The 72,089-nt window shown below is 40.9% G+C and overlaps 1 protein-coding gene across 1 annotated transcript; it reads left to right on the top strand.

Annotated features, from left to right (window-relative positions):
- The first annotated feature begins 12,090 nt into the window (after positions 1-12,090).
- Positions 12,091-37,250, top strand: ythdf2 (YTH N(6)-methyladenosine RNA binding protein 2). The gene is made up of 5 exons (XM_048612989.1): positions 12,091-12,556; positions 12,790-12,814; positions 15,558-15,637; positions 20,385-21,950; positions 36,357-37,250. The coding sequence occupies exons 1-5, from the start codon at positions 12,530-12,532 to the stop codon at positions 36,378-36,380; spliced, it is 1,722 nt and encodes a 573-aa protein (XP_048468946.1). The 5' UTR covers positions 12,091-12,529; the 3' UTR covers positions 36,381-37,250.
- Positions 37,251-72,089: the final 34,839 nt, after the last annotated feature.

The raw sequence follows: 72,089 nt of genomic DNA, 5'->3' as shown, positions 1-72,089 counted from the left end.
GCCTTCCTGCTCCTCTGATGCTGCTTGGCCTGCTGTGTTCATCCACCTGTACACCTTGTTATCTCAGATTCTCCAGCATCTGCAGTTCCTACTATCTCTCCCCAGAATGTTATCCGGGTCTCTGGATTAACTATCCAGTGATAATACCACTAGGCCATCACCTCCCCTTACTGGCTTTATCAATACAGTGGTTTCAATTCTAACCCTCCCAATTAACCAGACAGTGTAAATTCCTGACATATAAATGATATGGCTGCGACTCGCTGAATGCTTGTCCTTGCTCCAACTGGAGAACCAATACATGCTTTTGCCAGGTCACTGTGCATACAGGAAAACTGGGATGTATCTTGCATTCATCTTGCTTTCTTAGCACGCACTCGCTTTTCACTTGGAGGCTGCCAACCTCTGTATAGTTCACATTGCTTTCTTGGCACACAATCCATTGACTTCAGCACAGACCTGTAGGCTGCCAATCTACGTGGGTGATATCGCTCTCCTAATGCCCAAGGCTTTTAGTGTTTGGTTACAGGCTGATGGCTTCTGTGGTTTCCATTTATAGAATCATGGAATCATAGAATCCCTACAGTGTGGAAACAGGCCCTTCGGCCCAACAAGTCCACACCGACCCTTGCAGCACCCACTCAGACCCATCACCCTATAATCCACCTAATCTACACATCCCTGAACATTACAGGCAATTTAGCATGGCCAATCCACCTAGCCTGCACATCTTTGGACTGAGAGAGGAAACCGGAGCACCCGGAGACAATCCACGTAGACATGGGGAGAATGTGCAAACTCCACACAAACAGTCGCCTGAAGGTGGAATCGAACCCAGGTCCTGGTGCTGTGAGGCAGCAGTGCTAACCACTTTGATTTTTAGTAAAGAGGGAGAGGCAGGCATTTATCACTGTGGGGAGCATTGAACAGTTGAGAAGCTGAACATATCACTCTTCAACATTGTACCTCATCAACATCACACTTGCAACATGTGCTATCTGTTTATACATTTACTTTGCTTCACTTTGGAGATGAAATGTCCTCTCACAGAAGTTCTTGTGGCGAAAATTTGGTTTACTGTCAAAACTTGGAAGATGGCGAAATCAAATGGTGAATTCAATAAAAATTTAGATTTCAAGTTAACCTAAAAGTGATCAAGTAACTACTGTCAATTATTGTAAACCCCACCTGGTTCACCAACAGCATTCCTTGCTCCTATGATGCTGCTTGGCCTGCTGTGTTCATCCAACTCTACACCTTGTTATCTCAGCATTCCTTGTAATTTTGTTTTTCTTCTACACAGACCTCCGACGTTTGTACGTGGCAGTAACTTCCACAACTGGAAGTCAATGCTGCAATCCACGTCAGCATGCTGATCACAGTGTGTGGAAGATTAGGGAGCTACATGCCTGTGCACATCCACAACTTCCAGGGAACATTGTTCACTAATGTCTTTTAAGGAAGGAAATCTGCCATCTTTCCCTAGTTTGGCTTATGTGTGACTCCAGGTCGACCACAATGAAGTAAACTTTTACCAGGCTATGACGCAGCTTTGCAAGCCTCTCAGTTTTATCAAACTGCTACCCTGTCTAAACAAATGAATGAAACAGGCTGGATGGATCATCTGGCATTGACTTAGGCACTGGAAATGACACAGCCCTGCTGGCCCTGTGATAACCTTCCTATCTCCAATGACATCGAGTCAAAATCTGAACTTCTTCCCTCGAGAAATTGAAGATTTATCTATACCAAATGGGCTGTAGTGGTTCAACAAAGCAGCTTATCACCATGTTCAAGGGCAGTTAGGGATGGGTAACAAAGGCTGGCCCAGCTAATGATAGCCAGATCCCTTGAATGAAAATAAAAGAAATTAGCAATATCTGAGGTCTTGTTTCAAAATCAGATTGCTATTCCACAGGCCAATTAAACAACAGTCTGACATAGTCATACTCACAAAATCATACCTTACAGGCAATATCCCATACACCACCATCATCATTCATGAGTATGTCCTGGCCTATCAGCAGGATAGACCCAGTAGAGGCAGTGATACAAAGGTGTAAAATTGGGAGGAAGTTGCCATGGGAGTCCATTGACTCTAGACCCAATGAAGTCTCATGGCATCATGTCAAACATAGGCAAGGAATTCTGCTGTTGATTACTACATACTACTAACACCTCCCCACACTCCCTCCCCCATCCTTCAGCTGTTGTTGAACACCACTTGGAGGAAACACTCAATGTGGTTAGGGCACAATGTACTTTGGTTGCTAGATTTCAACATTTATCACCAAAAGTGACTTACTACTATCACAACTGATGGAGCTGGTCAGGTCCCAAAGGACATGGTTGTAGTCTAGGTCTGCAGAAGGTGGTGAGAGAATTAACTCAAGAGAAAAAAAAATCTACCTCACCTTCTCTTCACCAATCGACTGGTCCCAAAGAGTCCATCCACTGGTAGGAGTGACCACCACACAGTCCTTATACAAACAAAGTCACATCTTCATACTGAGGATATCGTTCATCCTATCATACGGCATTACCACCATACTAAATTGGACAGACTTTAAATAGATCTAGCAACCCAAAATATTCTAATGAAAAATATTCTCCTTGTACTACTGCTGTGGGTTTAATATCTAAGTGCTTTCTTGGTGCCTCATTTTCTAAGAATCCTTTAGAAATTCTTACTACTGCAATTGGCTTTGGTATGTTCAGACTTATTAAAATGGAGGCATGTTATTTTGGTTCTAGCTTTTTTCCTTTATTACTTTAGCATCCTTATACTTGTTCTCTAAAACCACTACCTCTTTTATCCACGAATTTTCTACTATTCCAATTTTCTTGTTGATTCCCATATGATCATCTCCACATCCTGCAACAGTCTATGTGCGATATAAGCAACTGCTAGAACAGCTGCTTTGTGAATCATTGATCCTTGATGCTCATCTGAATAAGTACTTAGATTTGCAGGAATGATATTTCTGAATTCTTCCATAATCATAATTTCCCTTACATTCTCAAATTTTTAATCTAACTTCAGTGATGACCTAAGCTAATGATATAGCATTTCCTTTTCCTCTGCAAGATCTATAAATGTCTAATTAGGTTTCTTTCTTGTAGTTCTAAATTTAAATTGACAAGATTCTGGGACAAGCTCATAAGCAATGAGTATTTATTTTTAATGCTTTCATAATCTGCAGATTACTGTTCTGATAAACGAGCATACACAGTCATAGCTGTATCTGTCAAAATATCCTGCAACATTGAAGTCCAAACTTTTTCTGTCCCGTTACTTTTTCTAATGATGTGAAATATCTTCCAACTCAATCCTCAGTAAATTTAATTTTGAAATTTTTTTTTAAACTGAATCAAATACCTCATTGGAATCAGAATTGTCTTTTGAGTTACTAATTCATCTTTCCTTTTTACTCTAAAATTTTTGATGGCCAAAGCCTGTTGTGTAATTTCCTTAGCTGTGTGAGTTCAAGCTTTTTGAATTCCATCTTCTTTTCCATTATTCTGTTTTTTTCTCTCCCTTCCCTCTCCATTTCCAGCTTTCTTGTTTACAAGTTTGTCTTTCTTTAATTTTCCTCCTTTTCCAATATTCACTTATCATCCTTTTCCCTTTCCATTTCTCCTTGTCTTTCTTTCTCCTCCTTTATCTTTTCTCTTTCTCTTTTTATTCCAATTCAAGTTCTTTTCCCTAATTTCCTACCCTATCTTAGCTAGTTTCATCTGTGGCATCATAATTTCAGTTTTCCCTCCTTCAAGTTCTGAATATTGGATAATCACTTTAAACATCTACTTCTTACAAGATCCTGCTTTTACTTCTACCTTTTATTTGCTAACTGCCTCGGTTTAGCCTTAGTCAAAGATTTCAGATAATCCACTGTTATGTCTTCCACTCCCAGAAAATTTTAAGCATCATCTAGAGCCATTTTTTAAAATCTGATCTATGCAAAAAACTTCAAAAAGCTCCTGGGTTGCATCCATACTAATTTTATTTTTAAAAAGACACAGATCCCTTTTAATTTCTATAAACTCAACCCCAGAAAGAGCCATAACTTTTTATGAGGCCAGCTGTTTTTACTACTGGACAAGTAAATACCAGAATGAAATTCTTGAATCGGGCATGTATTTAAGGTGAGAGGGGGAAAGTTCAAAGGAGATGTGAGGGGCAAGTTTTTTACACAGATAGTGGTAGGAGTCTGGAACACACTGTCAGAGGTGGTGGTGGAGGCAGATATGAGAGGGGCGTTTAATCGACTTTTAGATATGCACATCAAAATGCAAGGAATGGAGGGATATAGACCAAGGGCAGGCAGAAGGGATTAATTTAACTTAGCATCATGTTTGACACAACACTGTGGGCCAAAGGGCCCGTTCTTGTGCTGTGCAGTTCTATGTTGTAAATCTGGCTCAATAGATCATCTTAAAAAAAGAATTGAAGCATAGGCACGCAAGGCTCCAGATTTTCTTCTAAAGGTAACAAAAATGCTCAAGTTTGTATTGTGCATAAAAAGCTGGTCAAATCCATGCCAACTGATAGTGCCATCAAGTGACACTTAAAAAGAACAAAGACCTTCAACATTCACTCCCTCCCTTTCCATTTAAAGCTTTATTTTTAAGTACAAGTTTCTCTGCCTTCCTTTATGCCCGTTTCCAAACTCTGGGTTCCACCAGGGACATTCAGTTCCAAACCTCATGACAGACTTTGTTCAAACTTAGAGAAAGAGCAGAGCTCCAGAGGTGAGTTGAGAACGACTGCTCATCAAAGCAGCATTTGACCAAGTTTGGAATCAAGGAACCCTAGGAAAATTGGAGTCAATTAGAATCAGGGGATAAAACATGGAGTTTGGAGTCATATCTTGCAAAATGGAATGTGGTTGTGGTTGTTCAAGATCAATCATCTCAGCCTCGGGATATCATTACAAGAGTTACACAGGGTAATGTCCAACGCCCAACTGTCATGAGCTGTTTCTCTCCATTATAAAGACCGAAGTGCAGATGTTCACTGATAATCACATGAGATTCAGCACCATTCATGAACTCTCAGATACTGAAGTAGTTTGTGTCATACGTATCAAGACCTGGATAACAACCAGGTTTGGGCTGATAAGTAAAAAGTAACCCTTATGTCACACAAGTGCCAGGCAATGACCATTGACAAAAAGAGAGAGTATAACTATTGCCCTTTGACATTCCATGGCATTCTTAGTAGCAGATCCCCAACTATCAACATCTGGTAGAGGGGAGGGGAGCGGGGTATGGGCGTGGGGTTGAGGTGGCAGGGCAGGGTGGGAGGTTGGGTTCTGTTTAGCAGAATTGGAACTGGACCAGCCTTATAAAGGGTCTAGGCCCGAAATGTCAGCCTCTCTGCTCCTATGATGCTGCTTGGCCTGCTGTGTTCATCCAGCCCTGCACCTTGTTGTCTCGGATTCTCCAGCATCTGCAGTTCCTACTATCTCTTATAAATACTGTGGCTACAAGCATAGGTCAGTGGTTAGGAATCTGCAGTGAGTAACTCACCTCCTGTCTTCCCCAGTACCTGTCCAGGCCCTACAAGTCACAAGTCATGAGCATGATGATATGCTTCCCCTATGCCTAGATTGATCCAACTCCAACAACAAGCTAAAAACTTGACACCATCCAGGACAAAGCAACCCACTTGGTTGGCAACACCATCAGTCACCATTCCCTCCTTTCAACATTCACTTCCTTCTCCACTGCCATAACTGGAAGCAGTACGTACCATCTATAAGAAGCAATGCAATAACTCACCAAGGCTCCTTAGTATCTTCCAAACCCATGACCTCTGCCACCTCAAAGAACAAGGACAGCAGATACAAGTTCTCCTCTACGTCCCACATCATACCTCAGGTGGTAGGTTGCTGATGGGGCACTCACAAAGCAGTCACCCTGCAACTGAGGGAGGACAGTTTTGGTGAAGAAGCTAATTTCTGAAGATTTTAATAATCTGTTTTTCTTTTGCCTGCCTCAAGAGGGAGCTCCAGGCAGATGGGGCAAGTCCACCTGAGATACATTAGGCATTATGGCAACAACTTACATTTATATAACACCATTAATGTGATAAAATGTCTCAATGTATTTTGCAGGAATATTACCTGACAAAATGGAGCTCTGAGCCACAGGAGAATTTTAAGCTAGGTGACCAAAGGCATAGTCAAAGAAGTATGTTTTAAGGAGCATATAAAGGAACAGAGAGGTTTAGTATATGGATTGATCAATAGATAATTTATTCATATTGTATTCTTATGTTACTAAAATTGAGTTTTCAAATGATGTAGTCAGTAACTATTGAATCTTTGAGCAGATAGGATACTGTGACCCAATACTGGTGTTAAATAAAAAAAATTACACACAGCGCAGGAACAGGCCCTTCAGCCCAGCAAAACTGCACCTGCCCACGATGTCTTTCTAAACTAAAAACTTTCTGCCTCTATGCTGTCCATATCCCTCTGTTCCCTGCCTACTTATATATCTGTCAAGATGCCTCTCCAACATTGTTGTGGTATCTACCTCCACCACCTCTGAGATCACATTCCAGGAAATTACTACCCTCTGTGTAAAAAGCCTGCCTCTCACATCTCTTTTAAACTGTCCCCCTTTTACCTCAAAACTATGTCCCCCTAGTAACTGGCATTTCTACCATGGGAAAAATAAACTCTGACTATCCACCCTATCTATGCCTCTCATAATTTTGTAAACTTCTATCAGGTCGCCCTTCAGCCTCCGTTGTTCAAGTGAAAACAGATCATGTTTGTCCAATCTGTCCTCATAGTTAATACCCTCCAAACCAGGGAACATCTTAGTAACGCATTTCTGTGCTCTCTTCAAGTCTCCATACCCTTCTGGTAGTGTGGTGACCAGAACTGTACACAATATTCCAAATATGGTCTAACTAAAATTCTATACAGCTGCAATTGGGTTTCATCCAACTACTCCCACTTCTGTCACTATTTCTCCATAATGTTAAAAATCTTGGACTGAACTTTCCCATATTTTGGCTAAGTGTCAGTTTTGGAGAGTTTCCTGGAGGGTTTTCCCTCATAAACACTGGCGCCTTTTCTCACGTAATTGTCTGCTGTTCACCTCATTAATTATGTATCCTGACTCCACGGCATGGCTTTCACACACAATCTATCCAGAATCATGCTTGAGAGCATGAGTTGAGGGTTTCGCCTGTTTTTCTAGGTTACCACTACCACCATCCCCGCAAAACAACCTTCATGTACCTTTCTGCATTGTAGTCCCTGTCGACCCTATTTGCTTTGATCCTCTCCACATTTCCACCCAACACTTTTACTTAAGTACTAACCTCCCCAATTTAGCCCTGAACCCCAGGCTTATTCCATAGCCATGCTGGAAATAGTGATCCACTGTCAACCTCTTCAAAGACAGGGTGGTGGTGACTGGTGATAACTCCCCACTGCTACAGTACCCAAACCCCTTCTATAAAATATTGATTCCCACCCTTGTAGCTGGAGCTGCCCTCTGCCCTCTCCCCCTACCCCAACTCACAGTGATTACTATCTCTGCATTCCAGATCAGTGGCTCCAATCTCCACACTTCATAGCTACAATTACCCCAACACAACACTGCCTCCTGATGACCCCTCTCCCCCCACTCCCCAACCCCCCATTCTCCCGCTGATGTTTAGTACCTAAGGCCTCAGGTCTAACCAAGGCCCGCAACCCAATCTACTTGGGGAGTCAGTCCCCGCTGATCTTGTCCTAGCTCCTTGAATGATTTCAGTGCAGCTTCCTGGTACACACCAGTAATCTCCAAGGTGGTTGAACTGGACCTGGAGTACTGACTGTAGTCCAATGCCTAGACTGTAAAGACAACATCTCCTTATCCTAATCACACTAACTAGCTGACTGATGCTGGCCAACCCCCTGGGCTGAGGTAGGATGATGCCCTTGGCTAACTGTGGCAATACCCCTAAATAACCATACTGTCCCTTGACCAGACTAAGGCTTATTTCCCTTAGACTTTCAGACAAGGCCAATTTGTTGAAGCACATGTAGTGTGTTCACTGTGTAAGCAGCTGGCACTTGCTGTAAATGCGGCATTGACATAACACAGTGCCATACAGCAACATGTCTGTCCCTTTGACCATGCAACGCTGGCAAACAAGCTGCCTTGCTTTCTGACTGCACTAAAAGGTAAGGTGAGACAGAACTACTGTGAGCCTGTAAATTGTGGATGAAGCTGCAAGGCAAGGCAGAGATGTTGTGAGTGTCCGAGAGAGCATATAGCAAGTACATGCTAAGACTGCAAGCTATAAGCCTGAAGATGCACTCTGTTCTGAAGCATAAGATGTGTTCTGCCCCCGTGCGCAAGCCTGAGATGTCCCACAATGATGTGGTTAGGCTGATGTTTTACCGACGCTGATGTCCATGGATAGGGGGTATAGGTGTTCACTGTCCATGGAGTTTGCCCTGAGATATTGGGGAATGTTGGCCAGGGTAGGTGCTGGAGAAGATGCTGGCAGGTTGCAGCCACCAGGCAAGTGCCCTGACTTTCAAGTCAGGAATAGGTACTGTCTTGTTTCTTACCAATACCTGGAAGAATAGCTGCATACAAATGAGGCAAGGTTACCTAAAAGTGAGATGTTAATGCATTCGAATAGTGCCCTTGCTGCTAACTAGAGAGATTATCATCTAGTCTTTGAAACTTTATGACTCCAGTGTGTCAAAAGCCCAAAGGAGGTCTAATGGATAAATAAATGTCAATGCAGATTTACTAGAGGCAAATTGCATTTGACTAATTTGATCAAATCGTATGGTCACACAGTTGGTGTGTAAATACATTTTTAAAAGGCATTTGACATAATAGACTTATTAGCTAATTTTAAACCATGGTAAGGAACGACCAGCACAGTCACAGAACCTGCAAGGGACAGAAAATAGAGTGTAGCGGCAAACTGTTCATTTTTCAGACTTTCCTTTTCCATTGCTATTTCTTTCGCTGATTGGAGCAGAATAGATAATGGTGCTCCTCAGGTATTGGCTTTAGGAATTCTGCACTTTTGATGAATAATAATAATAATTTGGACTTGGGCATATTTTCAATATTTTCAGATTTAACAAAACTCATAGTAATCAATGATAACTGACATCAGGGATACAGGGGGACTAATTAAATGACTAGTCACAAGTAGCTGAAATTCAACACAGGAAGTGTGAAGTGATCCATTATGGTAGGAAAAGTAAGGAGATGCATTTTAAAAAATATACAGTTGGGGTGCGGGGGAAAAGGGACCTGAGGATAAGTACACAAACCACTACTAGCAGCAGGGTAGGCCAAGAAAGTAGTTCATAAAGCAAGTAGAATTCTAGGCTTTATAAATGGAGGCATAGAGTACAAAAAGAAGGAAGTTTTGCTAAATCAGTAGGAAATACTGGCTTTGCCACAACTGGTATATTGTTTCCAGTTCTGGATATCATGGTTTATCAAGGATGGGAACCTATTAAACAGTGCATAGAAAAGATTCACCAGAATGGTTACAGCATGAGAAACTTCAGCTACATTCATAGATTGGCAAAGTTTCTTCAGTTTTTACTTTAATTATGTCAATTTCTCAGCCTAATATCTGTGTGCTATAGTGTGTGTAGCGCGAGGCAAACAAGCATGACCTGTGAGATCATTGTTCTGATAATGACATAATGATAATGCTTCTATGTAATATGGCCACTAGGGCACCTCTGTATTTTGTTCTCTAGTATTATCCAACACCTGCAGAAGAAGGCAAGCATTGCTCCTCCCTATTTCCTAATTTCTACTTCTGCTCGTACACAACCGTAGGAGTAATCAAGTAATTGCTACTTTTTGCGATCCTGCTTATTAACATTCTCCCCAGCTTCTGAAAATCTGAGCATAGGACTTCTGTACCTGCCCTGTCTATGTTATTTACCGAGGTGTACTACATCTTCTGGCTCACTGTCATTCCTCCGCTATATAAATGCAAGCTGCTCTCCTTTAGTAGCATGGTTTGAAGGAATTTTCAGTAGACACATGAGAACTGTAACTACAGTGCTTGGAAACAAAAATAGAAATTGCAGGAAAAGCTCAGCGGGTCTGGCAGCATCTGTGGAAAGAAAGCAGAATTATCGTTCGGGTCCAATGTCCCTTTACAGAACCCTTTGGGTTACTGGACCTGAAATTTAACTCTGCTCTCTCTCCACAGATGCTGCCAGACCTTCTGAGTTTTCCCAGCAATTTCTATATTTTTTTTCGGATTTTCAGTATCAGCAGTTTTTTTTTGTTAACTACAGTACTCGGCATTGGACCTGGGAATTACAATACTGTCTCCATGGATCCACACAATTTGGCTCACCGTGATGGCTACAGAAATATTCCAAACTGTAGAATCTGCTACAATGACTGCTTTCTACTCTTTGCTGTTCCCTCCTGCGCAGTCCATTGTGTCCATAGTGTGGACAGCACTTCTTCAAGATTTTGTCACTCCCAGGTGTCTCCAAAGTTCATCTCTGATAGCAGATATGAGTGGACTGTCATATGAGGAGAGGTTGAGTAGATTGGGACTGTACTCATTGGAATATAGAAGAATGAAAAATAACTATTGAAAGATACAAGATTCTTAGAGCATTGACGGGGTAGACGTGCAGGGGTTGTTTCCCTTTGTGGGAGAGTCTAGGACTGGAAGGCATAAACTCAGAATAATGGGTCACACATTTAAAACCCAGATGATGGGGTTGTGAATCTGCGGAATTCATTACCACAGAGTGCTATTGGGGCTGGTTCATTCAGCATATTCAAGGCTGAGATAGATTTTCAATCAGTAAGGAAATCAAGGGTTATGGGGTAAAGTCATGAAAATGGAGTTGAGGATTATCAGATCAGCCATGAACTCACTGAATGGTGGAACAGGCTTGAGGAGCTGAATGGCCTACGTCTGCTAGGACATATGGTCTATGAAAAGCTTTTCAATGGAAATAAATTAGAATTGATCTTGAAAATTTCAAGAGATGGAGTTGTGATTATTTCATTTAGCAGCTTGTTCCAATATGGAATTGTACTAAGAAAGAAAAACAGTTGATACACTTATTTAAAAACAAATTATCTTTGCAAGTATCCATGTGAATGGCTATTTTGTATTTTGTCAAATTGCTGGAGTGTGCCAGGTACTTCGTTCTGATGTTTCTCACTATATATTTTGGAACTTATTTTGTAGAACATGGTAAACCTATTTTCTTCCTCTCAATCTTTGATTAACAATATGACGTTGGTATATTTCCCATACTGATTTGTGATGAATTGTGCAAAATGTCTTCAATTTTATTTATACCTCTTAGCAAATTAAGGATCCCACACACATACTGGGTACACCCATGGTAAGCTATAAATTTAATATTTTGTCACAACACCAAATATTCCTTTTCAGAAATTCAAGAGCTCTAGTTTGGATGTTAGGTGCTGAATGTGGAATTCCCTTTGCGAATTGTGTTTTAAGATGAACTCCAATGTATAGTTGCGTGTCTATCTGTTGGCGAATTTGATTACAGAACTTAAAGCAATCTATTGTTCCGTCCTTTTTGTTGTCAAAGCATTTGACGTAATTTTTTGGCATTGAACGCCATCTCTCATTAAGTTCTGCCAATTTTGCAATTCCAGGAGATCATCTTGCAGTGGATGATATGTTCTTGTGTTTTCCCTGGTGCGTAAAGCATGCAGTCATCTGCAAATAGCAGCGCTGTGTTTAAGTTATTGGGAAGGTCATTTATGTATGGAGTTGTTTTCCTTGGAGAAGAGAAGATCAAAAGGCGATTTCACTGAGGTTTTCCAAAATCGAGTAATGTGACTTTCTGTGACACATTTATAGGTATGAAGAGCAAGTAGGCTGCCATTCGGCCCCTCGAGCCGGGGTCTGCATTTTTTTTCGCGGAATATCAAATGCTCAAAGCCATCAACCCCAGGGGAAACGCCGAAAGTGGCTAACCGTGAGACCCTGCCCGAAGGAGTCTTCCGGGGCGGCAGGTGGCGCTGCAGCAGGAGGACCGCGGAAGTTTGGCCTGCCCTGATCTGAAGGGGGAGGGGTTGGGTTTGGGGAATGAGGCGAGTGCGCGGGCGGGCGACGCTGGGTTTCCGCTGCGGCCCATGTGAGCGGATCGGCCATTGTGTGTCTGTGAGAGAGGGAGGCAGGAAGGGAACGAGCGAGGCAGGCCGGGACCGGAGCCAAATCGTTCGGACGGGTTTCTTGAAATAAGGCCCTTCCTCACCAGCGGCAGAGAGGATTGAGTACCTCAACTCCCGGGATCCTGTCCGTGCGCTCGCTCGGTCGGTCGGAGAGAGGAAAAAAATATATTTATTAAATCCTCAGCCGCGCGGCGCCCTCCCGCAGCCAGTTCAGTCAGCGCGCTGTGCAGGCCGCTGGAGCCCAGCCCACAGCCTCGGGGCCCGCGTACCTCACTCTTTAACCCCCTCCCTTCCCACCCTTCCCCTTCCCCCACCCCTCCCCCCGGCCTCGGTTCATGAAGAAATGTCGGCCACCAGCGTCCTGGACCAGGTAAGGATATAAAACCTACTATCTCCTTTTCTCTGCACCACCCACCGGTGAATCAGACCGCGGGGGTGGTTTGTAGATCCGCCGCCCCCCCCCCCCCCCCCCGCCCCCCCCCCCCTCCCCTAAGGCCGCAGCCTCGGCACTCGATTAATGTTTTTTCCCCTTTTTTTCCCCCTCCCCCCACCTCCTCCCTCCGTTCTTCTCTCCCTCGTCCGCCCGGAAACCGGCTGGTCCAGAGACCGAAAGGCCAAGGAAATAAAGGTAAGAAAGTGTGTGGCCGCCTCTCGCTGTAGTCTCGGCTAGTCGTGTGTGTTTTATTTTAAAATGGTGGCCAGCTCGCAGGAGGTGCTGGTGCGGGCACTTTACTCAACTAATTCCTCCTGATCGATTTGTATCGGCGATCGGGAAGGTTCGTGTGTTTGAGAAAAGGAAGCGGCACAGGCCTCAAAGCCTAGACCTCCAGTCAGACTAAGTAGCCAATGTATGAGTTTTAACGGCCTCAACACTCACACTCATTTTCTTTCTTTCTTTCTTTCTTTCTTTCTTCCCACCGTTTGCAAATTTAGAGGGCGGGGGGTGGTTGGGGGGAAGGAGAATTTTGTGAGGTGAGCTTAATTATTTATAAAGAGCCCTGATATAAAATACACGTTACCCCATGAACAGGAAGAATGACTAATGCATTTCATTGGTATCTTCATTATAATTTTTTTCAGCAAAGAAATTATGGTTGTAACTACTTTTGGATGATTCAGGTTTTGAAAACATATTCATTTAACACTGAGGATTTAAGAAGAATTGTACGAATTGTATTTGCATGACACTCCCTTAATTGGGGGCGGGGAGAACATTTCACAATTTTTTTGTTGAATGAGTTTAATGTGTTGCAACCAAGTCTCTATAGCGTGTTTGTTAATTAAAAAGATTGCCCGATATGTAAATTCATTTAAACTTTCCATGATTATGAAAGACCTGTTACATTTTTGTCATTCTCTCAAGTTTGTATTGAATTTTTGTGGAGTTCAGTTGTGAAAAATTCATGAATTGTTGTTACATTAGTAAATAACTAGGTTTGTTGTAGATTGAAAAACAAATTGCTTGGAAGAAATATCAGGTCTGGCAGCACGTGTGGGGAGAAATCAAGAGTTAATGTTTTGGGTCAAGTGACCATTCTTCAGAACTATAGATGAGTTGGCCAATTATTCTTGCTTTGGTGCTGCCTTCTGCTAGGTCCTGGAACTACCCTTCTTTGGTTTCGCTTACGTTACAAGTTTCCCATTTTCAGCTTTTGTTTTCACTTTTTGCCACAAGCTCGTTTACATCAACTTGAGATGTGAACCATTTTGTATCACTGGAAAGATAAACACCACTGTGTTACATTTTTAGTGACGTTGCTACCCATGTTCATCATAGATGTGTACCTCCCAAACCTGTCCCTGATATGGAATGTTTGTTTGAGATATGATCTTCTGCCGTGTAGCATGTGCCTTCCCATCTCAACTTCATTACTTGAGTACTAAATCACCTCTCAGACAATTTACAACACTCTTGGAGACCATTCCTAAAACAACCATGTTTTGCTGTACCAAAATGCTAACTGGTCATAAGCCTTGAGCATACGGTTAAAATGTCTAATAACGAAGGAATGTATAAATATAGAAGCAAATCTTGTAAGGGCCACAACTCATACAGTGAATTAAAATAAAAGGCCTTTTAGATTGATCATGCCACATTCTTCAATTAATGATATCAAGTCTAAGGAAAGATCCTTCTGGATTTTCTGATAGCTTTGCTGTTTGAACTATAAACACATGGCCAGCAGATTTACAAATACTTCTGTTGGTCTACATTTATGTTTGTAAAAGCATGTGGGTCATTTCTCACAATGTTTGCTGCAGGGCCTTTTGGATTCATTGGCTTATTGAAAAAGAATATTTTCATTCCCAATTAAAATGATGTCTTAACTTGGTCAGAATTTATAATGTTCTCTGCCTGAATATGTCTTAGATATGAACTAACTTTTAAAACTTGTTTTCTCTAGCTTTCTAGTTTGTTTTTTCACCCTTCCTCCTGAGCAAAAAAAAACTTTACTTTCTATGAGATTCTGACTCATTAGGATAAAATTCCAGTTGGCTATCCCTCAAGTGTGAATCTAGGATTTTTTTTGTCAAGTTGTTCAACTGGGAAAGCCATCACAACCAAATGAAATCTGGATATAGTTGATGTTCAAACTGAGCGTTTTCCAACAGGAGTGTCATTGAATAGTGATCAGGAGCATTGTTCAGAAATCCTGACTGATTGAACCCTTTGTAGCCCAAGATTGCTGAGGCAAATTGTAGATTCTCTCATTAGTGTTCAAGCAGAGGTTGGGTAATTTAGTCCAGATTAGAACTTTTAGATGTCTGACTAAGCACTACACAGTGCGATTATCAGCTGACCAATTACAAAATTTTACTTATTGTATTTCTTCATTAAAGACTGGTGATCTGTTGTATGTAATAGCGCCCTCTATTTTACTTCACCCACTATATTTACTTGAAGAGGTAGTTGAGGCACTTATTCCTTTAAGATGCCCCAGTTTGTTCCTGAGAAATGCCCAGTTAATGAAAACATAAAATGAAAAAGCCAAACTGCTATTCTTAGGCCCTGAGTTTATCTAGGCAGGAATGTTGTATCTTTGAGTGCCTGCAGCACGTGCTTGTCTGACCTATTGAGTAAATATACTGCACGGTGAGCCAGTGAGTCATGCTGACTGGACTCTTGGTTGGAAGTGCAGGAGTAGGTGTCTACTGCAGATTGGAGTGGGATTATCTGATTCTCTACTTGCTGACAATTGCCTCCTAGACTTCAGACTTCATGAGAGGATGTAATTGGAAGGGAAGCAAGAGAGTGAATTTTTTTGTTTGTTTAATTCTGTGTAAGCTCATGTTTTCCAGATCTAACTTATGTTGGTTGTCTAATATTTCCAATTTTTATTCAATCTTTTCCCCCTCCAATTCTGTTATAGTACAAAATGGAGCTGTTCATCAAAAGGATGCACTAAATGACGATGACTTTGAGCCTTATTTGAGCACTCAGACCAGGCAGGTAAGTGTGTAAGAATTTTATTAGTGATTTATGAGCTGGGAGTTGAGGTATTTGGATGATATTTCATTGATTTTATGAATATGATACATTGGAGATTGTGATGAGTGAAGTGGGAGTTCTGAATCGTAGAATAAAGTTGGCAATGCCTTGCCAAGTATGGTGAAATTAATTTGTCGGCCGGTTTCCTCGGTTAGGTGGAAATTTGTCAGTATGAATTAAAACAAATTTTCTTTCTTTTTGCGATTTTGCTCTTGATTCATTCCTTTCAGGGTAGAAGGATTTGCTGTGTCTAGCCATTATCATTGTTCGTGGATGTTTTTGTTGAAGGTATTATATGTAGCTGTGTTGTAGGCTTTTGCCTTTTTCTGTTAATATTTCAGTTCACAGCCCAATTCCAGTTCATTTCCACAATTGGGAACTTTATTTTCTGGGAACCTGAAGAGCAGACAAGGTACATACACTAGATTAAGATTTAGAAACAGGAACTGTTTTCCATAGAACACCACTCAATTTTCTCAAGTATTTTCTTCAATTCTTTGCCTTCCCTCTCAGAGATGGTGACCGGTGCAGGATTGCAATTTCAATTATATCCATCGTTTTTAATTTGGGAATCTTGGCATTGTTTGATGACAGGCTATTCACCTCTCCATCTCTCCACTTTAAACTTCTTATAACCTATTTTTTAAAGTTTGCATTAAAGGCACTTTATATTGGAAATTGTTGCTAACAAATATCACAACTGACCCTGAGTTTCTTTTTGAAACCCATGCATCTACTTGCTAGCACAACTCCCTGGTTATTGTTTGCAATTTGGAGATTCTAGCTGATTTCCAAAAGTAGGGATTCTTAGGTCAGTTATTATTCCTGAGTGAAGGACACTAATAGGGTCAAATCATGTCCTTCATCTGTTTGCTCTGATACCAGAATAACACAAGACTTTCTCTCATAACCTGCTGCAAAATAGTTTGTCATATCAAATTAATATACTGTAAACAAATTGCAAAGTTAGATCATTCACAAGGTCATTATATTAATTAGCGACCTTAGTATTTGTGACATCTTAACATTTCACGAGTATGTATATTCTTTGCATCCAGTTCATTCTGAAATGAATTCACTTGTGCATGCATATGCAATGATCAATTTACACCGTGCAAAATCCGATAAAAGGCAAAAGAAAAAACAGACTGGTAGAATTGCTAGTTGAGGGAAGATGACTACCAAAGTTATTCGAGGACTACTTTGTAAGTGCTACGGTGGAATTTTTAAAAAAATCCTTTTGAACAGGAACGTGTGGCCTTGATTTAATGCTTAAACTCAGACAGCATCTCGAGCAATGCAGCATTCCTTCACTACAGCACTGAGTGAGCACCTTAGATTATCCCCCTGAAAGAGTGTTGTCCATGTTTTCCTGATCAAGTACAAGTACTAGTAATGGAGTCAAGCTGTTTGGGGATAAATACTTCAGATTTTCTCAAAGTTTGTATTAAGCCTTCATGCAACAGTTGTTTGTACATCATCCCGCATCTAAGTCTACCTTCCAGTAGTTTATTGATAAGTTGAAAGTTTCCCATTTGATTAGAAGTTAGGCTGAAATCTAGAGTATAAGAACCCATGTTTACACAGCGATATTGTATGTAATCTCTTGATGTTAATTCTATGATTTTTCTCTTGCTGAAGCGCATTTAACTTTGGCTTTGGGGAGTTCAGTACCTGTGATTTATCTAAAAAAAATTCTGCTATCTATCCCTCTTCATGAATTTCCTCTAATTATTTGTTTGCTCAGAGGGAGAGTTAGACTGTCTAGAGGGTGGAAGCATCAGGGACCTAATCAGACATTGAGTTGTGAAAAAATACTGTTGCGGTTAGCCTCTATAATTGTATCTCTAGAAATCAATGACTAGCAGGGTGAGAAATAATAACTGTCATTATTGGATGGGATTATTCATACTTTATTGTTGTAACTATTTTGAAATCTCTCCTGTGGAGAACTAACTTTGGTTTGTCAGTCTGTGATACATCAGTGTGTATAAAGATCTAAATATATTTTGAACCCAGATGTATCAAATGTCGTCTTCAAATTGTTTGAGACAGGCTATTAAGATTGTAGTTACTTAGAATGAGAAGAATTAAAATACAAGCAAAGGGCAAGAAAGGTGGTTGATCTTAGGATGGAAGTTATTTACCTATATTTCAAAGAGCTTTGATTTTTGAGGCTGAGCTAGATACCTTTGAGGGTACATTTCAGCAAACTGTTTTATTCTAAAATGTTTTCTGAAAGCTCCCCAATAGGTTAGACAGTATTTTGCCATTTAGGCCACAATAAACTTCCAACACTGGGACTGTACTGAGCTGATTTTATCCAGATTTTGTACAGCCTGACATGTACCCAGATAATTCCATTTAGTGATGATAAATGTCCGATTACCATGTCTTGTACTTGTATTCTTGCAACAATTTTGGAGACAAACTTCTTTTAAAAACAAAAGGAAAGTTGACCACTTATGCCTTGCTCCGTCTACATTAATGGATTGCCATTTGTTCTTAAAAACACAGCTACCTTGCTGTATTTTCCTTCTGACCAAACCTATTCTTGCAGTGTTTTGTTTAAGTCTTGCCTGAAGTAGTTGTCGGGTCCAGCAAAGGCTGCAAACTTAAGGTCGGGTGTTCCTGCCCCTTGGAGAAAATTGTTTTGGTTTCTGACCACTGTCATATTGCTCGTCGACCTACTACCATCTTTTCTATTCTACACCAGACTCCCAAACCCCAAAAAACCTACTTTATGCAAAGCTTAGCAGAATATTCCATCCCGAACAAGTGAATACTTTCTCAGTGCACCTGAGGTGAGATCATGATAGCACTCATACTAAGGAGCAATCTGGCTTGAATACATGTTCTCGAAATGTGCACATTCACTTTTTAAAAAAGGCATTTCAAAGTTGAGTCTTAAAATCCTTTCCACTAAGGAAAAGGATCAAAAAGTCTGAAAACATGACACTGGCATAATGTCCGTTTATGTTGGCTGCTATTTGTCAAATATCCTAATCATTGTATCACTTACTCCAAATTGTCTATGCTATCACTGGTCTAGTTGCCTGCAAATTTGCATGGGATGGCTTTTCTAGTCATTTTTTAGTGCCGTGGTCATTTTTAAATGCCTGGGTGAAATTGGGGAAATCCCAGATCCCCTTCCCAGGCAGTTACCTTGGATTAGATAGGATACGATAGAAAGCCATACTAAATAAAGCTAAGTTTGCATGAGTAATTTCCCTTCCTGACTGTCTGACGTTTTATTTAGTTGGAAATTGATCGTACTGTTCAATTTGGTGTTCGCAATTGCAATGCTCAAGCATTTCCTCCTTCAAATAAAACAACAGTTCTTCATTCTGTTCTGTGAGTAAGTGCTGCAACTGTTGGCCACCTTTTGAGTTATCAACTTTACAAATGAATGCCTAATGGAAGTTGTGTCCGCAGGAATCAATGGAAGAGTTGTGCCATGTCTCCATTACAGTCTTGTAATTAGAATGTAGAATAATTGTGCATATAGTTTGAGCTTCAGTCTGAACAAAGGATACATTTATGCACTTCCGTAGAGACGTTCAAGGCCAAATTACTTCGCAGAATTATAAAACCACTTGATCAAGCGAAATCGTTTAAAGCTATTTATTTTAAAAAAAGATTCTTTATAATTAGATGAAGTTTTGTTGCATTGGTTTTGTTAACCCATTCATTGTGAAGTGATTTATTTTAACCTTTTGCAACACTTGTGCTTTTTGTTTCTCTTTTTTTCTTGAAATGAGTCAAGTTTGTGTGATATGAACAGAAGTGAAAGAATTTTACATTTTTAAGCAGTGTTGTACTTTTCTAGGTGAGGCATATTGGTACCAAGTAAGGGAAGTCATTCCCTCGAGAACTTTAAATAGCATCTTTTAGTTAAAAGTCCTGAGGTTCTTTCATAGGATTGTTGTAAAAGAAAAAATGGCACTTAACTACATGAGCTATTGGAACAGGTGACCAAAAGCTTGATCATGGAGCTAGTTTTTAAGGAATGTTTTAAAGGAGACGAGCAAGCTGAAGATATTCTTCTTGGGTTCAGATTGATGACACTGATAATGAGAAATTTGGGATGGTAAATTAGATATGTTTATGGTCTTTAGTATTAAAGATTTAAGCATGCAAATGATTTCCTTGCATTGAGCTCCCAACATCAAGTTTTGCTTGAGAAGGCAAGTAATTTGGGAGATCATTGGGAAGGAGTAGCTTTGGAATCCTTAACCCTTCGGTTACAGCATTAGTGTGGAAACTTTGGGAAATTTAAGGAAGAGTAACCCAAGAATCCACTCTTTTTTTTGCCAACTTATGCAAGGTATAAATTTCTCATTGTTTTGTATTTTAGTTTCAAAATTTGTTGTTTTAAGCCAAAAAAATGTACTAGTGAATGTAATGCCAGATGGTATCTTTATCAGGATTAAGTTTTATCCTTGGGGCCTGACTGCACCCACTGTATAGCCCAAAGATTCCTGGGGAGTTTTTCTACATTCCTTGCAGTGTTGATGGTTAAATGCATATGCATGCACACTTATTTTAAAATGTGTTATAGAAATTCACGCAACAGTGCTGAGCACTTGCATTCTGGTAGCAGTGTGACTGAAGTTTTGGAATTAAATGAGACTTTAATTAGATTCTTTATGGTTCCTTATTCTTTATGCAGTGTTGCTTATTGAATGTTTTTATTTTGTTTTAACAGAACAATACCTACACTGCCATGTCTGATTCCTACCTGCCAAGTTACTATAGTCCATCTATAGGGTTTCAGTATTCATTAAGCGAGGCTGCCTGGTCAACAGGAGGAGATCCACCTATGCCCTATCTGACGTCATATGGACAACTGAGTAACGGAGAGCATCACTTTCTACCTGATGCAATGTTTGGACAGCCAGGAACTTTGGGGAACACTCCTTTCCTGAGCCAGCATGGGTTTAACTTCTTTCCTAGTGGCGTGGACTTCTCAGCTTGGGGGACCAGCAGTTCTCAGGGACAGTCCACTCAGAGCTCAGGATATAGCCCCAGCAGCTATGCTTACCCTCCCAGCTCTCTGGGCGGAGCTATGATGGATGGACAATCAGCTTTTACGAATGAGACACTGAATAAAGCACCGGGTATGAATAGCATTGACCAAGGTATGGCAGGACTGAAGATAAGTGGTGGTGAGGTTGTGAGTAACGTATCTAAAATGGTAGGTTCTGCTGTTGGGAGTAATCCTACGTCGACTATTTCAAGTAATGCAATACCTTCTAATCCCATGCCACCAACTACTATTGCACCCCCGAAGCCAACTTCATGGGCAGACATTGCAAGCAAGCCAGCAAAACCCCAACCCAAGAAGGCAAAAGGTGGGGCTGCTGGACCATCCCTTCCACCACCTCCAATTAAACATAATATGGATATTGGTACCTGGGATAACAAGGCAAATGTGGCCAAAAGCACTCCTCCACCATCGACTCAAACAAACAGCCAGCAGCAAGGCCAGCCACCTCCCCTGCCAGTGAACCAACAGGTGATGAATATGCAAGCACAGCAGGTTTCCTCAGGCCAACAGCAGCAGGTGCCGCCACAGCCAGTGCAACAGCAACCACAACCAAACCGCTGGGTTGCACCTCGCAACCGGGCAGCTGGATTTGGCCAAAACGGAGTGGATGCTGGAGGCATTGGACTGTCACATGGGAATTCAAATTCCACTTCTGTGGAAGCTCATCCAGTCTTGGAGAAACTGAGATCTGTGAACAACTATAACCCCAAGGATTTTGACTGGAATCCCAAACATGGACGAGTTTTCATCATTAAGAGCTACTCCGAGGATGACATCCATCGCTCTATTAAATATTCCATTTGGTGTAGTACCGAGCATGGCAATAAGAGACTGGATGCAGCCTATCGTACGATGAATGGCAAGGGCCCTGTTTACCTCTTGTTTAGCGTTAATGGAAGTGGCCACTTCTGTGGTGTTGCAGAGATGAAGTCGACTGTGGACTACAACACTTGTGCTGGGGTGTGGTCTCAGGACAAGTGGAAAGGACGGTTTGATGTGAGGTGGATATTTGTGAAGGACGTGCCCAATAGTCAACTGCGGCACATTCGCCTGGAAAACAATGAGAATAAACCTGTGACCAACTCCCGAGACACTCAGGAGGTGCCCTTGGAAAAAGCCAAGCAGGTTCTGAAAATTATTGCCAGTTACAAGCATACAACCTCTATCTTTGATGACTTTTCTCATTACGAAAAACGTCAAGAGGAGGAGGAGTGTGTTAAAAAGGTTGGTCCTGCTAAAAAATGTTAATTCGAAGACTGTGATACGCTGAAAATTGTCAACTTTGGAAATCCCTGCAAGCTTTTTGAGTAGTGTTAAGTTTTTTTTTTAAAATAGACAAACATCCTGTTTACTTAAACCCTGTTGGTTCTCATTCTGTCTGAATTGATGGCTAAAAGAATTAGATATATCTAAGTAATGCCACTAGAATTTACGTAAAGGTTATGGAATGGATATGAAATGTTTAATATCCACTTGAATAGTAACTGTTATCCCTGCATTAACATTATAGATTTTGCCCATTCAGGCTTGGCTGGAGTCTGGAAAGCAATTGAGTTGAGAGTAGGCTGAAGTGGTGAGAAAATTCAAGGGAATGAATTCTGGGTGTCACAGAAGTGTATCATACAATAAAAGTATATTGGTTCAAATGTGATTTTTCTTCTCGCTAATAATTAATCAAATAAGATTAGTGAAATACTAACCACTTGCAGAGTTTAATGAATGCTGTGAGTAAGTTTGTTTAAAGGATTGGGATGCAGTTCTTGACCAGATTTAAATATACACTTCCCATGCAAATTTCCCTGAAATGTTTGTGTGCTTTCTATTTTCCCTCCTTTTGTAATATAGGAAAATGTAACGGACCAAGCATTTCAATTGGTTGTAAAGGACATCTGAAATCTCTGGTGATCAGAGACGGTGCAATGGATTAGTCTCTGGGTTTTCACCACTGACGTGAATACTGAAATTGTTGGAAATGCTCAGCAAGTCTGACAGCATCTGTGAAGCGAAGGAAAGAGTTGGTGAAAACCACAGTGCTGCTGTATGGAAAACAAAAAACATTATTTGTACCCTCTAAGTTGGGCACAGTGAAGTGTGTGCTATGCCTGATCAGTTTGTGAGATGCCTGACATTGATTGAATGACATGGGCCATGTCCCATCCCTCAGTTACATGCTTCAAGAGCACCAACAGCTGGATGACTATCTCAATTATAGTAATGCGCTGAGTCAGGCAGTCAAATGCAGATGTTGTAAGCAATTTATTATGGTATCTAAAATGCTGCATCGCAAATTCCATATTCTAAAGGGCAAAGCTGGTCACATGATTGGCATTCCATCCATGCACTTGAATATCTTAAATCTCTGTATTGTGATTGCAGTGTATTATTTACATTGAGGCATTGCGATAAACTCAAAAAGGCTGCTTTGGTGGTACAAATGCATCATTTAGAAGGAGAAGTACATTACGGTGATGGGGCACACTATCACCTCAATGTCACTTGCTGTCCTGACTTGAATGTACATTACTGAGCCAAAATCTGGAATACAGTGTTGCTGGGAGCATCTTTGCTAGATCATATAATCTAATTGTTTAAGGACACTGCCATGTGAGCTTTCTCAAGGTCACTGAGGATGGGCAACAATACTGTCCTTGTCAGAAAAAAAAATGATTACTAAAGTCCAGTTCAAATTGATTAATCAAAAAGGGCTAATCATTTTGGAAAATACTTGAGCGAAATATTTTGAACAAGTTGAAAAAATATTTAGTCTGGGTTATGGCTTTCATGCTCTGGGGCAACTGGTGTTTGCATGCTGTGTGCACATGAGTTAAAATTTTGCACCAAAGCAATACTGCAGCCAGGGGAAAGATGCAGTCAGCTTTGGAAATTTTGGGTAGGTCCAATTTCACATCACAAAGAAAGTGCCCTGCAATTTGAATCAAATGGGTTCTGGTTACAGTGTTATCATGAATAATATCAAACTGCACTGAAAACTATTGTCTGAAAGCTTAGGCTGGGCTGAGGGTTCTTACTTTCAACCTAACCCTTCCTATTCAGGGTTTAAGTGAAGATTTGTAGCTTGGGTGCTGGTTGTAGATGTTGGTGTGTTCACCGAGCTGGGACGTTTGATAGCCGACGTTTTGTTCCCTTACTAGGTGACATCATCAGTGCTGTAGAGCCTCCAATGAAGTGCTGTTGTTTTGTGCTGGTTCAAATTTGTATGGTCTGGTTTTTGCTGCTTCTGGTAGGTGCCTGTTCTGGCTGTGTGTTGTCATGGTCAGTATATCGGGTCTAATTCAATGTGTTTGTTGATGGAGTCTGTGGATGAATGCCAAGCCTCTAAGAATTCCCTGGCTGTCCTCTGTTTGTTTTGTCCAATGATAGTAGTGTTGTCCCAGTTGAAAGTGTAGTCTGTGTGTATTGAAACAAAGGACATCTGGTCGTGTCGTTTAGTTGCTAGCTGGTGTTCGTGGATGCAGGTTGCTAGTTGTCTGCCTGTTGGTCCCACGTAGTATTCTGTGCAGTCTCCGCATGGTGTCTTGTAAACTACATTTGTCCTGTCTATGGTATCTTTTGGGTCTTTAACTCTGTTCAGTTGCTGACTTAGTGTGGCTGCCAGTTCGTGTGCTGTATGATTTCTCGTCTAAGTAGTCTGGCTGTCAGTTCTGAGGTATTTTTTTTTAATATGTGGTTATTGTTTTGGGTTTTGTTGTGTCCTGGTTGTGAGGTCTGTTGGCTTGGCACCTATGGATGAAACTGTGGCGGGGTATCCATTCCTGGTAAAGACCTTGTGGAGGTGTTTTTCTTCCTTGGTTTCAATACACAACAGACAAGAAAAACCACACTTTGAACTGGGACAACACTACTATCCTTGGACTAGCCAAACACAGGACAGCCAGGGAATTCTTGGAGGCTTGGTATTTGTCTGTGGACTCCATCAACAAACACATTGAATTAGACCCGATACACCAATCATGACAACGCACAGCCAGAACAGGCACCTACCAGAAGCAGCAACACCCGGACCATATAAATTTGAACTGGCACAAGACAACAGCAAGACCAACGTCTGCTATCGAACCTCCCAGCTCGGCAAACACACCATCATAACCCTTCCTATGTTGAAATTGAAAAGTTCTTTTTGTGGAAATTGTCCTTTTCCATAGTGCAAACATTGTTCTGAGGTCAGAAGCTTGTGGGTTCAGCCTTCACACCATCGCTGCTAACACTTGTGTTACGTGTGAGGTCACTCTTTGGATGCTTAAGTACCATGACACTGATTAAAGTGTACAAAAGTTGGTCAGTTAGGCCAGTAAATCAATGCAACAATCAGCATTCTTAAAATTGTTCAGTGTTTTGATGTGCTACAGTTCTGTCGAAATGCAAGTATTTGTCACCTTTGTCAGTGTTCACATTTCCTCCAAGAGTTATCCAGCATGGATCATCAATCGAAGTAGGGTGATGTTTGAGTGAAATCATATTTAGAAAGCGTTTTGTGGTGATTCTAATTGAAATAGCTGCTAAAACTCTGCTCAGCCCTGTGTACCTTTTTATAAAGAACCTGATGTTTACTTTTCAGAGCAGAGTTTGATAAGTGTTTCAGTCACTTAGCAAGCGAATAATCTAAAATGTGCCCTTGCTTCATTTGTCTGTTTTGTAATCACTTGCGTTCTGCACCTTTTCCAATTACTTAATTTTTTTCACTTGATTGCCATTCTTCTGTATTTGTGAACACCTTAAAACTATAAGAATCTCTACTGTTGAGAGCCTATTTAAGAATAAAATATCATCCTCCTTGAGACTTGTAAATAAATTTCAGCACGTGTTACATAAGGACACACGAGCAATGCATCTGAAGCTTAACCTCATGTTCCTGTGTATTGGGACTGCCATTTGCCATACAAACCACCAGCTCTTCTGTGAGAATACTGTAGTTTTTGCTCAAAATTGAAACTAGTTTAAAATTACTTTTGTGCAGTTGCCTCCTTCACAACTAGGAGACTTTAATCGTCTGATTTGAAACCAAAGGCAAGCCTTTCAGATGAGAGGTTAAACCAAGGCCCCATTTAGAACTAGTTTAGGGTTGACTCCCCTGGTGTTTCTTTAACATCCTGATCAATACTTGTACACCAGTCAACATCACAAAAACAGTTAGTGGCTCATCAACTTACTTTTTGTGGAAGCTTGCTGTATGCAAAATAATGGTCACTTTCCTATGGTGTAAAAATGACTACTTCAAAAGTACTTAATTTATTGTAAAGCAGTTTGCAGTTCCTGCGATTGCATGATTTGGAAATGTAGGTCTGAGATTGTCTTTTCCGAGAACCAACTTGGCTTCTTAAGCTGAAATTCTTTTTAGGCTGATGAATTTAAATTTTCAGAGAATTCTAAGCTGTGATCCTGATTTGCAAATCCTCTACAGTTGCTGTGGCTGTCAATTCTAGGTTTTCCTGATTTTTCTGTCACCCTGTCCAATAGGCTGCTTCAGCACCACCTTGGAAGTCATTTGTACATCTTCTTGGATAGAGGACTGAAGAAATTAAACAAATTAACTATTTATACAGTGACCGGTCATGTCAGGACATCCCAAAACAATGTGGTCCTATCCATAGTAACTTGTTTTAATATTCTTCTTTTGCTTCCAAATATAAATTTGAGACCTTGAGAATTCCATTGGCATTGCATATATTCAAGAGTCTTGCCAATCTGGTGTCCATTTAAATCACCTGTTGCACTTATTTCACCAAACCTTTTCTGTAATCTGTGTAAGCACATGATACAAACAACCATTTCTTTATAAAATAAATCGAGTGCTAACAGCGAAGTTGGGCATTAGGCCTGCTGAAAACTGAAAATGCAGCTGCATGCACTAACTGAATACTGCAAAGGTACAAATGAGTAAACAAAACAAGGGGAATATTTCTGCTGCAACAGAGAAATAATGTCCTCTTGTTTTCTTAAGAATTACTTGATTAATGGCCTGAAATTTTTAAATATGTTGTGCACTCCTGAGCCCAAATAAGCCCTTGAAGAAAGAAGATGGTACAATTAGTGATTACTATCTCTGCCTTGGGAAAAAATAAAATGCTGACTTGCTAATTAGTTACTGTGGTACATTGAGTATCTTGTAATGGAGTTTGTGTGGAGCTGGAGGTTAAATTTTACAGGACTCAATCCTAAAGTATTAGAATTCTTGAGGAACTTGTGCCTGTGAGAATAATATGCTGAGTTTCTGTAGGTGAAAACACATTACTTGCATTTTTTTTTTTAATAAAGAAAACCAATTTCACCCAGGAGGAGAAAACTTAGGTTTTAGTAACTGCTGATGAAATTTTACATAGGACTGGACTGGTGGAGTATATTGAAAACAATAGATTGAGAAACTATATCGTTTTAGGAAAAGGAGTTCCTATATAATGAATTACTGATCTACGCTTTGAGAATATTGTAAATGGTACAAATAATGGCACTCTGTGCAATATGCAATATATTTGCAGTTTCAAAAATATATTGACCAGGTTCTGGACTTGCAATAAAACTAAATAACAAGGTAGTTTGAGGTAGTACTTGAAACCAGATAAATTGACATTTGCAGCTTGGCATCCATGGAACAAGGTCCAGTCGGTGTTAGTGCCTTAGAACAAAAGGTATTGCAGGGTTTCTCTTTGATTTTGGGTAGGTCTCCAGACTGGCATTAATCTGGGTAGGTGTGCAATTAAACTGAAATGGAAACTATTTTTGGTTGTATAAAGTAACTGAAATGTTTTTGAAAAAAGTTGTGCACTTTTTGGGACCATAATTAATTTTTCATAGGACAGGAAACAGCAAAGTGTCAAAGGCGACAACCTTTGAGGAGACATTGTATTTATTGCTGTAACTAAAACTGTGAACTTGTTCCCACACAATAAGAGTATCTGGTGTGTGAGGCAAAAACAGTAAGTATGAGGAAATGGGTGTAGTGTGAAATCTTGATATGAAAATAAATCAATCCTGGTAGTTGCTGGTATTTTTATTTATTCATACTATGTGAGCGTCGTTGGTAAGATCAGCACTATCGAACTGCTCTTGAAAAGATTGTAGTGTGCACTGCCTTGAAGTGCTGCAGTCTGTCTGTGGTAAGCACACCCATAGTGCAGCTAGGAATGGACTTGCACGATTTTGACTGTGATGTTGAAGGAACAGCAACATATTTCTAAGCCAGGGTGGCATGTATCTTGGAGATGCCCTTATTGCCTTTGGCCTTCTAGATGATTGAAAATCCATTATTTCTGTGTTTTTTGAGTGAAATATTTGCTTCACCAATGAGATGTATTTACAAATGGGCAGAAATATTGGTGCTGCATTTTTTATATTAGAGTTTGAATTCTACAAACACCTAACTAAACCTCTCAATTATACTTGGGACACACACCATTTATACACAGACTAAAAAGCTGCTGTTTGCAGATGTGTGGGCCTTGAGTAGGTCGCATAACTAACCATGTCCACACAGCTGACTGCGGCAGAAACAACCACTTTTTGTGAAACTAGTGATCCGACTTGATATCTTCCTGCAACCTGCTAAACACATCCTTCATTGTGTTGTAAATCATGACCACTAATACAAAATAGAACGACACAGTACTCGTCCAGTATTAAAATGAGTGAGCTTCTAGAATTTGTATAGTTTGCTAAACTAAAACATTTGTCTTATAATCTAAAGCTAAGAGAGTATACTTATGTGCCTTTCTTGAAAGGAGGTGGCTTAGGTATGACCTGGGTGCTCATTAAGATTATGAAAGGTTTTGATAGGGTAGGTGTAGGGAGTAGTTGTGGTGAATAGCAAAATTCATTTAAGGAGAAGATAGATAAAATACGGGAACAACACAAGGAATAGAAGATTATACTGATTGACTGAGATGAGGCAGCAAGGGAAAGATGGTCTTGGAGAGAATAAACGCCAGCATAGACCATTTGATGGCCTGTTTCTGATGTCATTCTAACATCAATCTCCTTTCTTCTCTGCATTGCAAATGGACGTGCCTGCATGAATTCATTGCTTTCATTTTGGTAATTACTTTCTGGGATTTCACTATAGGTGCAAAGTGCTCTACAGCCAATGAAACGTTGTTGAAATGCAAGAAACTGGAGTTTGTACACAGCAAAATAACATTTATCAACCTTTTTGATCCACAGTAAACTCTCAAATACTTAACAATAAAAATAAAACTTGTTGACTTTAAGTTTTTGACTGACTTTATTGCAGGTGGACAGCACAATATTGTCAAGAAAGACTTGTCTCCTAATTGTACTTTTGGGTCAGAAAACTCGAATTTACACCTGGACCCTGTAAAGCAAGGCCCCTCTTTCCTAAGTCATTAATTGGAAACCTTTGTTTTGCCATGTTGTACCTTATATTTGAATAGCCAGCCCTTTGTCTCAGTAGCTCAGTGATTAAACTGAAATCATATTGATAACCAAGAAAAGGTTTTGGCATGCAACTATGGGCATGGAAATAATAGGTAGATAAGAAAGAATGAAGGTTGTTAGCATTGATTGGTTTTAGAGGAAATATGTACACTTAGTTGGGAAGGACTGCATCTAAATAGGCATGAGTAGAAAATGGAGTTTGTATGAAATGTTTTTCTGGATAAAAATGTTGAGGAACCAACTAGAGAATAGGCTATCCTCAACTCATTTTCTGTAAGGAGAGAATAATTGGCAGTCTAGTTTTGCAAGGCCCCTTGTGGAACAGTGACCATAATATGATCGAGTTCTCCATTAAGATAGAGTGACATAGTTAATTTGGAGTCTTCGATCTAAATAAAGGAAACTATAATGGTATGAGGTGCAAGCTGATTATGATAAATTAGACAATGTTGCTTAAGGGGCTGATGATGGATAGGTATTGCCAAACATTTAAATAGCACATAGGAACTGCAAAAAATGTTCATTCTTGTGTGGTACCAAAATAAAACTGGCAAGGTTGCCTGGCCATGGCTAATGAAAATTAGGAAGAATATTAGATCCAAGGAACGGCAAACAAATTGGTCAAAAAAATAAGACCTGAGGAGTGGGAGCAGTTCAGATTTCAGTGACGTAGAGCAAAGAGATTGAGAAGGCAAAATAGATTGAGAGTACTATATTTGCAAAATATACAAACTAAAAACTTCTACACGTATATGAAGGCAAAAGAATCATGAAGACAAATGTAGGTCCCTTAACAGTCAGAAACATGGAAAATTATAATGCAGAACAGAGATGGCAGACCAATTAAATACATACATTGCTTTTGCCTTCATAAAGGGTGACGCAATTGTCCTAAAAATATTGAGAAAAGGGACCTTGAGGGATAGAGGAACTGAAAACGATCTGGATTGGGAAAGAAATCTTGGTGGACAATTAGGATTAAATACTGATGAATCAGCAGGGCACAATAATTTTATACCCCAGAGTATTTAAGAAAGTGGCCCTAGGAATAGTTGATGTATTGGTGGTCATCTTTCAAGATTCTATAGACTCTGAAACTGCTCCAATGGGCTGGAGGGTAGCTGTAACCCCAATATTGAAGAAAGAAGGTAGCGAGAAATGAAATTATAGACTACTTAGCCTGACAACAGTAGTGGGGTAAATGCTAGGGTTGATTTATAAAAAGATTTAATAATAGAGCATTTGGAAAACAGTGATAGGATTAGACAAGTCCATGGATTAATGAAAAGAAAATTATACGTGGCAAATCTATTAGAATTTTTTTGAGGAGGTAACTCATGACAATGGGGATCCAGTGGTTGTGGTTTACTTGGATTTCCTGAAGGCTTTCGAAGGTCCCATGTAAAATTAAAACACGTAGGATTGGGAGATAATGTGCTGACATGGATAGAGACCTGGCTGGCAGACAGGAAATAGCGGGCATAAATGGGTCTTTTTCTGACTGGAGCCCTTGTCTATGGGTTATTGTAGAGGTCAGTGTTCGGACCCAACTATTCACAATATATGTTAATGTTTACAGACAACACAAAGGAAAGTGAACTGTGAGGAAGGTACAGAGCTGCTGCAATGTGATTTTGATAAGTTGAATGAGTGGGCAAATATGTAGCAGATGAAGTAAAGCATGGATAAATGTAAGGCTATCCACTCGGTAGCAAAATCAGGTTGCTAGATTATTATCTGGCGATGGCAAGGGAAAGGGAAAAGATACAAGGAGATCTGGGATTCATTGAATAACACTTGCTCCAAGTAAGCATATAGATGCAGCAGGCAGTGAAGAAGGCAATTGATATGTTGACCTTCCTGTTTGAATACAGGAAGAGGAATGTCTTGCTGCAATTGTACAGGACCTTGGTGAGACCACACCTGGAGTATTGTGTGCAGTTTTGATCTCTTTACCCGAAGAAAGATGTTTTGGTTGTGGAGGGAGTGCAATGCAGGTTTACCAGGCTGATTCCTGGGATGGCAGAACTGGTGTATGAAAAGAGACTGGATTGGTTAGGATTATGTTCACTGGAATTTAGAATAATGAGGTGGGGATCTCATGGAATCCTATAAAATTCTAACGGGACTCGACAGGGTAGATACAGGAAGGATGTTCCTTATGACAAGGTAGTCCAGAATCAGGGCTCACTTAAGGATTTGGAGAAAGTAATTTAGGACTGAAATGAGAAATTTCTTAACCCAGAAAGTCTGTGGAGTTCTCTGCAACAGAAAGCATTTGAGACCAAAACATTGAATGACTTCAAGAAGGAGTTAGACATAATTCTTAGGGCTAAAGGGATCAAAGTGTATTGGAAGAAGTTGGGAACAGGATACTGAATTAAATGATGAGCCATGATCATATTGAATGGTAGAGCAGACTCAAAGGGCTGAATGACCTACATGTGCTTCTGTTTTCTATCTTTATGATTGGTTCAACTGAGTCTGCATTCACTTGTGTGTATAAGAATGTATGTCTTCCCTCCCCATGCCTTTCCTCCTAGCAAGTTACAGAAGTAAGTCGTAGTATTCCAATGTTTGGTTTTGCTGAGGTAGTAAACTTTTTTTCAATTTTTGCAGGTGTATATGGGTCTTTAGATTTATTTTGATAATTGAAAGTACGTGAATTGAGATTGCAAATGGTGGTAATAGAAATTGACAAATTAAAAAACATAAGCAGTAGGAGCAGGAGACGACCATTTGGACCCTCTCTCGTGCTCTGCATTTAGTAAGATCGTGCCTGATTTGATTGTGGTTTTAACTGTTATTTTCCTGCTTGCCTTCCATAACCATTGACTCTCTTGTAGTGCAAAGATCTTTCTTAACTCAGCTTTGAAAATATTCAACATCCCATCCTCCCTCAGAAGAAACTCCTCCTCATCTCTTTTAAATGGGTGACCCCTTATTTTTGAAATAATTTGTCCCAGATTTTGGATTCTCCCAGGAGGAGATCAATGTCTCAGTATCTACCTGTTCAAAATCTGATATTTCAATAAGGTCACTTCCCATTTTTCTAAACTCCAATGAGCATATGCCAAACCTGTTCAACCTTTCCTCGTGGCCTTCTCTGTTCTTTGGCAATTTTGCAGTTCTGTGATATGACAAGCCCTTCATCCTAGTGAACTGTTCACCTGAAAACACAACTGTATGCAGTCATGCAGGTGTGGTCTTATCAGTTCCCTGCATAGTTGTACAAGATGTCTGTACTTGTATATTCCCTTACATAAAGAATTTGATGCTTGTGCAAGTAGGTACTACAGTAAAAGGTCATGAGATTGAACTGGCTGAGAAGGGAAAAACAAAGACAGTTGGATCGAGTCTTGAAACAGGGTTAATTTTGTATCAGTTGTGTTAGCAGATACATATTTCTCGTTCTGTGCATACACCATTACAAAAGTTGGGATACTGAATACCATATATGGAGAGCAATAATAAATACAATTTGACTTGGATTTAATACAATATTTTTTAATTTCCCCAAGAGCTTTAAGCTGTAAAATACTGAACAATCACTGGCAAATAGCAACAATAATTGATACAATAAGTACATTCGGAATTTTAGTGTGATATAATTTATTGGTTTACCCTGGGTTTCAAGAAACCTAATTTCTTGGAATTCTATGCATTACTTAAACATTTATGGACAGAAAAATGTTAAATTATGCAAAAGACACTTGCACTCCAGTGGAGATGCTTAAGAATACTGTTTATTCTAAAGAGTTAGTATTATTTGCCTTTTTGTGAAATGAATGCAATTTAATTAAACAAAGCTTGTTAAACTTTAGACACTCATGTATGATGCCTGGCAGACTCAATATGACATATGTGGGGGCAAATCTTTTCCATAGTTCCCAACAATTAATTTCTTCTTCAAGGATCTGTCTGAACAAAAGAGGAAATGTGGTTTTATGACACTAGGCTTTAAATTCAACTCTTGCTTATTCAGTATTGATGTCTGATGTCCAGATTCCAATATCTATTCAGTTTTTCACCAGGTTGCACCAGAATATTTTGGAATGGCCTGCAGCACTTGCAAAATATACTGTTCTAATAAATCATAAGTAGCAATCACATTGACCTGTCTCATACAAGATATGTTCTTCAGCATACAGTCTGAACTTCCAGATTAATTTTGCTATTGTACTGATAGAATTCCAGTACAGTCTGTCTGCCCTTCTCTATGAGCTTAGATTGACTGGACTGTAATTTGCATTTTTTCCCAAATAGTGGGCCCTGGTGAGTGCTATGGAGTATATGTGAAATGTAAACATGCCCTGTGGAGTAGCCTGCTGGTGATGTCACTATTACAAGCCAGTGGCTTCTGTTTCATATCCTGGGAAAGTGATGGTTTGCAATTTCTGAATGTGTTCAATGAGCTGCAGTATAAACTGATGCAACAAAAGCATTGAGAAAAGAAACTTAAATGTGTGAAGTAAGCACATGAAAGAATAGCCTAGATGTGCCTTTCTCTGAAAAAGGCATTGGTTGGGATAAGAAGAGACATGATTGTAGGTTTAATCATAACTCTGCTAATGTACTTGCAGTGATTAGCTGTAAACTGATCTACTTAAAAAGATTCACGATCTTCATCTTTGCACATTTGTGCATAATTTAAAAACAATAATACAGTAGCTTATAGAGGGGTTTGAGTTTTATTTTTACCTCAGCAAAATGTTACAATCTGGAACACAAACTGGTGGAAACAGATTTAGTTGTAATTTTCAAAGAGTAACTATTTGAAAAGGAATTGTGCACAACTGTTGGGAAAAGCAAGAAAGTGGAAACTTGCTCTTTCAGGATGCTGACAGAAGTGCAGTGAATCAGATAGCAAATACCTCCCCCCCCCCCCCCCCCCCCCCCCCCACACCAAAAACAAAAGGTGGTGATGTTTCTCTTGGGTGCAGTTGTTAACACCTCACCCAAAAGGAAAACACATTGACATTTATTAAACTTTGTAATGTGAGTAAAGTGATTTGTAAACTCACTCTAAAATAAGATCCATAGTGCCAATCGCAAAAAGTCTAATGCATCTGGTTTGAGTAACACATAAGCGTGGTGCCATGTATAGGAATGCTGTGTGTTCTTTTAACGTGTCCTGGGATCTTGATAGTGTAGATGAGTAATGCGTCCCAATAAAACAAAGCAAGTAAATAGTTTTAATGCAGCCCAAAATGACCTTGTCATCCTAGGTCTGAAGTTACAAATCTTACAAGTAATACGTTTTGAATGAGTATGTCAAAATTGAGCAGTATTCTGTGTGACTGGTCCATAATACTGTATTTGGAGTTTGTTTTCTGGCCTTTGAAAGCAAGGACTTGATACTATGATGAAAAAGAGATCCCAATTTGCTTCTGCCATTGCTATCTCCTCCCTTAAATAGATGGTGGGAAAGAGGGTAAAAGAACTAAAAGTACATGTTTTTTAAAGTCTGCCTTTAAATTCAAACCAAAGTTTGGATATATTAGTATACGATTGAAGTTTGAGCAGCCAGTCTTGTGAAAAAGTGAGTTAGTGTTATCAAAATGGTTAGCATTGAGGTGAAGGTACTACCTTACAAATGGCATTATTACTGTGAGCTTATTAATCGTTGGTATGAACTAAATACATGTTGGACTGATAAGTCCAGGAAGACTGTAATTACCTCAAATTGCTGCTAGGGTTAAAGAAATAATTAGAACATGAGCCATTTGGAATGACAATTTATTTTCCTGTCTATATTTGTTTCTAAATATGATTTTCCTTTGGTTGGATGCAAGGTTTCCAGGATTCCTCCTGCATCGTCCTAAAAGGTCATCCTTTATGTAAGGACTTAAAACATACGAAACAAGGGTAAAGACTTTCCGGTCTGACTCACTTATCCCACACAGTTGTGATATCTTATGCATCACAATACAGACACTCCCCGCTACATTTCTTTGAGCTGGGTACTCTTAAAAGAGCGGAGAAACCAATACGGACTGTAGAAAAGCTCTGACAATTTTGTCTTCAATCCCCTTAACTGATCAAAGCTAGCCCAAGAGTCTGCACTGCTTATTTTTCAGCATGAGGTATCCACCTCTGTGTGAGGAAACCTCCCTCAGCCAGAAACGGCTCCAGCTTTCAATTTAAGGAATTAAGTGGATCAAGTTTCATTACACAACCTGCTAACCTGTTTCACAGGTTCATGCTGGTATATAAAACATGCCACCTAACCTCTGACCTAGTTCTGCCCTGATATGACTTGTAAGACTGGTTTATGCTGTCCTGTTCAGTCAAATTATTTAACAAATACCAATCTTTCTATTATGAGAGCCTTACGTTTGTCCCAAACTCCTCTAACACCCACACTTCCTAGCAGGAACCACTGATAATTAGGGTTTTAATTCTTAGCTGAAATTTCCCACCCCTCCTTTCACCTTCATGATCCTGTTTTCTGTATTCTCCATGCGCAACACACTCACCACCTCATGAGGGTCAGAGAGTCCGGTGTCCTTGTTATAACAAAGTGCTTGAAAAACTATGTCCTTGCTGTTCCGGTCAACAATCTTCCTTAATTGGAAACACCAGAAGTAGATAATTTGACAATGCTGTCTTTGTTTTGTGAGAACGTGCTGTGTGCAAGTTGTGACCATGTTTTCCTACACAGATGACAGCCTCTCAGAAGTATTTAGACATAGAAATAGTGAAGTGTTTGGAGATTTGAAGAAATTGGACATTTTTGCAGTTCACTTCCTGTGTCTGCCAGTTGATAATTCAGCACATAGCCACAGGGTTAATAACTACTATGTATTAGTTTCACACTAACCCTAACCAACTCTCTCGAAAGGGGCTTTAGCAGATTTTAATTGCCATCATCAATCAGGGAAAGCAGGTTCTAGGTATACTGTGACCTAGTTGATAACGAATGGAATCAAAGATTGTACTGAGATAGACACACTCCAAGGAATTTGTGCTTTTCATTTTATGCGCAAGTCATGTAGTTCAGTTCCTTGTCCATAGTTTGAAAAAGAATATTAAAGTATATGAACCTGCCCCTTTGAAAAAAACTTATGGACTCTTGATTCAACAGCGCAGCATTCTATTCTAACCATCTCCGTTATAAAGGGTTTTTCCCTCAATGTTTCTAATTGTGCAGTTTGTATTTTGCTGTCACTAAACCTAAGCCAGCTTCAATAACTGGATTAAACCTTTGCCTTTTCTTTACAGGAACGTCAAGGTCGTGTCAAGTAACGATGTATTCTCTGGAAATGTGACGTCGACCTAAGTGTCATGTCCTGAAATTTCTTCAAGAAATTGAGTGATAATGAAGATCCCTCTTCCTGTCCTGTCCCCTCCCTTCCCACGCACCTTCTTTCATTTTTCAGTGAATTCTACGACTTTCAGACTTGTAGTTGTCAGACGTTAATCCTCTTCTATAGAACTTTGGGAACGATAGCAAGAACTAGGTGGGGAAAAATGTTTAAAAAAAATCCTTTCTCAACTATCAGTTGTGACTTTACAAAGTGGTACAACTTGTTTTCCTTCTGTTTGAAAAAAAATTAAAATCAATTTTTGATTTTTATGGTTCATGGGCTGCATTTAAATATATTTCCTTGGAAAAGAAATCAGCGGCCTCACAGCATCGAAAAGGCATCGCACAGCTGGGTCAGCATGTGGATAGATTTCCTTCTCCAACTTGAGCTTAATTTATGGAGCCCAAATTAAAGCATCCAGGCCGTTTTGGGAACTGCACCCCCACCCCACCTTTTCCTGCAAATGCTGCTCGTTTCGTTTTGAAAATGCTCCGGGAAAGAGCTGTTACTTCTCTGTTGTCCCTCCTTCCGTTGAAAAAAAATTAAAATGGTTACTGTTCACAACAGTTAAGGTGAACATTTTTTTTAAATTGCTGCCAATTAAGTCTACATCCACCTAATTAAAAAAGAAGACTGGACTAAAGGAATACTGTAAGGAATTTTTTTTTTGGACACTGAACTTTGGAAAAACAAAAACTGCTTAATCTTTTTTTTTCCACTCCTCATCAACAGTGAAAAGCTGGGAATTTGCCCTTTCTTCATTATTAATCACTTCTCAGTAATAAATGTGATATCCTGTTCAGCAAAATGGTTGTGTTTGCTTTTTTGGGGGTCTTTTCTCTCTTCCCTGTATTTGTTTTCATCTTGGTGAAAATTAGAGAAAGTTACACTCTGGCTGCTGTCCCATAAGGTTTGTTGCTATTTCTAGGTGCTTGAAATCAAAAACTTTTCAACTTGAATGTAAACTTCTCTGGGTAGGATGGGGTTAGTGAGAGAGACACCTCCAGAAACCTAAACGTACAGGTCAGGTTGATGTTTGAGGGAGGCACTTGCGTATGTGCCAACTTTCAGGTGAGATACTTAATTGATTTGTTTGCCCCTTGGGTAAAAGAAAAAGCCAAGTGCTATTTCAAAGACATGTTATGCTGGCAGTGGACGTAGTCGTGAAAAGGTTCAATAAGACAGTCACAGGTATGGATGCAATGTATTATGAGGAGAATGGGCAGGAAAGTGGAGTTGAGGATTCTCAGATCAGCAATCATCTTATTGGATGGCAGATCAGATTTGTGGGCTGAATGGCCTACCTGTGCTCCTCTGTCTTATGGTCATATTTAAAGTGAATTAGATTCCCTGGTTAATATTTATCCCTCGAGTAACACTGTTCAAGAAGGTGATTTAACACATGCTGTTTGTGAAATCTTATTGTGCATATAGTCGTTGCTGCATTTTTCCTATTACAGCTCTTCAAAGTTACTTGCTTTACAAAATGTCCGTAAAGCATTTTGGAATGTATGGAGGCTAGATAAAAGACAATATCAATGCAAATATCTATTTAAATATTTATTAAATTTTGCATTTGCCCAATTACTACAGCTCTTCGGTATTTCTGTGAGGTGGATAGTCAGTATCTTGCAACATGTGCCCTGTCCTAAACTAATGAGTTCAAAGTTTGTTTTCTTTTTCTAGTTGGTTGTACTGGTCCTACACGAAATAACTTTGGTCAGAATCTAGTTCCACAGCAGTGAATGACCTAATTCAGCATTGTTGGTCTTGCTCAGAGGGGCTGGTTTGTGTGCTGGTGTAGAAAATGGAAACTGTTGCAGTGATCGGCTACTGATTTGCTACTAGGTCAGGATAGAGGCAGGTCTACTATGCATCTAACTCTTTTGGTGCGAACAGCAAGTGAAATTTTTTAAAAATTGTAATTTTTTTGAGCATTGAGATAATTTTCTTTATTTTGGAACTAAGCATTTGGTGATGTACAGTCCTTACAGTAAAATCTCACTGCAACATCGCCTTCCTTTTTCACCTTGACCAGGCCGAAGAGAAGGTCCGCTGACTTGTCGACACCTCAAACTGAGCATTGAGCCAAGTATTACGTATATATGTTGTTTAGTGAAATCTGGATGCCTTTTTCATGTTGAAAGTATGGGAAGCTGCTTTAACCATCCTCCATCCTTATGGAGCAATTTCTGTGTGAATAAAAGTGATGTCCACATCTTATTTAAAGCAAAATCTAAGTTAGTGCCAAGGTGAAATTAAGGGCTGCAATTGGGAGGGTGAATCCCCATTTTAATATTGTACTGACCGGGAAATAGAAACAGGAATATAGAAATGAAGCAAGGTAGGAGAGACAAAATATTTGTTGGTTGAGTTTAGGAAGGTGGTGGAGGAGGGAAGGAGGTTTGGTCAGGTAACCAGCATGTTTGGATTTCCCCATTTACCTGATATGGCTGCTTGAATGGGAACAATCTGAAACCTGTTGCTGTGTGTAGAGGGATCATAATGAAGGGTGTTCAATCCCCAACCCTGTGATTTTAATGGTAGCGTGATGGCAATCCAATATGAACAAACAAAAGCTTGGAGGAGAACTGGGACAAAGAACAGTTTCTGCTGTCCCAAAAATAGTGAAAGGCCCCTTATCCAAAAGCTGCCTTTGTCTCCCTTGTACTACTAGTAATCAAAAGTCTGAGAAACCCGGCTGGATGGGTTTGTACATGTATTATGGCTTAATTATGAGAGTTTGCAGTCTTATAGTATCTCAATTTCTAACCCTCTTTCTGGGAGCAGACTAGCTCTCTGCCCTGTGCCATGCTTCTGTTAAATCCAGAAGTGGGCAAGTTTCGGATTGGGTTTGACATTTTGTTCTGGCACAGACACGATGGGCTGTTTCTGTACCATAATTTGTCAATGCTACATCTCAGAAAGTTCCAACCCAACTTTTTTGGGAGTTAAACTTACTTTCAACATATCTGAACACAAGCCATTACGCAAACTTTTGATGGATAAAAAGCTGTGTAAGGTTGATATTTGGAAGGAACATTTTTCCGCTTTTTTTCCTTGGAATTTGAGCACATTCATGTACTTAACTCTTCCTGGGTATTTCTGGTAACAATATTTTTGCCCAGGAGGAGTAATTATTATCTGAGCCCATTACTTTTTTTTCTTTGATTCCAGTTACAGTGCAGAGTTTTATTGATCAGATATTTGACCCTGCTCCTCTCCATATTGTGGCTGGGAGGTAGAGTATTTCTTCCAGGGCCTCTTGTTGCAACAGACTGATGTTTTGAGGGTTGAGAAAATACAACTGGCATTTGTCCTTTTGTGTTTATGGGGAGGCACCCAGCCACAGGTCAATACATTTACCACAGTGGAGATAACGGAGAATTGAAATTACTTTGCAAGGAATTCTCTATCAGGCCCAGGCTACTCATCTGTATCATTGGAAGACAGCTTCTTTTGGAGGCAATTGTGGTAAAGGTACAATCTGGATATTATATAAGCTTTTCATGTTTGTGTAGAACCTGTGCTGAAAGTGGATGTGTGCATTTGTAATGATCCATCTGCTCAATGTCGAGCCTTTATGTAAAGTTTCTGATTAGCATTTACAAGATCAAACTCTGGTATATCATCAAAACAAATGTGTTTTACAAATTGCTGTTAACTTTTGCTGCCTATGAAGACAGTGCAAACTCAAATGGCTACAGGGACATGGAGAGAAAATGACTTTAAATGTGGGCTGAATTCTCTGCATGCTGATCTAATTATCTCCTGCATGCCAACTGCAGTTCATCTGAAGCCTACATTTGGTACTAAGTCCCTAAATGCAGTGTCATGGGACATGAGCTACTTATTATAGCTACTTAAATAGACCCTACAAAATCCAGTTGTCAATTTTCTCTTTCTTTTCAAAAAAAGCACTAGCTGGCCATAGTTGCCTTAATCTCTTCTTACCAAAGATTTAATAATGTCAGGTTTTTATTTTACAATTGATCTAGCATCAAGTGCAATTTACAGAAAAATGTTGCATTTTTCTACCATTTCTTGTGTGTAGAGGCTTTTCCTGAGTTTGACTTTTTTCATTGCTAGACAGCCCATCTGGTGAGATTGGAGAGGGAGGGAGAAGCTTCCTGTTCTTCTCAATATCTTGAAAACATTGATCACATCATCCCCTTACCTTATGTTCCAAGCAATACAACTCCAGTTTGTCTAATGTCTTCCTCTATTTTAACCCTTGAAGGTCAAGTATCACTCTGATAAACCCAACCTGATCTGTCTAAGGCAGATATATTCTTCCTAGGATATGATACACAGAACTACTCTGTATTCCAGTTTTGATCTGACATGTTTGGCTTTCTATAGTTGAAGTAGTACTTCTACCTTTTTGTGTTCTCGACCTCCTGTTTCTAAAGGCTGACATTCCTGTAATCTCTTCAATTATTTCCTGTACTTTTTCATGACAACAGTGATCTGTCTATTAAACCCTCTGTGTGTAGTTCTTTACTATCTGGAAAGTTAATGCCTTTTTCTTGTAAATTCTTTGGATTTATTAGTAATGATCTAATATTTCTGGCGTCCAGTTTTGATCTTCCCCATAAATGGAAACACATCTCCACTTCATCTGATCAGGCCCTTTCATAATTTTAATGGCCTTTTTTTGGATGACCCCTCAAGTTCCAGCCTGTTCATTCATCTTGATAGTTACAACTCCTCAGTCCTGATATCAAGCTGACAGAACAATGCATTTTTTGCTGGAGCTAGGTTTTGGCTCAAATATTAACTCTTAAAATTATCACAGGATTTTAAAAAAAAATCACTGAGGATATCACATACAATCTTAAAGAAAATAACTCCCATCTAAATTTTGTCATTTTCTGGGTGTAATGGTTAGTAAGTTTGCAGATGACGCCAAAATTGGAGGTGTAGTGGACAGTGAAGAAGGTTACCTTAAAGTACAACAGGATCTTGATTGGATGGACCAATGGGTTGAGGAGTGACAGATGGAGTTTAATTTAGATAAATGTGAGGTGTTGTGTTTTGGAAAGGCAAATCAGGGCAGGACTTGTACACTTAAGGGTAAGGTCCTGAGGAGTGTTGCTAAACATAGAGACCTTGGAGTGCAGGTTCATTGTTCCTTGAAAGTGGAGTGTCCCGTGGATAGGATTGTGAAGGCAACGTTAGGTATACTTGCCTTTATTGGTCAGTGCATTAATAGAGGACTTGGGAGGTCATTCTGTGACTGCACAAGATATTGGTTAGGCCACTATTAGAATACTGCTCGCAATTCCGGCCTCCCACCTCCTATAGGAAGGATGTTGTGAAACTTGAAAGGGGTCAGAAAAGGATTTACAAGAATGTTGCCCGTGTTGGAGGATTTGAGGAATAGAGAGAGGCTGAATAGACTGGGGCTATTTTCCCTGGAGTGTTGGAGACTGACGGGTGACCTTAGAGGTTTATAAAATCATGAGGGGCATGGATAAGGTAAATAGACAAGATCTTTTCCCTAGGGTGGGGGGAGTCCAAAACTAGAGGGCATAGTTTTAAGGTGAGAGGGGAAAGATTTAAAAGGCACCTAAGGGGCAACTGTTTCTCACAGAATGTGTTGCGTGTGTGGAATGAGCTGCCAGAGGAAGTGGTGGAGGCTGGTACAATTACAACATTTTAAAAGGCATCTGGATGGGTATATGAATAGGAAGGGTTTAGAGGGATATGGGCCAAATGCTGGCAAATGGGACTAGATTTATTTAGGATGTTTAGTCGTCATGAATGAATTGGAGAAGGGTCCGTTTATTTGCTGTATATCTCTATGACTCTAAAATCACAAGTAAGCAATGTTTAAGGTCTTTTGGACTCATTGTTAATGCCCAGCTCTGGATGAGGAGGATATTTGCAGAGTGGATGACTTGCTTCATGGGCCTAATTGCTATCTACAAATTTTAAAAGTTTGGTTTTAATTCTGCAATGTGTCTTGTTTGTTTTTGTTTCCTTCCAACTCTGAATCTGGGTGAATTTACAATGGTCAATGATGTCTCCATTGCTAAGGGCACATCTTGTGTAGGAAAGAACTGAAATTGTTGGCACTGTGTGCTGAAATGACCATTAAAGGGTTAGGAATCCAATCCAATTTTTTCTATCATTTTCTTTCCTTTCTCCCCCACTGCTCCCCATCACGCTCACCACTACACTCCCCTCCCCCTATGACCCAGCCCTCACCCCTTCTACAATCTGGAGACATAGAACAAATGGACCACCTTCACAACCTAGACTGAAATCTAGCTTCTCTGCAGAAACTGTGGACAGTGCTTATATGGCATCACATTTACCTACAAAGTCAATCAAAAAGAAGTAAAATGATTTGTACTTACAAAGCACTTCCCTTTGCCTCAGGATTCCTAAAAACAAACAAGAAGCTTCACAATCAATCAAGTTTCTTAGAAGTGCAGTCACTTCTAATATGGGAAACGTTGGCTGAGTTGGCTGGGCAGCTGGTTTGCAATGCAAAATGGGTTCAATTTCCACAACAGCTGAAGTTACCATGAAAGACTCTTCTCCTCAATCTCTCCCCATGCCTGAAGCATGGTGGCCCTCAGGTTTTCTCTCCCCCTCGAGTGAGACAGCAACCCTATGATAGAGTGACTTTACTATTATGGGCAAAAACAGCAAACAATTTCCATATGGGAGGCTCCCTAAACTGCCAATGTGCTAATCACTAGATAATCTGTTGGTTCAGAGATAAAAGTAGGTCAGGACACCAGGAATAATTCAATGTACCTGTTTATCCTCAATTAAATGCAGGGTCATTTTAGAGAGCATACGGAGCCCAGCTTTAAAAAACACTCAGTGATGGTACTTCAGTAGTATACCAGTATCAGTACTGCACTGGAATGTCTGCTGAGATTCTCTGAGCTCACTTGTGCTCTTTTCTAAGGAATTTAAAATAGAAGACTGAATGAATGAAGATATAGAAAGGTTGTTGCTAAGTTGGAGAGGGTTCAGAAAAAGTTTACCAGGATGTTGCTGGGACTCGAGGGTTTAAATTATAAGGATAGGCTGGGACATTTTCACAGGAGTGTAGGAGGTTGAGAGGTGACCTTACAGAGGTTTACAAAATAATGAGGGATATAGATAAGGTGAATGGCCAAGGTCTTTTCTTTAGGGTTGGGTAGTTAAAACTAGGGGGCATATTTTTAAGGTGAGAGGAGAAAGATTTAAAAAGACCTCAACTTTTTCACACTGGGTGGTTCGTATGCGGAATGAACTGCCAGAGGAAGTGGTAGATGCGATACGGTTACAATATTTAAAAGACATTTGGACAGGTGCATGCATAGGAAACGTTTAGAGGGATATGGGCCAAATACAGGCAAGTTGGACTAGTTTAGTTTGGGAAATTTCGCTGGCATGCACTGGTTTAGCTTTATTTAGACTTAGATTTATTTATATGCCACATGTACTAAGCATAGGAACACATAAGAACAGCAAAAGGTGCACAAAGTTGCCATTCACTGGCGCCCACTGGTTACATAAACCAGAATTAAAAGATTTACAGAGCCAAAAGGTAAGCAAGGAAAAAAAAAAAGTCCAGATCTCAGTCCCAAGTCTCACCTCCACAATAGTGCAGATGCTGCTCCAAACTTGGACCAAAGGCTCTGTTTCCTTGCTGCATGAACTCGCTGACTGATTACTTCATTGAAATAGTCTTTAATGCGATTTCATTAAAGTTAGACCTATCTAGTCCTCAAAGAATATAAAGAAAGCAGGAAAGGAACTAAAGTTGTTGAGGGCTAAAAGGGGCCAGGGAATGTCCTTGGCAAGCAGGATTAAGGAAAATTCCAATGTGCTTTATATGTATATTAGGAGCAAGAGGGTAGCAAGGGATAGTGCAGGCCCATCAAGGACAGTGGAGGGAATTTATGCACTGAACCAGAGGAAGTGAGAAATGTCTTTGAGTACTTTGCGTTGGTATTCACAAAGGAGAAGGTCATGGTGAGCCTAGAGAAAGTTACGTTGATTTTCTAGGGCGTGTTGGTATAACAAGGGAGGTATTGGGTGTTTTGAAAAGCAGGAAGATAGATAAGTCCTCAGGACCTAATGACATCTGCCTAGAATACTGAGGGAGGAAACTTCTGGAGTCTTGTACGAAATCTTTGTACTCACTTTAGTCATAGAGGTGCCAGAGGACTGGAGAAAAGCCAACATTGTTCCTTAGTTTAAGAAGGGCAACAGGAATAATCCAGGAAACTATAGGCTGATGAGCCTTACATCAGTGGTCGAGAAATTATTAGAGAAGATTTTCAGGGAAAGGATTTACTCACATTTAGGAAAATATGGGACTCATTAGTGATAAGCAGCATTGCTTTGTGCAGGGGAGGTTGTATCTCATAAACTTGATTGAGTTTTTTGTGCAATTGACAAAGATAATTGACGAGGGCAGGTCAGTGGATGTTGTCTCCATGGACTTTCGCGAGGCCTTTGACAAGGTCTCTCATGGCAGGCTGATACAGAAGGTAAAGTCACAGGGATCCGGAACTGGATTGTTCATAGAAAACTGAGAATAGCAATGGAAGCATGTTTTTCTGACTGAATATCTCTGACCAGTGGTGTTCCGGTGGGATCCTTGTTGTTTATAGTATATTTAAATGAATTGAAGAAGAATGTAGATGGTCTGACTAGCAAGTCTGCAAATGACACAAAGATTGGGGGAGCTGTGGATAGTGAGGAGGATTGCCAAAGGATACAGCAGGATATAAATCGTCTGAAGGTTTGGATTGAGAAGTGGCTGATGGAATTTAATCTGGACAAACGTGAGGTAACTTATTTCAGAAAGTCAAAGGCAGGTTGGAAGTATGCAGTAAATGGCAGAACCCTTAGAAACATTAACAAACAGAGGGATCTAGGCATACAGGTCCAACAATTCCTTGAAAGTGTCATCACAAGTGGATAAGGTGGTCAAGAAGGCATATGGAGTGCTTGCCTTCATTGGTCAGCATACAGTATAAAAATTGGCAAGTCATGTTGCAGCTGTATAAACTTTAATTAGGCCACATTTGGAAATTGTGCACACCTCTGGCTGCCACACTGTCAGCAGGATGTGAGAGCTTTGGAGAGGGTACAGAAAATGTTTACCAGTATGTTGCCTGGTTTGGAGGGTATTAGCTATGAGGAGAGATTGGATAAACTTGGTTCATTTTTGCTTTAATGTTGGAGGCTGAGGGCAACCTTACAGAAGTTTATAATGTTATGAGAGGCATGATAAAATGGATAGTTGGAGTCTTTCCCAGGCTAGCAATACCAATTACTGGGAGATTAAGGTTCAAGGTACAAGGGGGAAAGTTTAAAGGAGATGCGAGAGAGAAGTTTTTTTTACACCAGAGGGTGATAAGTACCTGGCTTGCGTTGCCAGAGGAAGTTGTAGAAGCAGATACAATAGCGGCATTTAAGAGGCATCTTGACAGGTACATGAATAGGCAGGGAGTAGAGGGATGTGGATCACATAGAGGTAAAAGATTATTACTTTAGAAAGACATCAGATGGCAGTGCAGGTTTGGTGGGGTGATGGGCCTGTTTCTGTGCTGTACTGTTCCTTGTTCTTTGTTATGTAACAGGGTAATTTCCTTTCTATTTATTATTATCCATGTATATATAATTTTTGAATGAATAGACAATTTACCCAAAATGATTCCAAATGTACAATACCATGAAATGGAATGGAATTGGTCATGAGTTTGCAACGTCTGACACAAATGCAAGATGGCCATTCGCTGGGCTGGGCTGACACACTATATTTACAGGAATGGGAAGCGTGAATGTTCGTTTCTGCTGGTGACATGGCAATGAGTTGAGGGAAAATGTTCTGATTGTTTCACTAATCATGGTTGCAATTGGTTGCTTGGCAACCGCAGAATCATGGTATTGGAAGATATAGCACACTGCCCTGTCATGCGTCAGTAATTCAGTCTGTTGCCCAGTTCAGTGGTGAAACAGTCAACAACATAGTGTCCCTGTAGACACTTCAGTTGAAGTCTGTGGCCATCCTACTTTGTTTTTATAGTATGTTTGTTGGAAAACATCCCAAGATGTTTGATTGGAATGCTATTCAAACAAAACTTGCTGAGGAGATACTATGTTACATTGCCAAAAGCTCTGTCAAAGAGGTAGGTTTTAAGGACTATCTTTAAAGAGATGTGTTGCACCTGCATCATGAGGGATCTGATGGATACCAAGGTGATCCATAGTGAACACATCTGGAGCAAGAGTTTTCAGCTCAAGCAACTTCAGATCTGATTTGAGCTGCAAGCTTTGCCCTGTATCAAGTAAGGGGAGAGTTACTTCAGCAACCTGTTCCAACAGATGGACACACACCTTGGAATAGGTAATTCAAACTTTGCTCTGTGATCAGGAAGATGTGATTAGGTGAGGCAAGTTTGGGGGACTCATGGGGTAGCCCTTGAGAAGCTTCAGTCCCTCAGTTATCCTACAGTTATGAGGCCTTTGTAGGCTGAGGGATGACAAGTAAGGACTGCAGAGAAGATGAGTGAACTGACTGATACAGGGAGCCATTTGTATGAGAGAGGAAATAGAAATGTAGTAGTGGTAGGGGTCAGTATAACTAAGGGACAGGGAAGTTCTCAGAAGTCATGAGCACAGGTCAAGATTTAAAAATTATTTCCTCAAGGCTTGACAGGAACTCGGATAGAAGGAATCTAGTTGTCATCATCCATGTTTGCACTAATGACATTGATATGACTGGAAAGGAGGTTCTGCTGGAAGATTTTGAACAGTTAAGTGCTGAACTTAAGCACTGAATCTTAAGGTAATCTTAGGATTGCTATCTGAGCCACCGGCAAACTAGTTCAGGGTAAATTAATTCAAACAGTGAAATGTGTGGTTTAAAGTTTGGTGTGAGGTGAAAAAGTTTCGCTTCATGGGACACTGGCACAAGTAGTAGGGCAGAAGGAAACTATTTCAGTTGGATGGGTTTCATTGGACCTGGCCTGGGCCCAGTGTCTTGCTGAATCGAATAATTAGTGCTGTGGCGAACGCTAGAAACTAACTGCCAGTGGGAAGGGCTAAGGAGGGATAATACCGTAGCTTAAAAAACAAAAGGATATGGTGGCATTGCAGGAGAACTATTTTGATGATACCCAGAGTGAGACAGGAAGGAACAGAGTACACAACCTCAGGGAAAAAAAAATCAGCAAATAGGGTCAAAGTGGGGAAAAAATGGTAAGAAGACAAAATTTATGGCTGTTTTCTCAAATGCCCTCGTATTTGGAACAAAATAAATTAAAGCTTAGTCGGTATGATTAGAGTCGGGAACTAAATATTCAGGGTTATGTGACTTTTTTCAAGGGCAGGCAGCAAGAAAAGGGTGGTGGGGTAGCTTTGTTGGTAACAGGTTAAATAAGTGCGATAACAAGAAATAATCCACAACCAGATGATATAGAATCTGTAGGGTATTTGAAGTCTTTACAGCGATGTCGATGTGAGCATCTTCAAGGCTGAGCTAGACAGATTTTTAATCAATAAGGGAATCAAAGGTTAAGGGGATGAGGAGGGAAAGTGAAGTTGAGGATTATCTGATCAGCCAACATCTCATTGAATGGCAGAGCAAACTCGATAGGCAGAATTGCCTAGTTCTGTTCCTAAATCTTAGGGTCTTATTAAGAGAGAAATTTTGGGAACGAGTTTCAGAACTTAAGAACTATGTATCATCAAATTGCCTTGGACTTACTTAAGTCGTAAACTTACCTGACAGCTGCAAATTTCTGAAGGCAGACAAACAGCAGTTTACGTGACACATGGACTGAGTAAGTAAGTTTTGAGATGAATGGCCATTTTAAGCTCTATGCCAGCAACTTTTTTTTATTGTGATCAAAACCTCATAAAATAATGAAGGACGTCAAGCATTTTATATTTTTTATTGACCGTGAGAATGGGAATTGAAACAAGGTACTGCAATCAGAGGCAATTATGATCAAGATTCTGATATTGTAAAGTTGGTGTTGAAAGCCCAGGACTGTTGGTCCTGGAAAACACAAACAATTTATTTTAAAATTCCCCGCCCTCTGTATAACAAAAGGAATAGTATGTTGGGAAATGTATTTACATAAAATATCTTGAAGCACTATCCGGAGCAGATGGTATGTGTTCCCTTGTACTGACCATGATCAGCATTTTGATAAGAGGTGTGTGTTTTCTTACCCTCATAATGAGTATCCCAATATTGTAATTGTAGCTGCAAATATTTTGTGCATTTTAAAATTTAAAAAGAGATTATTAATTCTTACCCTAAAAATAGCACAACATTTTATTAACTTGTCTAACACACTATCTCACAAGCACAAAGACCAAATACAGGTAACGATGAAATAATGTTACAGCATATAATTGTCTCGGTTTCTTTTATGTTGGGTAATTTAGGAGATAACATTGATACATTAAAATTGAATCAAGTCTAGTAAAGCTGGGGATTCACAGGAACGTGTGAGGTTTCTTGTAGGCAAAGTTCCAAGAGGTACTTCCTGGCTGAACTCGACATTGGAGTAGGTTGTTTGTTGAAGGGGGTGGGTTCAGTCCTTCTTTCAGTTGGGATTTCCCATTTCCAAGATATTTCTGTTTATTATCTTGGTTGTCAGGTGACCTGCAGCTAATACAATGGCTTTCACTGGGCTTCTCTGCTTGCAAAACAGCTTCTAGCTGATTTGAAGGCAAGCAATAGAATGATATGCAAATCTTGCTTCTTCTGCAAATTCAAAACTCTACTCCAAACAAAGAGTGATATCTTGATTGTGGTATGACTAGACCCTGGGTGAGCTTCTCCCAGTTACCACGGTTCCAGATGGGATGTCCCAACTTGTCAATTTCTCAAGTGAGGAAGGATGTACTGGCTTCCCTTTTTCATTCAACCATCCGCCTCAGTTGATCACAGCAGGATTAATTTATAAGCGATCATCTCCCTTACGGATACCTTTTTCTCCCAGACAAAATGAATTCATGTTTTACAAGCATTCATTTTAACCAGGCTTTCCCAATTTAAAAGTAAGTTTATTAGTTACTAAACACAAGAAGAAATAAAAATGTAGCACACATATACAGAATAGAAATGAAAAAAAAAGTCCAAAAGAAGATAAAAGTTAAAAATTCATTTTCTGTACGTTTGTAAAGAGTATTTATTGGAACATTGATAGGTAAACTGTTGATTTCAGGTTTCTTAGCTTCACAGATTTGGTTGAAATCCTGTTGTCCAATTTCCTTTTGACTGGCTTGCTGGCTAACTGGTAGTGAGAGATATTTATTTGCAAAACAGGGTGATTAGAAGGTGGTTCTATGACTGTGACGTCCACAGCATACTGGTGCTTGAACCTAGGCGGTATACACAAGCACCTCAGCCCATTAGTAGACACAATCATCACTTCCATTAGCACCCACAGATCATGTTTGAACTGGCTTTTCACTTCTGTTTGTATGTACTCTTGAAAGAAAAATACACACAGCACGTCTCTTGCCCAGACTGCTCACTTTCCTCTCATCATATTCAGTCTGAGATAATTTCCAGAACATTGCAGTTCAGTTTTTAGTATATTTCTTCCTTCTAAGGCTGTCCCCTTGAATTTTTCTTGATGCCTTGTCAAGTGTGACATTCTAGGATTTCTCAATCTCCAGACAGCCACTGATGCCAACTTTGCATCAACAACTGTCTTTTGGCTCTGTCCTTTTTCTAAGAAAAGGCACATTGTAATTAAAAGATAAATATGTCCTTAACTTCTTCCCTTCACTCTGTGACTGTGCCCTTGGGCCCTAATCTCTTCTACTACTAGAAACATCTTCTCCACATCCGTTCTATCCAGGCCTCTCAGTATTCTCAAAGTTTCAATCAGAACACCCCTCATCCTTCTAAACTCCATAGAGTACAGTCCTAGAGCTCTTAACTGCTCCTCATAGGCTGAGCCTCTCACCCCCAGGATCATTCTGGGCCTCATCCAAAGCCAGCATGTCCTTCCTTTAGATACGAGTCCCAAAACTGCTCACCATATTCCAAATGTGGCCTGACCAGAGCCTTATACAGCCTCCTTAGAATATCTCTGCTTTTGTATTCTAGTCCTCTTGAAATGAATCCTAACATTGCATTTGCTTTCCTAACTGCCAACAAAATTTGCATGTTAACCTTAAAAGAATCCTGAACTAGCACTCCCAAGTCCCTTTGCTTCAGATTCTGAAGCCTTTCCCCATTTAGAAACTAGTCTATGACTCTGTTCTTCCTATTCGAGAGAGAGCCTCTGTTCTTCCTTCCCACCTTTCATAGAATTGACAGAATATCTCTGCTGATTGGGTAAGATGCACCCTGTTCGGTAGATATAACCTTTATATCAAGTGCCAATCTTTAAAAATCTTCCCATCTTGTAGTCCAATTTCCAAGATGTTCTTCCCAGCTGAACTCAACATTGGAATAGGTTGTTTGTCGAAGGCAGTGGGTTCAGTCCTCTTTGTTGGGATTTCCCATCTCCAAGATATTTCTGTTTATCTTCTTGCTTCTCTCATGACCTGCAGCTAGGACAATGGCTTTCATTTGAGCTTCTCTGCCTGCAGTACAGCTTCTGGCTGATTTGAAGGCAAGCAATAGAATGACATGCACATCTTGCTTCTTCTCCAAATTCAAAACTCTACTCCAAGCAAAGGGTAATGTGTTCATTGTTGTTGTGATCAGACCCTGGGTGCTCTTCCCCAAGGTATCATGGTTCCAGATGGGATACCCCAAATTGTCAATCTTTCAGTAGATATAATCTTTATATCAAGCTCCAATCTTAACGAGTTCTTTCCATCTTCAATTTTGAGTGTTAAGAATGCTCCATACCATGATATTTTCTATGTCTACCATCACTAGAAAACTGTACGGCTCCATAGTTGAGCAAGTGATAAGTTTATTTTCTGGGGGTAACACCCGCTACCGTATGCAGCACCACTGGTGGTAAACACACACAGGAACAGTGCAAGCATTCCATGCTGTGTGACAGATTTTTGTCTTTGTGGAATGTTTAAACGTGTAGTGTGGAGTCTTGGGGGACTAAACAAAGAAATTAGATCCCATTTCTCATTAATTTTCCATGTATCACCTGTTGCAGATGTTAAAAGGAGCTTGGGATTCTGATTTAGGATGCATCAACATTGTGCAAACTCACATAAATGTTCATGAACTTTTAAATAGGACAATCTAGTGCATAAATGTTTCCCAGTGCCAGTGAGCAGAGGACACAGGTCTAAGATAAATGGCAAAATAAAAAAATCCAGGTGGAGGTGAATTTATTTTTATTTATATGCAGTGAACTGTTATGACCTGGAATGTACTGCTTGAACAGGTGCTGGAAGAAAATTCAATAATAAATTTCAAAAGGGAATTAGATAACTTTGAAAAGGAAAGCATTGCAAGGCAGAGGAATAAAACTAATTAGACTGCTCTTTCACAGGTATGATGGACCTTCTAGCATCCTATGTTGTGAGCATATTGGACTAAATACTAATCAGTTTGAAATTACTGCCAATATAAAACAAGGTCTCTGGTAGTACTAATGTAGCTTTTTGATGAATTCAACAGCCTCGAAAGGAACAAAGGAATTCCACTCCCGTACATCTCAGTTGTCCTCGTTTTTCAAGGACCGTAACTCCCCCGGCCCGCCCCCCCCCCCACCTCAGTGGTCGAGAACGCCCTCAACCGTGTCTCCCGCAACTCATCCCTCACACCCCCGTCCACGCAATAAGAACCAAAAAAGAATCCCCCTCGTCCTCACGTACCACCCTACCAACCTCCGGATCCAACGCATCATCCTCCGACACTTCCGCCATCTGCAATCCGACCCCACCACCAAAGACATCTTTCCCTCCCCACCCTTATCTGCTTTCTGGAGGGACCACTCTCTCCGTGACTCCCTTGTCCGCTCCACACTCCCCTCCAGCCCCACCACATCCGCCACTTTTCCCTGCAACCGCAGGAAGTGCTACACCTGCCCCCATACCTCCTCCCTCACCCCCATCCCAGGCCCCAAGAAGACTTTCCACATCAAGCAGATGTTCACCTGCACATCTGCCAATGTGGTATCCTGCATCTGCTGTACCCGTTGTGGCCTCCTCTACATCGGGGAAACCAAGCGGAGGCTCAGGGACCGCTTTGCAGAACACCTACGCTCGGTTCGCAATAACCAACTGCACCTCCCAGTCGCGAACCATTTCAACTCCCCCTCCCATTCCTCAGACGACATGTCCATCCTGGGCCTCCTGCAGTGCCACAACGATGCCACCCGAAGGTTACAGGAACAGCAACTCATATTCCACTTGGGAACCCTGCAGCCCAATGGTATCAATGTGGATTTCACAAGCTTCAAAATCTCCCCTCCCCCTACCGCATCCCAAAACCAGTCCAGCTCGTCCCCGCCTCCCTAACCTGTTCTTCCTCCCACCTCAAGCCGCACCCCCATCTCCTACCTACTAACCTCATCCCACCCCCTTGACCTGTCCATCCTCCCTGGACTGACCTATCCCCTCCCTAACTCCCCACCTACACTCACCTTTACTGGCTCCATCCCCGCCTCTTCGACCTGTTTGTTTCCTCTCCTCTATCCATCTTCTATCCACCTCCCACTCTCTCCCTATTTATTTCAGAACTCCCTTTCCCTCCCCCTTTTCTGATGAAGGGTCCAGGCCCGAAACGTCAGCCTCTCTGCTCCTATGATGCTGCTTGGCCTGCTGTGTTCATCCAGCCCTGCATCTTGTTGTCAAAGGAACTCGCAATACAGGTAGTCATGCTTGATTTTTGTCACCAGAGGGAGCCAATACTCCAACTTTCAGCTGTGTGCAAAACTAGCCTGAAGCAGCATCACCAATTACAACAACTTCTGTTGGTTAGGTAAGGCCATGGTCCAAGGAAAACTATCATAGGGGCATGTTATATCAAAAAAAAAGGCTTGAGCTTTAAATTGAAATACATCATCTATATATTAAATTCCAACCTCCATTCCCTCACCACAACCCCCAGTATGGAACTTTATAACACATATGCCTGCCCACTGTCCTTGGTGATCAGCTTGGATCTCATTATTAACAGTCCTCAGAAGACAAGCATTAATTGCATTATAATAAACTGCTCATTGTAATTAATTCCACTTCACAGAGCATATTATGTTAACATTGAAATATTCTCTGTACCCAGCAATTTACCGTGGTCAAATATTGGAATGGAAGGGAATACTTTCTTTTTATTGTGAACTTTGTCTGTGCGACTGTGTATGTATGTGTGATGGTTGTGGGTAGTGTGTGGGGGGGGGTTGATTACATCGGTGTCATAGGCAGGTCTAATAATACAACGTGCATTAAGTCTCATAGATCTGGCTACACAATTGGTATGGAACATTAGGAGGTAAAGTTAGTAAGTTTGAGAATGAAACCAAGATTAGTGGTATCGTGGACAGTGAAGAAGGTTATCTGGGACTGCAATGAGATCTGGATCAACTGGGCCAGTGGACTGAGGAAAGGCAGATGAATGTAAGTTAGATAAATGCAAAGTGTTGCATTTTGGTAGGTCAAACCAGGGCACAACTTACACAGTCAATGGTAGAACAAAGAGATCTAAGGGTACATGTTCATAGCTCCTTGAAAGTGGAGTCACAGGTAGACAGGGTGATAAAGAAGGTTTTCAGCATGCTTGCTTGCTTTCATCAGTTGGAGCATTGAATATAGGAGTTTGGATGTCTTATTGCAGCGGTACGAGAAGTTGATAAGGCCACAGTGTGACTACTGGTCGCCCAACAAAGAAAGGATATTATTAAAGTTGAAAGAGTGCAGGAAGAGATTTAGTAGGATGCTACCTAGACTGGAAGGTTTGAGCTATAAGGAGAGGCTGGATATGCTGGGACATTTTTCCCTTGAGCGTAGGAGATTGAGGGGTGACCTTATAGAAGTCTATAAAATCATGAGAGGTGTTGATAAAGTAGATAGCCAACAGCTTTTCCCCATGGTGGGGTGAGAGGGAAGAGGGACAACTTTTTCATAGTAGTGAGTGCCTGGAACAGGCTGCTAGAGATAGTGGCGGGTGCAAGTGTAATTTTGTCATTTAAGAAGCATTTTGACAGGTACATGGATGGGATAGGTATGCAGGGATATGGACCAAACACAGGCAAATGGAACGAGGTTAATTGTGAAAACTGGGCGGCATGGACAAGTTGAGCCGAAGGGCCTGTTTCCATGCTGTAAACCTCTATGAGGTCCACTCTATCTTCCATTAGAAGGCGGAGGGTGTCAAAACTCAGCCTGATTTTACTCCATTGCTTCTTCCGTTGGCCTTACCCACTCACATCTGTTCCATCCCCTGATTTAGTGATGATTTCATTCATCATTGTTCCTGCCCTTTGGGATCACATACCTTCCACAGGCCTTTCCCAATCCAACATCTCTACTCGGTGCAGCTCAGTCTCCTCTGAACTATTTAGTGGACCATTGAGAAACCTCTCCCTTTGGTCCTCCAAAGCTGCCTCCTGCATTCACCCATCCCCTTTCTGCCTTTGAGATGCTGTTTGTCAGTTGACTCCCTGAGATATGAGGTGCAGTTCAGTGGGTAGAACCCTGGTCTGGGTCAGAAAGTTTAAGTTCTGCTTGGGTCTATGAACTAACCATGATAGTCCCAAATGCTTCAATGAGGGACACAGCATCATGGTCTACAGTAATGTCACAGGGCACTGCCTTTTGGATGAAATGTTAAAATGACGACAGCCTGTATTCTCACATGGGCCTAAAATACCCCATGGCAATATTTGAAGAGCAAGAGAATATCTGTGTAGTGTTCTTGAATTTAACTAGGCCTCCAGGACTTACCCAAGTGTTTTAAAACCATTGTGAGTTTTTTTTTGTAATGCAACCACTTTTCTAATGTAAGAAACATAGACAACCCATTTGCACACAGCATGCTCCCATAAAACAATGATGAGTTGATGACATAGATGTCTACAGCAAAGATAAAAGCCCTTCAGCCCATCTAGTTTATGTGGTGATGTTACCAACAGGTAGGGTTGAGAGAGTCTGTCCTGTGGTGAGAATCTGTTTGTTGCCAATTTGCATCAAGATTGTAAATACAAGAACATCTGGAAACCTATTGGACCTGACACTGTGCTCATGAGCTCAACTCCAAATATCAAGGGACTGAGATGGATTTGGAGAAGACGTGATTGAGGGAAAGGAGGAGTGGTGTGCGAAGGGACGGTAATGTGTTAAGCTTTCAGGATTGGAACGCTTGAGAAATTGAATGACGAGTTGCAAGGAAGGATAAATATTCATTGTTTATGCATTTGACAGTGTTTATAAACTTCATATTGAGTGTCAGAGTTGTTTGTTTTACCGGATGGGATTATTCCTGGGAGTGAGGGTGTTGCTGGAATTCTACTCCTTGAGTTTCTCTATTTAATTCCTCCTCCCCATGAAGTGGAGGAGAGGGGTGGGCGTCAGTTTCCAGCTGCTTGGCACCTCGAGAATGTTTGGGAAGCAATAACAAATCTGCAACACAGAAGACAACATTATTTTTTTTAAAAAACGCCCGTTTTTTGTTTTATTTTAGTGCAGTCATCATTTTCTTTTGTTTCCAAAGTCAGACAGTCGGAGTGTAGACTGTATCCGCCGTTGTCTTGACGATAGCAGCGAAGCGCCCGTTCATTCTCTGGGGAGCAGAGACCAAAGTTTGCAGCACTTTTTGTGCGAGTGCGGTGTTCTATCCAGGGCGATAGGAAGCTTACTTTTAAAAGGGAAAAATGCAAGACTTCACGCCATTGCTGACCAGACCGTGCAGGATGGAGATAAGGGTGTGAGGAGACCCCTCACCTCTTCTCAAACAGAGTTTAAAGGGGGGGGGGGGGGGGGGGGAACAGCGTGAACTAGGCAGTGAGAATAATCCCAACATCTGCAACTTCTCGAAGGTAAGATGACGCCAGTCTGCCGCAAATTAAAACCAAAAGCGTCGTTTTAAAACCGCTGCAGATGGAAGCAGGAACCGAGGCAAAATACATAAACCGGAGTTCATCTCCAACATTATCCCCGGGTTTCTCGCATCGTGTGAAGCCACACAATATGGCCCGTTCAACTTTATACTGAAAAAAAACCCCTAGCTATTAATGTTCTCCCACCTCCCTTGAGTCCCTTTCTTCACTTCCTTCTTCCACGCTGCAGACATTGTTACTTTGCTCATGTTCGCTTCCAATATTCTCTAATATGTGCATTCGAACGTCGCAAGATTTGTTAACATGTTTTATACTTCTTGTTTAGTTCTGATCTGAGCTATGAGGAGCGCCGCCACTACCTCAGTGCTGGGGAGAAAGGGGCTGACAGGCAAATGCATTGATCACAGAGGACAGACTGGTGCAAACTGGGGATAATTACACGGCCTTTATCCAGTTCATCCTCCGGTTTGTTTCCATTAAATTTGCACTCAGAAAGGGCAGCAGTTAGCCTCCGGACTGGGAATCAGCTGGAAGTTAATGTAGGGTTGGGGGGTCGGCTTTTGGGAGGGCGAGTCGAAATCCTACAGCGCTGTGATGCTCCCGAAGCGGAATAGCCTGTTTAAAATCTAGAGCCACAGATGAATGGTCAGGAGGTGAGTGAAAGTGCAGGGCCATATCCCAGCATTAGTCAGTACATCCTGGAGAAGAGATGAAGTTGAATTGGCCTCAGGTCTCTGAAATTGAGCAATATGAGGGCTGATTTTTTTTTTAAATGTGAGGGCTGCGTAGGTTAGACGCTGGGAGGCTGTAACCCCCCGCCCATCTCCGGGAGAGTCTAGAATGGCAGGCTGTACTCTCAGGACAAATAGTTGATCAAAGATTAGAGACCAGGCGAGATGTCTTCACTAGGAGAGTTGCGAATCTTTAGAATTCTTTCCCCGGCAGGACAGTGAATGCTTAGCACTTGAGTGTATTCAAAACTAAGAGTTTTGAACAAATATTGAATCAAGTATTATGGAAGTAAGACTGGAAAGTACAATTAAGGTAGAAAATCAGCCACAATCTTACCGAATGTAGTCTGGGCTCCAGGTATGTGCTACTGCTGCTCCCAGATTCGATTGCTCCTTTGTAAGAAAAGCTTCTGATGCCATTACTGCAGCCAATGGGTGATGTTAGCTACATTTTAACCGAGTGTTGTCTTTGACTACACACACTGCTGCCTTTGGTAGACACTGGATACAATCAGCAGCAGTCAGAAAGCATCACATGGTAATTTTTTTATTTTGGGATGGAGTTGATGCATCAGTTGTATAATGCTTAGATTAGATCTTGTCTGGAATATTATATTGAGTTCTGAGCACTGCATCTCAAGATATATATCTGTTAGCCATTGGATAGAAGCTCTTGTGGCTCAATGGTGGCATCCCTACTTCTGGACCAAAAGATCCAGGTTCAAATCCCACATCAAGACTTAATGATCATAGAAAGTCTGTCCTACAGGACCAAATGTATTGATTATCAATCTGTAAATCTTTCTGATGTGTCAATGCTATTCAGTAAGAGTGAGAGAGCTTCCTGATCAGCCAGAACCATGTAGAAACTGCAGCACAGCAATTTCTACACATTAAAAGATGTCACACAGGAAGGACTACCACACACAAACACACACATCACCTTGGAGTGAATACAGTGCAGAAACACCAGAGTGATAGCACAGCTAAGGGTTAAAATGTGAGGATACATTGTGTAGACAAAGTTTGTATTCCCTTCAGTTTAGAAGATTAAAGAGTGATCTATTTGAGATGATGAATGAAACTGATAGGGTAAATAGTCCAGATCAAAAGGACATTACCTTGAAATCGTATACCTTCCAAATTCATAACCTCTATCGCCCAGAAGAACAAGAGAAGCAAATTCATGGAGATGCCACGTGCAAGTTCCCCTCTAAGCCACTGTCCTGGAATTATATCACTGTCCTTTACTGTCACTGGGACAGTCATCCAAAAGACTGCAGTAGTTCAACAAGGCAATTCACCATCATTCTTTCAAGGGAAATTCAGGATGGGTGATAAATTGCCAGCACCCCCAAAATGAACAAATATAACAAAACATTCCAGGCTCTTCAGGGATGCAGTCAGGATGTACCTCTTCACACAAAAGTCAATGTAAATTTGGAACTCCTCCTCCTCCCAAATCAAAAAAATAGAGGGTGAGGCTGGAGGTCAATGGAAATTTTCAAAACTGGAATTAAAAGATTTTTGTTAAAGAAGAGTATTAAGGGTAACTGAGGCAAGCCACGCAAACTGAGTTACCATACAGATTAGCCATGATCTAATTGAATGGCTGAGCAGACTCAAGGGGCCATTTGCTATCCTCCAATTACTGCTTTCAAAGTTAGCTCATCTCAGCCAGGACAGTACTCAAGTGTTTTTAACACACACTTGGGCAAGACGAGGAGCACTTGCTTCTAATTGTTTGGCAAAATAATGGAAGAAAATTAATTAAAAGCAAAATACTGTGAATGCTGCCAATCTGAAATAAAGACAGAGGGTGCTGGAGAAATTCTGCAGCTCTGGCAGCTCCATGAAGAGAAAGAGATGTACATTTCAAGTCCAATATGACTGAAGGTGGCTGGAAATGATATTTTTTATGCTGTTGACACAGGGAGAGGAAAACCAAGTGGAACAGATGATTGATAGTACCCAGACTAAAATAAAACAAAATCGATGCCCATGGCAGTAATAGAGAAATATAGATGCAGAGTTAGTGTTAATGGTAAGCCGACTCAGAAATTGCTGGAAAAACTCAGCAGGTCTGACAGCATCTCTGGAGAGAGAAATAGAATTAATGTTTTGATATGACTTCTTCAGAACTATTAGATCTGTTCTTCAGAACATTATTTGAGGTGCTAATGTTAGGTATGATTTGGAGAAAGTAGGTGGTTTTGCTGATAATAAACCTATGCAAGCAAGAAGTGGGCATGGGAAGTACTGGGAGGGTGTAATCAAAATGGAGAACAGTGTTCCTGATGTGAGGTTGTTGAATTTAATGTTCAGTACTGAAGGCTATAAAGTTACTAAGCAATAAATGAGATCCAGTTCTCCAGCTTGCTATGGGCTTCACTGGAGCACTATAACAGGCCTAGGATGAAATGTTTGCTTGTGAGCAATACGGTACAAAATATGGTAAATTCACTGTAGTCCCAGTGGGCTGCTCTCTCTCATTTGAGAGACAAATGGTGGTGAGTTTAATTTAAAGATTGACATGCCTCAGGTGAGGGGCAAGGAGCTGAGAAGGCAGGACCCTGATAGTAACCTCAGCTGGTGCAGGAATTAAACCTGCACTGTTGGCAATACGCTGCATCCCAAGCCAACTGAGCTAACAAACTTTGGCAAGCAAATGGGAGGTCAGGTCATACACAATGAAGGTGTTCTGCTAAGCAGTCACCAGCTTGCATTTTGTCTTGCCAATGTAGAAGAGACCATGTTATGAGCAGTAGATCTAGTAAACTAGATTGGAGGAAGTACAACTGAGTTACTGCTTCACCTGGAAGGTATGTTTGGGCCATTTTTATAACAAAAAAACTACTTAGACTACCTGTGGAACCCTATTCCAACAAAACTTAATATTTTTCAGAAGAGAAAAGGAGAAAAATAGGGTGGGGATAAAAAAAACATAAAGTCATGAGATGTCTGACATCTGCTCCTAACTCCAATGCAACTAAACTGTAACTATCAACTTTGTGTTCTTGGTGAATGCAATTGAGAATAACTTGAATGATCATATCTATCTATTTATCCATCTATATATATACAAGTCTATATCTATAGTTCATATGTCATATGCCATATCTATCTTTATGGGGAGGCAATGACCTAGTTATATTATTTCTGGACTGTTAATCCAGAGACCCAGATAATGTTCTAGGTACCAATTTGAATCCCACCCTGGCGGATGTTGGAATTTGAATTCAACAAAAAAAACCTTGGAATTAAGAGCCTAATGATGACCATGACTCCATTGTCAATTGTCAGGAAAAACCCATTTGGTTTACTAATGTCCTTTAGGAAAGGAAACTGCTATCCTTGCCTTGTCAGGCCTACATGTGACTCCAGACCCATAACAATGTGGTTGACTCTTAAGTGCCCTCTGGGCAATTAGAGATGGGCAATAAATGCTGCGTAGCCAGTGATACCCTCATCCCGTGAATGAATTTAATAAAAACGTCCTTGGATCTAGTATTTGCATCTAACTTGGCTTTGAGTTACAGTGAATGTACTGGACAGAAAGATACCACTTGGTAAAACTGGTCCATGCTGGTATTTGGCATCAAGGCATGCCAGTTCCTGCTTTTAGATAAAATTGGTAGCCAGACATTGAGCGTGAACTACGCACATGTATTGGTCCAATGCAATACCACTTAAGTGGCAATAAGTTCCATTGCATTTCTGCTCTTGTGGCTCCCTGCAAGTTCACATCTCAGGATATTGCTCAGTTATTTATGCTTCCCTTGATATCTGGCACAGATCCACTCCAATACAGAGCAAACTCCCAAACTCAAGTTTTGTGCACTAGAGAGGATAACTGATGCATAATAAATTGCAAGATGTGCCTAATGTTTAATGTTTTCTTCCCCTTGTAGTGCATTATATGTGAAGTTCTTGCAGGCTATTTGATCTCTGAAGCCCATGTTTAATTCTACCCCTGGACTAATGAGAAGTGTGACAAAGTCTACCTAATCCCAGCTCCATAACATCATCAGGTTATTAATAGAGCAAGTAGGGAAACTATTTCCTTTAGTGGGTGGTAACAAGAGGTTATTAATTTAAAAGAAATTGCATAAAACCTAGAGGGGAAAATAAGAAAAAAATTCTTCAGATGGAACGTTATCACAATATGAAGTACCCTTTCTGAAATTGTGGTAGAAGCTTCGCTCATGGTAACTTTCAAAGAGTAGTTGGACATGCATTTGAAGAGAACAAATTTTCAGGGTTAGGTGGAAAAGCTGGAGTGAGATTAACCAAACAGTTCATTCAAAGAGCTGGATATGAAGTGTTAAACTGAAACAATTTAATGTTTTGATATATTTTACAAGTATTGCATGGTTCTGTGTTGATTCCTGGCTGCAGTTCCATTGGTTGTTGAAGTATATGTTGATACAAAAGAAGGAAAGATTTGTATTTATATTGTTTCATTCATGACTTTAGGATGCTACAAAGTTCTTCACAGCCAATACAGTACTTTTGAAGCATTGTCTCCAATTTAGTATTGAAAACTTGGCAAGTAGTTTGCATGCAGCAAGTTCCTGCAAAACAGGTAATATGTTTAGGGACATTAGTTGAGAAATAACAATTGGATTCTAATAGACATGTCTAACGTGTTGCTGCTTGCTGTTATATAAGTGTTAATCTTCTCATTTAAGTTTATTGCACAATCGATTTCATGTATGTCCTATTATGTTACAGATTCTGCTTGTCTGCAAATGGGAAGAAAATGTACAAGTGCAACTGACAGGATAGAGTAGGTCCATTTATATGTTTTATTGCAAAATGTGTCATTACAAAATGTGTTTAGATTATAATATTATGGCAATAACTAGGTAATCTTAAATGTGTAGATATTGTCCAAAGGGCAAATTCTATTTTACTTGTATTGTGTGTGGGTGTCTGGTCCTTTTGATGGTATTTTGCTCACCTACGAGAAGGACTATGTTAATGCAGGTGATGCACTCACCTGCTTACAGGGTTAATATGTTTCCATTTGCTACCCTGCTGATAGACGCTCAATGGCCTCAGGTTCCTATGTTCCCAATAGGATCCATTACCGAGTGAGCATCATTATTGTTTGTAGATAGAGCCACCATCAGCACTCAAGAGCGGAGGAGCCCCTTTAAAATGTGGCCCTCAATAATCTGTAGATAGAATGTGTTCCTCCTCAATGCTCATAACCACAAAGTGTCTCTTTGTCCGTAGTCCTTTAATAGCAAATGTCCTCCTTCAATACCCTGTAATCAACAAATGGTCCCTCTGAACCCTATTAAATAGTGTGTCTCATCTCTCAGTACACTGAAGTGCATTCTCCGATATCTCATAAAAAGAAAATATTATTCACTGCTAAGTTTCATAAAGATTAGTTGTAGGTTTATTTCCTGATCTGTGTTTGAGTTAGCTGATTAACTTTGTGACTTTAATTTTCATAAAATGTTTGCATCATTACTGGGATAGGGGGCAATATTTCTGCTCCTGATGTGGTGATTCATCTCCCTGACTTATTGTGAGTACATACATGAATGCAGAGAACAGGACCAAGTTTGAATATAATGCCCTCATATGCAAATAGCCTCCACATTTAAGATTAACACTTGCTCCACAATTACAAGTATGAAGATGACCCAACTGGGTGAGGTACCAGAGAATCCATGAATCTTAGAACCAGAAAGCAGAATAAATCAATGACTTCAGGAAAGAAGGGTGAATGGGAAATTGTAGAGAGAAGTTATCAATGCTAATATACCCTCGTTTAAACTCTGCTGTTACACTAAAAGGAAAGAATAATTGCTGCAAATGTCTGTGGGCTGCTGTAAAAAGAAAAGACAATTTGGGACCCTTCACCAGAACTCATTAATTTAAAATATATTTATGCTTTCATGTCATGCTATACTCTACTGTACTTTAAAACAAATTTAGCTTTGCATTGAAGCAGAGTATATTCCATGTATCAAAGGTGTAATGTTAGCAAACTGAAGGTGACTTCTTTTATTTCATTTTTAGGCTGTTTGATTTAATAAGCAATGCTGTTTATAAAATACTTTGGGCATTGCTAAATAGGCCAGCATTTATTGCCTGACCCTAGTTGCCTTGGGGAGGGTGTGGTCTTCAGTCAATACAGTCAGTTTTGGCAGTGGGCTACTGGACTATTTCTGAAGGCAATTACATTCTGAAAGCAACTACATTGTGCTTGAGAAGATAATCACACATAACCAGATCCGATGAAGCTTCCTTTCCGAAAGGAACTTTGTGAACAAGTTAGGTTTATATGAAATATTCATAGCCAGTTTACTGATATTAGATCTTTAATACATGATTGAAATCGAGGTCTGAAACTGCTATGGCATAATTTGAACTCACACTCTCTATGCTATCAGCCCAGGTCTACTGGAATAGTAGACCAGCTGTATTTCATCTAAGCTACTATTTTGTTTTCTGCTGACTGCAAGATGACACGAAAATGGCAGTAAAGGTCCAATTTACCATCTGCAATGTTAAATTCTCCCCTTTGTGGTCTGTGAGTTCAGCAGCTGAGATCTTAAGCTTTGAAATTCCCTCCATAAACCTTTCCTTTTATCTGTTTTTCGACCTCTAAGACACTCCTTAAAGTCTAAATCTTTTGATCAAGCTTTTAGTGATCTGCCCTGATATCTCCTTATGTGGTTTGGTGTCCAACTTCGTTGAATAGCACTCCTGCAGGTTTGGGTATTTTTTTTACATTAAAGGTACTGTGTAAATGAAGGTTGTTGTTGCCAAGCAGGTATATCACGCAGCGGGTAGCTGTGCTATAATAGCAGTCACAGCTTAAACCGTCAAATACTTGAAAGTATGTCTTTGGAGTGCAGCCAGTTGTCAGTACCGGTTGCACATTGCATTTGGTTACATGTCAGATGTGGGTGGAGAGCTATAACTGAGCTAGCTCGGCTGTAAATATGCTCTGCAAAGCATTTCCCCGTGTTAGTGTCCAATTCTTGCTGGAACTAGAGACAGGTGGGAGATTAAGATGGTATATGAAGACCTACCAATTATGCTATAGGCACAGTGACTTTCCTGAACTAAAGTTTTGTCCCTTAAAATCCCGAAATCTAATTGCTCTATAAAGCACTGTTTAAGGCGAGTATCATGGGATAACACTTTCAAAGAGCCGGCACAGGCAGGATGAACCGATTGGCCTCTTTCTGTACTTTTACCATTCTATAATTCTATCAGCTGTCCCCACGGTGTCCTTTGTTGCACCATGAAAACGTGAATCAAACAAATCAAGAAACCAGCAAGTCGCACACTTGAGACCGCAGTGTGTACAGAATGCTCTGCAGCTTTATTCCCACAAGTTAGTCCATTTTGAAATGAAGCATTATTGATCATTTATTGTCCACATACTGACACAACGGCGGCGATATATTTAATCAACCCCCGGCCCAAAACGCAGCTGTTTTGATGTGATTTTGAACTTTACACCGTTCCCAGGGGGCACGCACACGCACACTCCCCCAAGAGGATGCGCTCCATCAAACCCCAGGACACATCCGCAGTTATAAATATGGAAAACCCACCGCGGCGAATAAAGCTTTGAAAGGAAATTGCGAAAACGTCTGGCGTTTGTTGTCTGCACCTGTTTCTGCGTGTAAAAAAAAATCAGCGATGCCTTTTGACCCAAATGGTGTAGAATAAAATGTGAATCTGGAGGGAAACTATGAGGATGAAAAATAACAGTCCAGCCTCTTTCGTCCCATTGCTGGATATGCAAATGTTAAAATATAAACAAGCAAAATAATTCTGCCTGTAAACTGGCTTTGATGGTTTAAACGCCTCCAACAATCCTTTCTGTCACAAGTTTAATACGTTTGTGCATTTATTCAGTTTCTGATGGTAATCTAAATCCAAAATGAAAGAATTGCGCAAATAATTTCGAGCCCTGGTCATTTTGACCTCCGAAAGTCCTTAACATTTTTTGCTTAGAAAATTCCTGGCTATTCCGTTAATGTCGTTACAAATGGGTTTGTATATGATGTATTTGTATTTGATGCGGTCGCAGTATGCGTAGTGATTCAGTTAATGTGTTTTCCTTTTGCATGATTATATAATCCAATGGAACAGTGTTCAGGGAGTGGAGGTGGTTGGATCAATTTCCATTTTAAAGTTACGCGTTTCCAAAATTTGATATTATTAGAAATCCCCACGTCCACTTCCCCACTGGGATCAGCCTGTGCAAAGTCCTCATTCCGCATTGGCATCCTCCTACCAGTAGCGGCGCTTGAGCGTCTCCGCCCGCAGGAAAGGGCCATTGCAATCCGACACATTGACAGTGTCCATTGTATAATGAGCGTTATCGATTATAATAAAAGAACTTGACAAGAAGGATGCAGCCAGTATGTATGGCTGCAAAGGTCTCGGAGGAGATTGCATTACAGCAAGAATGTTATCAATAACTTGTTTCGGGCAAAGGAGGATGTAAATGTGATAGTTTCGCAAGTGCATGTTATATATAAAAAATATCCTATGGATGTATATTCCTCCCTATGTGAGTCTGTATGAAGCAGCTGTAGGACAGGGACAGACCATTAAGTTCAATAAGTCCAGGCCAGCATTTGTGTTCCACAGGACCCTCATCTCAACCTTCTTCATCCAAACCCATCCTTAGATCCCTTAGATCTCTCTCATGCGCTTATTTAACTTGCCCTTGAGTACAATAACGCCGGCAATGTGTTGTGTGTACGCGCGCTGGCCCTATTTTTGCGTGCTCCACGGCAGCTTTTTGTGAACTTATTGATATTAGCTCAGTCTTGGGTAGTGTGGGATCATTCCGGCAGGAAGGCTCCTCTCCTTGCACTGGATGCAAGCTGCAGATTGCAGAATTAGCCCTAGCCGACCTCTGCAGTCCACTGAGGCTATCAGAACAAAGTCAGTGAATTGGCGCAGAGCTTGTGATGAAATGGAAATGTCACAGGACTAGTGATCCAAAGGCCCCAGGCTAATGATGTGGGTGTATGGGGTCAGATCACACCAGGGCAGCTGGTAGTGTAGAAATTCAAAGATGAAGTGTAGCGTATGAAGTTGCCCAGTCACGCTAATCGTGACATTGCCATCGATTATCTTGGGGGGAAAAACAAACCCACCAGGATCACAAACGGCCTGTAGGGAATGAAATCTGCCGTCTTTACGCCAGTCTGGCCTATATGTGACTCCTGACGCACAGCAATGTGACTGACTCGAAATGGTCTAGCAAACCACTCAAGTTCAAGGGTAGTTAGGGATGGGTAACAAACTGCTGGCATTACTATCGACACCCACATCGCCAGGGAGATGAGTAAAATCCTCTCTGCTGCTCTCAGTGCTCTCGGTATCTTTGGGTGAAGTATTTAGCACGTGTTGGCTTGGTGTTAATGGGGAATTAATGCCAGTCTCCTCTCTCTCTCTCTCTTTCTCTCTCTCTCTCTCAAGGTTGTTCTGAAATTGCAAAAATGTTCTGACAGTATTTTGGAGAAGTCTTCTTGTCAATCTATGTTAGGCACGCGAGAATTGGTCTCCAAGATTATTTTTCTCTCTGTCGACATTTCGGGTGAAACTTTGGGGATCATTCATGGGGATCTTCTATGAGTTTTTCAGTCTGGAGACCCAGATTGGTGTTTTATTTATTGTTTAAGATGTTGAATTTAGGCCATTTGCTGGAGTGCGGATACAGGTCTGCCGTCTACTAAAGCGAACAGGCTCCAGGAGTTGCCTTGCTCCTTCTGTTCCCAGTTCACATTTCGTGTGATTAAGCAGTACAACACCAAACTTGCCCCTACAATCCAGGAGAAATAAAGGTTCCTATTACGCATCAAATACCGTATCTCACACCATCCCTTCAACCCTCCTTTTCTGTTCAAAGAAATATCTTCACTGGAACAGTGAAAGATTCCCCTGTCTACTCCACCCGGCCCCCTGCCCCCCGCCCTCCGAAAGGCAGTGGGCGCACCAGTTGAAATCTGCATTAAAATCGGGCACTGAAAATGTCACAAACTATAATCTATCGCCCCCCTTCCAACAAAAACAGAAATTGCTGGAGAAACTCATCGGGTCTGGCAGCATCTGTGGAGAGAGAGAGCAGCGTTAACGTTTCGGGTCCAGTGACCCTACTTCAGCAGAAAAGGGTCCCTGGACCCGAAACGTTAACTCTCTTTCTCTCTCCGCGGATGCTGCGAGATCTGCTGAGTTTCTCCAGCAATTTCTGTTTTTGGCCCCCATTCTAATCTTGACTTGCTGAATTGAATGCTCTTTTCTGCTCTGGTTCTACCTGCCCCCAACTGAAACTGTTACATCCTCCTGGATGTAAAACCTTGAACGAAGATGCTTATATTCGCCCTGAATGTGTCAAGTAAGGTGGGAGGACAGTTTAAAAGTTTAGAAAAAAAGAACAAAATGCTGTAGAAACTCAGTGGCTCTGACAAGAGAGACATAAAACGAATGTTCTGGGTCTGTGTTGCCTCTTGTTGGAAACCTCTCCTTAGTTCTAGCGAATTTATATCAGACTCGAAATGTTAACTCTGCTTCTCTCTCCACAGAAACTGCCGGATCCGCTGAGTTTCTGCAGTACTTTCTGTTTTTTTAATTTCAGATTTCCATCATCCGCAACGTTTCACTTTTATGTAAGAGACTAGAACGTTTCTTATTAATTAACGAATTACTTGTATCCTTTTTTCTCTCTCTGTCTCTCCTAGCCTGGGATGATGACAGGAGCTGGCTCCTATGAGGGGACCTCGGGACTGAGGAGCAGATGGAAAAGAGTAGAAAGATGATCTGGGAATCCCCGGTTTAAAGGCACAAGCTGCTCCAGGAATGATCATCCCGATTATACAGGTCAGTGTACAGAAATAATAATTATCAGAGTAGAGAGGAAATAAACTGACCCCTGTGAGTCCAGATAACCAGGGATGCAGAAATGTTTAAAATATAAAATATAAATTGCTGTCAGAATGAGTACTGAAAATTCAGAGATCTCGGCGCAAGACCGACGCAAAACGATCTGAGATAGTAGGACCTGCAGATGCTAGAGAATCTGAGATAACAAGGTGTAGAGCTGGATGAACACAGCAGGCCAAGCAGCATCAGAGGAGCAGGAAAGCTGACGTTTCGGGCCTAGACCCTTCTTCAGAAATGTCGTCAGGTTCCCATTAATCCATAGTGAATGTTAATCCTTCATTTTCTGAAGAAGGGTCTAAGCCCGAAACGTCAGCTTTCCTGCTCCTCTGATGCTGCTTGGCCTGCTGTGTTCATCCAGCTCTACACCTTGTTATCTCAAAACGATCTGAACTTGCGCTGTAAAGAACGACACCAAACTGACTGCACCCTGCAGCGGGCTAAACACATGCTGCAGAATTCAGAAGGCGCCGTCTCAGGAGATTCCCCCCAGAGGTCTGTGGCGTCTCCACCGAAGGGGACTCGCTTGGCGAATGGTTACATTGGCGAGTCTAACCTGGAAAGTCTGCCAAATTGAGTTAAGGCGCGGAAGGTTTGCAGACGGAGTCTGTAGGTGTAATTGTCGCCATTAATACGACAGTCACTTTCAAAAATTCCAATAAGAAGCTTTCAATCCAGAGAGTGGACACGGTGTGAAACTGACTTCTAGCGAGAGGGATTGAGATGAATGGCACGTGTATGTCGGGGGAATCTGGATAAAGACACGCGGGAGAAAGAAGTGGAAGCACATTTGATAGAGTGTAAGGAAGGGGACAAGGTTAGTGTGGTCCAGAAATACTGGCTTGGACCTATCGGGCTGATTCGCCAGTGTCGTTAGCATCCTGTAATACACTGCAAACTTTCCCTCCAGAAGCGGCAAGAGTTACTAATAATGGCTCGGTTCTGTTGATTGTATGATTAAACCAGTCCCTGTTTTGAGGAGGTTCGTTATGTAGAGCTCTACCAGTAAGAGGAACGGTGTGGATACTTGGTCTGGGATCCCTGATAGAGTTTAGATCCGTGATGAGGTTGGAATTAATGTTGGGGTTGGAGCTGCAGATGATGGGCAGGGCTTAATAATGAGATTCGGGTTAGAGATGTAGGTTAGCGTCACTGATAGAGCTGGGTTTAGGAGAACACTTGGATTAAGGTTAGCGCTGAGAGGAAATGTCTTAATGCGTTGTTAGTGTTTGGTTTGTTTTTGATGAGTTGGATTTAGGAGCAAATTAAACCATGAGACTAGGGTCGTAGCTAGCATTAAATTTCAGCAAAATAATCGAAATCTCAGACCAATCAAAGAGTCTCAGAATCATTCAGAATTTCTGTTGCAACTATAAAGGGGACCCGTGTCATACTGAGTAAAACTTACCGTGTTCCCATGAATAATACCCCGAAACAGAGAGAAAATCCAGTAATTTTGATTAAAATCTCAAATTGCGCCGTGCGTTGACAACAAATACCTTTGACTTTGATTTGTCATTGAAGGTAGTTCTCTGAAGGATGCTTAAATCGAGCGGAAGCGGTCCACGCTTCCCTAAAACACAACTGAATATTAACATACAAACGGTTTATAGACCCGGTCAGTCTCCTTATATATCAAGAATTATTTTAAAATCCATATTAACACATGGTTCAGTATTAACTTCCACCTTTACTCACGTCAACTCGCTGAAAACATAAACTCGCCCCTGAAAGTCTCCTTGATTGAATTTACCCGGAGATTTAACCAGGTCCAGCACAGTCCGCCCACACGCCTGCAAGAATCGCACGTACACAAAGAATTTAGTCATAAACACATTCCGCCGAATTGAATTTAAAATACAGTTTGAAGATATAAATTCTCCCCACTGTCCATGTCCTGCCTATCCCGGGATATTCTAGCTCAGGTACAATCTGAGCAAGACTTGACTGCATTTGGTCCGCTTTGTACCTCTTGTGTAAAGATTGTGTATTTGAGAATCTCAGCACTGCGCTCAATTTGAAAACGCAGCCACCTCTCTGAACTAATGTTAACCATTCAAAGCTATGTGTGGCCAATCCACATTGTAGGGCCGACATAATCCCCAAGTTAAATGTTCCCATTTAGTTTTGGACTACTATCTGGCCAATCCAGTGCAGAGTTTGTCTGTGAGATGGGGGTATTGGCGATGGTAGAAACATATTTGAAACAATCAAAGAGCGGCCAAGTGTTTTGCGCCACTTTCGTACAGCCAGCAGCATTATAATTTCGATTACAGCAAAACTTATATTTATGCAGCGACTGTAATGTAACATAACATCCCGATGAATGAATACATTTCAATTTCCCCTCATTCACAAAGTTGTGATGAAACAGCGGTCAGCGATATCGGTGAACAGAGCTGAGACACTGGGACCTCGGGCTGAGGAATTACCGATTTAGAATAACTGCACTCAGAATGCGAATTTACACGATTACAGCAGCCGAAACTTGTGTATGTGTGCGCGCGTCTGTGTATGGACGCGCGCACCTTGCTGTGTCTAGCACCCCTGTCTGTGCATGTGTGTGCGCGCGCCTCTGCCTGTATGTCTGTCCGTGTGTGTTCTTGTATCTCCGTGTAAGCATGTGTCTGTATGTAAGCATGTGCTCTTTTGTGTGCCTCTATGCACGTAAAGTGTATTTGTCTGCGTGTCTCTATAAGTCCGTCTGTGTGTCCCTGTCTCTGTGTGTGTGCGCGCCTCTGTGTGTGTGTGTGTGTGTGTGTGTATGTCTGTAAGGGTATAGTGCCGCTGTCTGTATGTGTGTGCGCCTCTGCCTGTTTGTGTGTATCTGTCTGTAAGCGTGTGCTCCCATGTATGCCTTTATGTACGTATGTTTGTGTGTATCTCTGTTTGTCTGTAAGTGTGTCCTTGTCTGTAAGTGTGCGCGCGCCTCTGTTTATAAGTTTGTATCTGTCTATGTGTATGCGTGTTTGTGTCTGACTGTCTATCTGTGTGTAAATGTGGACGTGCCTGTGTGTCGACTTGTGTGAGTATTCTTGTTTGTGTGTAACTATGTCCCGTCTGTCTGTGTCTATGTGTCCCTGCCTGTGTGTAAGCGTGTGCGCGTGTCCTTTTCTGTGTGTACGTGTGTGCATGTCTGTGTGTGTTTTCGTCTGTGTGTATCCTTTTCTGTCTATGTGTGAATGTGTGTCCCTGTCTGTGTGTCTTTGTCTGCGTGTCCTTTTTTGTCTGTGCGTGTATATGTGTCCCTGTCTGTGTATGTGTGCGTGCCTTTGCCTCAAGTCTGTGTGTGTGTCTGTGTGTTACCCTCTGTGTGCGTATGCGTGTGTCCCTGTCTGTGTATGCGTTTAAGTGTGCGCATTGATGCGCCTCCGTCTCATCGCTGACCCGGGATAAATCTCAAACGCACGGCAACAAAATCTATTAAACTTTGATGGGGGTCAGCTGTCAGATAGATTCCAGGTTCCACATATCTTAGACGTAAAACCCACAACATTAAATTCGCCAGGTATAGTAGAACTCGAGGTCCAAATTAATTTGCTGCTTTACCGCTCTGTTCTAATTCTGAACCCGCACTGAACACACGAAGATTTTCGGTGCCAATTAATAAACATCTCTCCTATATATCAATGGAGATACAACTCCTTTCAGATAGCCGGGCTATGAGTGATACAATTCCTGGCCTGAACTCTGTGGAGGAGTTCACAATCTTGCCCGACTCCCATCCCAGACAGCAAGCCGGATCCCATTAGGTACCGATTAGCTAACAGCGAGGTATTGCCGGCAATGGAGCTACGGAGGACGGTAGTTTGGCGGTGCGCTATCGCAGTTACGCGGGAGGGCTGGGAGTGTTTGGGACACTCGGGATATAAACTGGATCTGATCACAGGGAGGTTTTTAAAGATCACACAGAAACCGGATCAGCGAGGGCCTGAGGCACATTTCCAGCTTGCCCTGGCACCGATACATTTAATGCTTAGCCCCTGTATTCGAGAAACACAGAGTACATTCGAG

The sequence above is a fragment of the Rhincodon typus genome, chromosome 27, assembly GCF_021869965.1.
Source record: "Rhincodon typus isolate 14 chromosome 27, sRhiTyp1.1, whole genome shotgun sequence".
In the NCBI taxonomy this organism is placed as follows: domain Eukaryota; kingdom Metazoa; phylum Chordata; class Chondrichthyes; order Orectolobiformes; family Rhincodontidae; genus Rhincodon; species Rhincodon typus.
Note: the sequence above shows the minus strand (reverse complement) of the source record. Positions and strands in the feature narration are given on the sequence as shown.

Bases quoted from the DNA above. Each gene is read 5' to 3' on its own strand.
- ythdf2 (XM_048612989.1), top strand. From the start codon at position 12,530: ATGTCGGCCACCAGCGTCCTGGACCAG. The intron at 12,557-12,789 runs GTAAGGATATAA...CGGCTGGTCCAG, and splicing joins CCACCAGCGTCCTGGACCAG to AGACCGAAAGGCCAAGGAAA. The intron at 21,951-36,356 runs GTTGGTCCTGCT...TTTTCTTTACAG, and splicing joins AGGAGGAGTGTGTTAAAAAG to GAACGTCAAGGTCGTGTCAA.